The sequence below is a fragment of the Bufo gargarizans genome, chromosome 1 (genome assembly GCF_014858855.1).
Source record: "Bufo gargarizans isolate SCDJY-AF-19 chromosome 1, ASM1485885v1, whole genome shotgun sequence".
Taxonomy (NCBI): Eukaryota; Metazoa; Chordata; class Amphibia; order Anura; family Bufonidae; genus Bufo; species Bufo gargarizans.
The window spans coordinates 756799090-756871178 of record NC_058080.1 but is presented as its reverse complement, the minus strand read 5'-3'; positions in this window follow the sequence as shown (position 1 = coordinate 756871178).

The following is a 72089-nucleotide window of genomic DNA, read 5'->3' as shown; positions in this document are numbered from 1 at the left end:
GTCAATAAACCTTAACCTTTAAGGACCTCTCTGGGTGGTTGCAGATGGTGAGTGCCTGTTGTTCCAATACATATATCTGTATATAGTAATCTCCTGAGCTCCCTCTAGTGGTGGCTGTATATATCTATATGCAGTAATCTCCTAAACTCTGTCTAGTGGTGGCTGTACATATCTGTATGTAGTAATCTCATGGGCTCCATCTAGTGGTTGCTGTATATCTGTATGCATTAAGTTCCAAGTCTATCCTAGTGATGGCTATATACATCTATATGCATTAAGCTCCTGAGCAAATTATAATGGTGGCTGTATAAATCTGTATGCAGTAATTTCCTCAGCTCTCTCTAGTGGTGGCTGTATATATCTGTATGCAGTAATCTCATGAGCTCCCTCTAGTGGTGACTGTATAAATCTGTATGTAGTAATCTCCTGAGATCCCTCTAGTGGCGGCTGTATATATCTGTATGCAGTAATCTCCTGAGCTCCCTCTAGTGGTGGCTGTATATATCTGTATGCAGTAATCTCCTGAGCTCCCTCTAGTGGTGGCTGTATATATCTGTATGCAGTAATCTCCTGAGCTCCCTCTAGTGGTGGCTGTATATATCTGCATGCTGTAATCTCCTGAGATCCCTCTAGTGGTGGCTCTATATAACTGTATGCAGTAAGCTCCTAAGCTCCTTCTAGTGGTGGCTGTATATATCTGCATTACCGGGCTTGTCCTAACCTCTCGATAAGCTCATCCACCTGGGGCATGGGATATGCATCGAATTAGCAAAACTTGTTAAGTTTTCGAAAGTCGTTACAAAACCGCAATGTCCCGTCTGGCTTGGGTATCAATACTATAGGACTGGCCCACTCACTTTTTTGACTCCTCAATGACGTCTAACTGCAACATTAGCTGTACCTCCTCCGATATGGTCTGTCGCCGAGCCTCGGGTACCCGGTATGGTTTTAATCGGACTTTTGCCTGAGGCTCATTGACAATGTCATGCTGGATTATGGAAGTGCGTCCAGGGATGTCTGAGAACACATCCGTGTTCCGACTAACGAACTCCCTGGTCTCCTGAATCTGTTTAGAGGAGAGTCTGTCAGCAATTTTTACTGTGGCAGCCGCCTCTCTTGCATCAGACAGAGGGGCCGGTACCTCTTCTCCTAGAAAACCCGGCCGCAGGCTGTCTTCTGTAGAGGCTTCCATATCTTTCCACGGTTTGAGTAAATTCACATGGTAAACCTGCTCCAGCTTTCGCCACCCTGGCTGGTGTATCTTGTTATTTATATCTCCAATTTTCTCGAGAACCTCATAGGGCCCCTGCCACCTAGCCAGGAACTTACTGTCCACGGTCGGCACCAGAACCAAAGCCCGATCACCCGAGTTAAAGATCTGGACCCGAGTCTGCCGTTTATACACCAGACTCTGGGCTTGCTGAGCTGCCTCCATATGCTCCCTAATAAGAGGCAACACTGTCTCTATCCGAACTTGCATCTGGGTAACGTACTCAATAACACTTTTATGTGGAGTGGGTTGTTATTCCCACGCCTCTTTGGCCATGTCCAAGAGACTGCAAGGGTGTCTGCCATGTAGCAGTTCGAAGGGTGAGAACCCAGTAGGGGTACCTTTCGCACTGCGAACATGAGGTAGGGTAGAAGGCGGTCCCAGTCCTTCCTATCTTTAGCCACCACCCTTTTCAACATATTTTTTAATGTTTGATTAAACCTTTCTACCAGACTTTCCGTTTGCGGATGGTAAATGGACCTCCGTAGCTGTTTTATGTAAGGAAAATAAAAAGGTCGTGTGAAAGAGGCCTTAGAAGGTATCAGGCAGGAGAAGGGTACAAAATAATTTCCAAGGCATTAGATATACCATGGAACACAGTGAAGACAGTCATCATCAAGTGGAGAAAATATGGCACAACAGTGACATTACCAAGAAATGGACGTCCCCCCAAAATTGATGAAAATACGAGCAGAAAACTGGTCTGGGAGGCGACCAAGAGGCCTACAGCAACATTAAAGGAGCTGCAGGAATATCTGGCAAGTACTGGCTGTGTGGTACATGTGACAATATTCTCCCGTATTCTTCATATGTCTGGGCTATGGGGTAGAGTGGCAAGACGAAAGCCATTTCTTACGAAGAAAAACATCCAAGCCAGTCTCCCAAAAGCATGTGGGTAAAGGTGTTATGGTCTGATGAAACCAAGGTTGAACTTTTTGGCCATAATTCCAAAAGATATGTTTGGCGCAAAAGCAACACTGCACATCACCAAAAGAACACCATACCCACAGTGAAGCATGGTGGTGGCAGCATCATGCCAAGGGGCTGTTTTTCTTTAGCTGGAACTGGGGCCTTAGTTAAGCTAGAGGGAATTATGAACAGTTCCAAATACCAGTCAATATTGGCACAAAACCTTCAGGCTTCTGCTAGAAAGCTGAACATGAAGAGGAACTTCATCTTTCAGCATGACAACGACCCAAAGCATACATCCAAATCAACAAAGGAATGGCTTCACCAAAGAAGATTAAAGTGTTGGAATGGCCCAGACCTAAATCCGAATGAAAATCTGTGGGGTGATCTGAAGAGGGCTGTGCCCAGGAGATGCCCTCACAATCTGACAGATTTGCAGTGTTTTTGCCAAGAAGAGTGGGCAAATCTTGCCAAGTCAAAATGTGCCATGCTGATAGACTCATACCCAAAAAGACTGAGTGCTGTAATAAAATCAAAAGGTGCTTCAACAAAGTATTAGTTTAAGGGTGTGCACACTTTTGCAACCATATTATTTTATCTTTATATTTTTTTTTTCCCTCCACCTAAAAGATTTCAGTTTGTTTTTCAATTGAGTTGTACAGTTTATAGGTCACATTAAAGGTAGAAAAAATTCTGAAACGATTTATCTTTGTCTCATTTTTTTACATCACAGAAACCTGACATTTTAACAGGGGTATATATACAGTAAACTCCTGAGCTCCATCTAGTGGTGACTCTATATACAGTTGCAAGAAAAAGTATGTGAACCCTTTGGAATGATATGGATTTCTGTACAAATTGGTCATAAAATGTGATCTGATCTTCATCTAAGTCACAACAATAGACAATCACAGTCTGCTTAAACTAATAACACACAAAGAATTAAATGTTACCATTTTTTTTTAACACACCATGTAAACATTCACAGTGCAGGTGGAAAAAGTATGTGAACCCCTAGACTAATGACATCTCAAAGAGCTAATTGAAGTGAGGTGTTTGCCAACTGGAGTACAATCAATGAGATGAGATTGGAGGTGTTGGTTACAGCTGCCCTGCCCTATAAAAAACACACACCAGTTCTGGGTTTGCTTTTCACAAGAAGCATTGCCTGATGTGAATGATGCCTCACACAAAAGAGCTCTCAGAAGACCTACGATTAAGAATTGTTGACTTGCATAAAGCTGGAAAGGGTTATAAAAGTATCTCCAAAAGCCTTGCTGTTCATCAGTCCACGGTAAGACAAATTGTCTATAAATGGAGAAAGTTCAGCACTGCTGCTACTCTCCCTAGGAGTAGCCGTCCTGTAAAGATGACTGCAAGAGCACAGCGCAGACTGCTCAATGAGGTGAAGAAGAATCCTAGAGTGTCAGCTAAAGACTTACAAAAGTCTCTGGCATATGCTAACATCCCTGTTAGTGAATCTACTATACGTAAAACACTAAACAAGAATGGATTTCATGGGGGTTACCACAGAGGAAGCCACTGCTGTCCAAAAAAAACATTGCTGCACGTTTACAGTTTGCACAAGAGCACCTGGATGTTCCACAGCAGTACTGGCAAAATATTCTGTGGACAGATGAAACCAAAGTTGAGTTGTTTGGAAGAAACACACAACACTATGTGTGGAGAAAAAGAGGCACAGCACACCAACATCAAAACCTCATCCCAACTGTGAAGTATGGTGGTGGGGGCATCACGGTTTGGGGCTGCTTTGCTGCGTCAGGGCCTGGACGGATTGCTATCATCGAAGGAAAAATGAATTCCCATGTTTATCAAGATGTTTTTCAGGAGAACTTAGGGCCATCTGTCCACCAGCTGAAGCTCAACAGAAGATGGGTGTTGCAACAGGACAACGACCCAAAGCATAGAAGTAAATCAACAACAGAATGGCTTAAACAGAAGAAAATACGCCTTCTGGAGTGGCCCAGTCAGAGTCCTGACCTCAACCCGATTGAGATGCTGTGGCATGACCTCAAGAAAGCGATTCACACCAGACATCCCAAGAATATTGCTGAACTGAAACAGTTCTGTAAAGAGGAATGGTCAAGAATTACTCCTGACCGTTGTGCACGTCTGATCTGCAACTACAGGAAACGTTTGGTTGAAGTTATTGCTGCCAAAGGAGGTTCAACCAGTTATTAAATCCAAGGGTTCACATACTTTTTCTACCTGCACTGTGAATGTTTACATGGTGTGTTCAATAAAAACATGGTAACATTTAATTCTTTGTGTGTTATTAGTTTAAGCAGACTGTGATTGTCTATTGTTGTGACTTAGATGAAAATCAGATCACATTTTATGACCAATTTGTGTAGAAATCCATATCATTCCAAAGGGTTCACATACTTTTTCTTGCAACTGTATCTATATGCAGTAATCTCCTCAGCTCCTTCTAGTGGTGGCTCCATATATCTGTATGCAGTAAACTCCAAGCTCCTCCTAGTGATTTCTATATACATCTGTATGCAGTAAGCTCCTGAGCAAATTCTAACGGTGACTGTATATATCTGTATGTATTAATCTCCTGAGCTCACTTTAGTGGAGGCTGTATATTTCTGTATGCAGTAATCTCCTGAGCTCCCTCTAGTGGAGGCTGTATATATCTGTATGCAGTAATCTCCTGAGCTCCCTCTAGTGGAGGCTGTGTATATCTGTATGTAGTAATCTCCTGAGCTCACTCTAGTGGTGGCTGTATATATCTGTATGTAGTAATCTCCTGAGCTCTCTCTAGTGGAGGCTGTATATATCTGTATGCAGTAATCTCCTGAGCTCCCTCTAGTGGTGGCTGTGTATATCTGTATGTAGTAATCTCCTGAGCTCACTCTAGTGGTGGCTGTATATATCTGTATGTAGTAATCTCCTTAGCTCCCTCTAGTGGTGGCTGTATATATCTGTATGCAGTAATCTCCTGAGCTCCCTCTAGTGGTGGCTGTATATATCTGTATGTAGTAATCTCCTGACCTCCCTCTAGTGGTGGCTGTATAGATCTGTATGCAGTAATCTCCTGAGCTCTCCCTAGTGGTGGCTGTATATATCTGTATGTAGTAATCTCCTGAGCTCCCTCTAGTGGTGGTTGTAGATATCTGTATGCAGTAATCTCCTGAGCTCCCTCTAGTGGTTGCTGTATATATCTGTATGCAGTAAGCTCCTGAGCGCCCTCTAGTGGTGGATGTATATATCTGTATGCAGTAAGCTCCTTAGCTTCTCCTAGTGGTGGCTGTATATATCTGTATGCAGTAAGCTCCTGAGCTCCCCTAGTGGTGGCTGTGTATATCTGTATGTAGTAATCTCCTGAGCTCACTCTAGTGGAGGCTGTATATATCTGTATGCAGTAATCTCCTGAGCTCACTCTAGTGGTGGCTGTATATATCTGTATGAAGTAATCTCCTGAGCTCCCTCTAGTGGTGGTTGTAGATATCTGTATGCAGTAATCTCCTGAGCTCCCTCTAGTGGTTGCTGTATATATCTGTATGCAGTAAGCTCCTTAGCTTCTCCTAGTGGTGGCTGTATATATATGCATACAGTAACTACAGCAGCACAGCAAGCCAAATATAAATACAGAGGTGCAGGCCAATGGATCTGGTATTAAATCCAGTACAATATAAGAAGAAAAGTGGAAAACTCTCACAAAAAATGAGTGGAAGGAAAAATACTTTAGTCACCTATGTGGTCGCACCATATTCAGCTCATCCTTAGAGCTTTTCTGAAGCTCAATATATACAGAGCAAGGTGCTGCATTAGGCACCTGTTGCTGGGTGTACATCAATGTGGAACTGAAAATAATGCTCCCCCAAATACAATTACTGTACCCCTAATATTGTGCCTGTTACATGCCAATCTCGATGACATAACACAGCAGTTCCCATCAAGCAGACACTGATACAGCAGTGCCTATATGTACCAGCTAGCACAGGCCAATACACAAGCAAAGTGCATAATAGGTAACTGCAATGATAGCATGAGTTGCTGTGGTACAAGAGCCAGGAGCTTTGAGTTGCAAATTTATTTTGCCCCAGGACTCAACCAGAAATGATGAGTGATGGTCGGAGGTCTTGTTACAGATTTTGCAGTTGCAGTTCAGTCTGCTCTTTTAACAGGAAGCTACATATGATCAGCCAGTCAGAAGCCATTCAGATGTAGCCATCACTTCCTGTCCTGTACCAGTCCCTGCAGTCTGATTGTCCCTGAAAAAGCACACATCCAGGTTTCCTAGAAGAGTCAGCAAGAGAGTTGTCAAGTATGCATCTGGAATGTTGCTATAGGGAGTGTAGAGGCAGTAGTTGCAACCAGGATCTAGTACCGGGGGGGCACCAAAGGCCTTACAACCACATAAGAATACACGCAAGAGCGTAGCTATAGGGGAGTGTAGAGGTAGCAGTAGCCAGTAGCCTTCTGCCACATAAGAAGACGCCAGTATTATAGAAATTGCATGCTGGTCAAGTTACACCTCTGGCCGGAGGGAAGGGGTTAGGTCAAGCATTTGGCTGGTGGGGTGGGGTGGGGTAGGGTGTGTCGTTTCAATTTTTGTCTTTTTGCTAGGTGATTCCCTGTCCCTGCCACAAAGCACTGAGGGAAGGGGGGCCCAACCTGAACTCTTGCACCAGGGCCCATGATCCTTTAGCTACACTCCTGAATACACCAGTAATAGCAGACGTTACAAGCTACAACTGTGACCACCCGGGATATTCGTTAGAGGTAACCAAACCTGATTCTATAATCCTGACTGTTCATTGTGACGGGCAGGGGAGCACCCGTCTTTCTATAATTTGTAGAAATAATGAATTCCCTTTTCAGATTGTTTGAGAAGAATTTTTGCTGTGATTACCAAGGTAACTGTTGGATAATTGTTCTGATTTCTATCTCATGTGCTATCAAAATGTTCCAAGGGAGGAATGTAACGACTGAGAAGCAATGCAATTCTGTATCAATCACACTCAACATTGTCAGGGGGTCCTATAGGCTTATCTGCAATTTAACAGATTTCACTTCATTTTCTTGTCTTTTGCTATGTGGTAAATTTATTTTGTGTGTTTCTAAAAGTATTTTCTATGGTACCTGGAGAAGGTCTAGAAATGAGCGTACATCTAATCTAGATAAATTACCAAAGCGTTATTGGGTGTAGTAGTAGTTGTACTCATGGTTCTGATGCTCCTTTGGCCGGCATGCAGTGATGAGAAAGGTGCACCTTTTCTTCACTTTGGGGCACACTCAAGTTCTGGGGTTCTCCTGCCTGATCATGGTTGAGGTGTCCTTTATGTGATGGTTTTGAGGTGCAAGGCAGGTTCCCGGTTCGTCACACCAACTCTTTGCAGTGTAGTAGTGCAGGAAGCAATGAGGAGGAAGTTCCACAGCAGAACAGTTCTTTACTGAAGAACTCAAATGCAAACAGATCAGGACAGTTTTCCACATGCAATGGACTGCCAGATGTTCTTAAAATGAACTTTCTATAGATGTTACAGGTAGTTAAAGGGCCAAACTGTCTCTTCAAAATAGTCCTCCTCACCTTAGGCTTCTCTAGTTGACTTGTACATAAGCATCCAGGCATGAGGTGTGACACTTCTTGTAGAGCAATGCAACCAACAGGGCAAACCCAAAACAACAGGCTAAGTTCTGCATCGTTTTAGGACAGGTTGCTGTAGATACAGTACATGTCTACAGTGGAATGCAAGTACTTCTCATGCAGGTGATCGAGCTGCTTAAATGTGTATTCAGGCACCGGAGGCAAACTTCTGAACACGTGACGTAGTGCCAATACGTCCTTTTTAGACAGGTTATCTCTACTGGACATTCACTACACCTTCCTTTCCATTAAGCCTGATTCTGTAGATTTTCAGTTTTTTTTAGCCTTGCCCCAGTTGGTACCTGCTCAGGACAAGCAATACAGTCAGCACTACATTTTTGCATCTGTTCTCTTGCTCTGACTAGATGAGGCTGACTAGAATGTTCCTCCTCTTTATATATATATATAGAGAGAGAGAGAGGGGGGCTGACACCAGCCTCATCTAGTGGTGGCTGTGGATATGGCCTATTATTACTGTGTGCATACAAAATACAACAAATACGTGTTATACAGAAAAATATATTTTGGAGCTTTGCAGTGTACTGTTGCTCTTCCAGTGAAACAGGGAAGAGAAACAAAGCAAGTGAAATTATATACAGTAAATAGAAGTATGTTTAGACTACATTTCTGCCTGATGACAGGGAATACCCCAAAACGCATTGCTACTGTTGTGGTACCGAACATGTTTTTGACATAAATTGAACTCTTTGCTATTACTCTCGCTGGAGCCATCCTGACTTCTCGAAACTAGTGCTTGCTGTTCCTGGATAATGGGGAGAGTTTGTGGAGGAACTCTCCTCATATAAGTGAGTAGAACACGAGGCTTCTTATGCGCACAAGAGCTATTAGGTCTGACAGTATCTGCTCTCCATATGTGTGTTTTTCAGTTTGTCATGGAGACCGTATGAAGGGATACAGGAAGGATTGCAGCAATGCGAACATTGTGAGTGGTGTGAATACATTCCTCAGAGATAGTAACTATTAGTTAGTTACCTGTGCTGCATTAAGTGACTGTGGCGTTGTGTTATTGGATTATTTTTTGTTTCTTTTTTGTTCTATGGTCCGTACCCTTAGGAACAGGAATTTCTAATAAAGTAGTTAGAAGAGTGGACATCACTACTGGATGCAGTTAAAAGGGACATGAGGAAATGAATGATGGTTGTAGAGCAGGGGTCAGCAACCTTCGGCACTCCAGCTGCTGTGAAACTACAATTCCCAGCATACACAGGTACTCGGCTGTTCTTGTAAGGGTGGGTTTGCACTAGCGTTATGCCATCCCGCTAAAGGTTTAGTTTATAATGGAATATAACGGAATGGCAAGACGGAATACAAAACGGAAGCCTGAATAGAAGTCTATGGGCAAGCATAACGGATGTGTCTGGTTTCCGTTATGCAGGACGGAAACAAAGTTCTGTCGACAGGAAACCAGATGGATTCAAAAAAGTTTAAATTTTGAAATTTAATTCCCATTTTCCTTTAATTCTCATGAGGAACAAAAGGGTTAAAAAAGTTTGTAAAATCAGTTTTGAATAGCTTGAGGGGTGTAGTTTCTAAAATGGGGTGATTTATGGGTGGTTTCTAATATGTGACTTCATAACTGAACTGGTCCTGAAAAAATTGCGTTTTGGAAATTTTCTTAAAAATTTTAAGATTTCCTTTTAAACTTCTAAGCCTTCTAACGTCCCCAAAAAATTAAATGTAATATTCAAAATGATTCAAACATGAAGTAGACATATGGGGAATGTAAAGTAATAACTATTTTTGGAGCTATTGCTATCTATTATAAAAGTAGAGAAATAGAAATTTGGAAATTTGCTAATTTTTCAACATTTTTGGTAAATTTGGTATTTTTAAATAAATAAAAATGAAATATTTTGACTCAAATTTACCACTGTCATGAAGTACAATATGTGACGAGAAAACAATCTCAGAATGGCCTGGATAAGTAAAAGCGCTTTAAACTTATCACCACATAAAGTGACACTGGTCAGATTTGCTAAAAAAATGGCCTGGTCCTTAAAGAGGACCTTTCACTTGTATAAACTATGTGAACTGAGTATGCTGCCATATAGAGCGGCGCCCGGGGATCTCACTGCACTTACTATTATCCCCGGGCACCGCTCCGTTCTCCCGTTATAGGCTCCGGTACCTTTGCTCCTTAAGTTATAGTAGGCGGGTCTTCCCTTGTCCTGTGGGCGTCTCCTTCTCCTAGGCTGCAGCACTGGCCAATCGCAGCGCACAGCTCACAGCCTGGGAGGTTTTTTTTCTCCCAGGCTGTGAGATGTGCGCTGCGATTGGCCAGCGCTGCAGCCTAGGAGAAGGAGACGCCCACAGGACAAGGGAAGACCCGCCTACTATAACTTAAGGAGCAAAGGTTCCGGAGCCTATAACGGGAGAACGGAGCGGTGCCCGGGGATAATAGTAAGTGCAGCGAGATCCCCGGGCGCCGCTCTATATGGCAGCATACTCAGTTCACATAGTTTATACAAGTGAAAGGTCCTCTTTAAGGTGAAAAATGGCAGGGTCCTGAAGGAGTTAAAATGGATTTTAGAACATAATTATTTTGTTTTTAATGGCAAAAACTAGATTTTTACCCTATATAAAATTTTACATAATATTTATAGATGATTTACTTATGATTGGGCAGGGTTCCTGATAACTTTTTGCTAAGTTTATGTTACATATTAATGATAATGACTGGCAACTTAAATTTTAAGAAAATGTACATGAGAGGGAGATTTCATTTTTAGATTTACAACTACTTATTGGAAAATTCGATTAGACTGCTTTGTCAAATTTTACCAAAACATTTGCTTTGTGATGAATTACTTAGTCTCAAAGTGCATTTCTTTGTAAGTAGCGGGTGCAATGAAAGGAAACGGCGATTGCGTCGCTTCCCGTCAGTGTACTCCTCAGATGCCACGTTCATTGCTGATCGTGACATCTGACATTGATATTACGATGTGAAATAAAAAATAAATAAAATCGTACTTACTTTATCCATTTGATTGCGAAGAGCCGGCTGCCGCCATCTTGATTGAAGATCCAGTGCGAAATCTCACACAGCCTGTGATGACGTCATCACGTTGGCCAGCATGGTGGCGTCATACAGTGCGTCACTGCACGGAATCTTTAATCAAGATGGGTAAGGTATGATTTTTTTTTTTTACCACCATTTCAGGGAAATTGATTCGTTACCATAAAGCATGAGTGGATTTGGCTTCGCGGCAAATCGAATTTTGATTCGCTCTACATTCACCTTTGGAGAAAGATTTCGATGATCAGACAAAATAATATCAAAGAGATTAAGAGAGAAAAAAATATAAAAGCTGTGATGAAGAAACCAGAGTTTTAATCAAAGTGTCCGCCTAGTGAGGAAACAAAAAGAAAAAAAAAACAAGAGAATTTTTTTTTGAATTTGGCATGTGTGACCAGGTATATAACAGTGACCATATAGAAAGGAGAGAAATGTTGAAGAACAATTGCCGCGCATTAAGAAATGACCTGTTTCTGAAGGATATGATAGGAGCTTTACCATAGCCCCCTCCTGTGCAACAATGAAGGGGCAGACTGGAAAAAAAAAAGTCAGTTGGATACAATAGGGGGATATAAATGTGGTCAAAATAGGTGTAAAAGTGGCTATTACTAATGAGAAAAAATAATTACCAAAAATACAAAAGAAATTCTTAATATTATGCAATTTTTAAACTGTGGTATCCAGTGTGCAGTGGGAGGAAGGGGCTAGGAAAAGACCCCGAAACGCGTCTGGTTTCAAAAGACCCGCACATCAGCTGATGGACGTCCCGATGCCGATAATTTGAATCAACTCCTTTTACCCTGAGGAACTTTATGGCATAAAGCGAACATTCAGTCCCATGAGGTAGAGCTACAACTTCAATTTCTTTCACAAAGAATCTCTACACGGAGGGCTATATCGCTCACACTACTCCTGCTGCACTGCAAGTAACAGACACTGCCGAAATTCAACTCCATTAGCCACGTGGGACGCCACCGTGTGCGATAATCAGACGGCTGTCTATAAGAGTAAGTGTTTCCTTTAAATTGCCACACAGGGGATATGGACTAATTTTCGCAAGCACATAATTTATTCCAGTCTGGACATTTATGCGAATATATATTCGAAAATACATCCGAAAATATCATCATATATTCTTTGACTGTCGATTATTTGCAAATCATCATCTTTTTTCTGCATATCCAGGACATACTTCATCAAAGCTAGATATATTATGCTTTTGTAAACCATTTTATTTATTATGCCCTGAATCTGTTTAACCCTTTTATTATACTCATAGTGTATTTTTATTGAATATTTTATTTTTATTATAGTCTTATTGTAAGTTAATTTTGTTGATTTTTAGATCTATATATTGGTGTAATAAACTCAAACAATCTTTGAATAGTTTCTGTGTGGTCCATTGGGAGAGTGCTCAGCCTTTCTATATATTACAGAGGTATGTTTATGCCTGACGAAGGAGAATAGCCTAAATTGGGTTGCTGCTGTTGTTGTACTGTACATGATTTTAGAATACATTGGACATTTTGCTATTACTGGCGCTGAAGCCGTGCTGACTTCTGGGAACTAGGTATTGGCATTATTGGTAAATGGGGAGAGTTTGTTGAGGAACCTTCCTAATATAAATGAGTAGAACACAAGGCTTCCTATACGCACAAGAGCTATTAAGCCCCTTCCACACGAGCGAGTATTCCGGGCGGGTGCAATGCATCATGCGAACGCACAGAATCCGGACCTGTTCATTTCAATGGGTCTGTGCACATGAGCGTTGGTTTTCATGCATCACTTGTGAGTTGCGTGAAAATCACAGCATGTTCTATATTCAGCGATTTTCACGCAACGCAGGCCCCATAGAAGTGAATGGAGCTGCATGAAAATTGCATCGGATCCGCAAGCAAGTGCAGAAGCGATTCGTTTTTTAAGCATGGTTGCTAAGAGATGAATGACTTTGCTTGCGAAATCGCGCAGTTATCACTGAACGCATCTGCAACGCATCCGGACCTAATGCGGACACGCTTGTCTGGAAGGGGCCTTAAGACTGTTGCTCTTTCCATTTAAGAATTATGGAGGCCACTGTGCTCTCGAGAACTTTAAGTGCGGTAGAAATAGTTTGCCCCCCGTCTCCAGATCTCTGCCTCCACACAATCCTGTCTCCGAGCTCTACAGGCAGTTCTTTCCTCCTGTGTCTTTCCAATCCTCTGGATTTACCGCAGGTGACTCCAATCAAGATGTAGAAACATCTCAAAGATGATGGAGAGAAATGAGAGCTAAATGTCAATTATGTCCATGCAAAATTTTTGTTTTCCTTTTTAATAAATTTGTAAAAAATTCTAAAATTCTGTTTTCACGTTCTCATTATAGAGGATTGAGAGGAGAATGGTGGGAAAACCTAGAATTTTTTTTATTTTAGCAAAAGGTGCAACATGACAAATTATGAAAAAAGTCGAGGGGTCTGAAGACTTTCCAAATGTACTGTATCTATCTATCTATCTATCTATCTATCTATCTATCTATCTCATATCTATCTATCTATCTATCTATCTCTCATATCTATCTATCTATCTATCTATCTATCCATCAATCTCATATCTATCTATCTATCTATCTATCTATCTATCTATCTATTATCTATCTCATATCTCCTATCTATCTATCTATCTATCTATCTATCTATCTATCTATCTATCCATCAATCTCATATCTATCCATCTATCTATCTCATATCTATCTCATATCTATCTCATATCTATCTATCTCATATCTATCTATCTATCTATCTATCTCATATCTATCTATCTATCTATCTATCTATCTATCTATCTATCTATCTATCTCATATCTAACTATCTCCTATCTATCTATCTCATATCTATCTATCTCCTATCTATCTATTTATCTCATATCTATCTATCTCATATCTATCTATTTATCTCATATCTATCTATCTCATATCTATCTATCTATCTATCTATCTCATATCTATCTATCTAATATCAAATCAAATCAAATCATCTATCTCTATCTATCTATCTATCTATCTATCTATCTATCTCAATATCTATCTATCCTTTCTATCTCTCTCTCTCTCATATCTATCTCATATCTAACTATCTATCTATCTCCTATCTATCTATTTATCTCATATCTATCTATCTCATATCTATCTATCTATCTATCTCATATCTATCTATCTAATATCAAATCAAATCAAATCATCTATCTCTATCTATCTATCTATCTATCTATCTATCTATCTATCTCAATATCTATCTATCCTTTCTATCTCTCTCTCTCTCATATCTATCTCATATCTAACTATCTATCTATCTCATATCTATCTATCTCATATCTATCTATCTATCTCATATCTATCTATCTATCTATCTCATATCTATCTATCTCATATCTATCTATCTATCTCATATCTATCTATCTAATATCTATCTATCGATCTATCTATCTCATATCTATCTATCAAATCAAATCAAATCAAATCAGCTTTATTGGCAGGACTAAATACATTTTAGCATTGCCAAAGCAAGTGGTAAATAATTGGGTAGGGTTGGGGGTGGGGACAGGTCCAGGGTGGGGGTATAGGAGTCCATAGTATATCAGGCTCCTCTCAGTCTATGGCAGGCAGTAATATATTGTGCTGCTGTTGCCGCTGTGTTCTCCTCTTTCCCCAGCAGTATGGAGAGTCTCTCCTCCTCCTCCATGGAGGTGAAGTCTGGGCAGAGATCAGACAGTCTCCTGAAGTGAGTCTCCCTCACTGCTGAGTATTTGGGGCACCGCAGCAGGAAATGAGCCTCATCCTCCACGGCCTCCTGGTCGCACTGCTGGCACAGTCTGCTCTCCCTGGGCATGTACCTCTGTCGATGACGCCCGGATTCAATGAGCAGGCTGTGGGCGCTCAGTCTGTACCGGCTCAGGATCTGTCTGTCTTTTGGATTGGGGAGTTTCTCCAGATATGGGGCCAGTTTGTACTCCCTCTGCAGGCTCTGGTATACTGTCAGCTTCTGGGATGTTCTTATGTCGTTTTTCCAGACGCTAATATACTCCTCTTTGTACTTGTGTATCGTCCTCTGGATTCCGCCCTTTGTCAGGCTATATTGGTTTGTGGCTTGGGCAGGCTGGGTTTGGGTGACTTGTTGGGTGCTTTGTTTTTCTGGGGCTTCTTGGTGTAGCAAGGCTTTGTGATGGTAGGAGCTGGGACTGCTGCTATGTAGATGGGCTCTGAATGATAGCGCCCTCTTCTGTACAGCAAAGTAGAGTGGGAATCTGCCCAGTTCTGCTCGACAGGCGCTGTTTGAGGTGCTCCTGTGGACCTGGAGAAAGTGTTTGCAGAGTTCTAGGTGGAATAGTTCTGTTGGCCCAGAGTCCCACTTTGCCCGGTCTGGGTATGTGTCTGGGCCCCAGACTTCGCTGCCATACAGGAGGATGGGGGCGATGATGGTGTCAAGGATTTTAAGCCAGACGGTCACTGGTGCTTTAAGGTGATACAGACGCCTTCTAATGGCATAGAAGGTTTTGCTCGCCTTGTCTTTCAGTATTTCCATGGCTTTCTTAAAATTCCCTGATTGGCTGATTTCTAGGCCCAGGTAGGTGTAGCTGTCTGTTTCTGAAATTGGACAGTTGTTTAGCAGGAAGGGAGGACGCCCGGCTGCTTTTCGATTTCTTTTCTGGAACACCATGATGTTGGTTTTCTTTGGATTGATGGGCAGTGCCCATGTGTTACTGAACTTCTCCAGGATTTTCAGGTTATCTTGGAGACCTTTCTCAGTTGGCGATAGTAGCAGAAGATCATCTGCATAAAGGAGAAATTTCACCTCAGTGTCATGGAGGGTGAGACCAGGTGCTGTGGAGGACTCCAGAGCCGCCGCCAGCTCATTGATGTAGATGTTAAACAGGGTTGGACTGAGGCTGCAGCCCTGTCTGACTCCTCGGTTCTGCTGGAAATAAGCCGTTCTCCTCCCATTTACCTTCACGCTGCATCTGTTCTCAGTGTAGGAGCTTCTGATGACATCATATGTTTTTCCTCCTATTCCGCTTTCAAGAAGTTTCAGGAGTAAGCCCGGATGCCACACTGAGTCAAAGGCCTTCTTAAAGTCCACAAAGCAGGCATAGATCTTTCCCTGCTTTGTATTGTGGACATGGCTCTTGATGAGGCTCTGCAGGGTGTAGATGTGGTCCGTGGTGCGGTGGTTTGGTATGAAGCCTGCTTGGCTTCTGCTGAGGATGTTGTGCTGGGTGAGGAAGCTGAGGATCCTCTTATTCAGGATACTGCTGAGGAGTTTTCCCAGGTTGCTGCTGACACATATCCCTCTATAGTTGGCTGGGTCATACCTGTCTCCGCCCTTGTGTATGGGGGTGATGATGCCCTGGTTCCAGCTCTGGGGGAAGTAGCCGGCACTCAGCACAACATTGTAGAGTTTTACTAATGCGACCTGGATACCTGGCGGGCTGTATTTGATCATTTCTGGAAGAATCCCATCTGGGCCGCTGGCTTTTTTTACTCTTTATCATTGAGATCCTCTCTGTTATCTCCTGCAGCGTGATCGGTGTGTCTAGAGGGTTTTGGAAATCTTTGATTTTTTCCTCCATATCCTTCAGCTTTTTCGTGATTTATTTTTGTTCTGGGCTTTGATCCTCCCTCGAAATGGCTTTGTACAGGTCCTTGAAGTACTGGAGCCAGATGTTGCCGTTTTGGATGTGGAGGTTGGTGTTCTTGCTGGTTTTGTCCATCTGCTTCCATAGTTCCCAGAAGCAGTTGTCCTGGAGAGCGTCTTGGAGTTGGAGGAGCTTGGTTGAGATGTTGCCTTGCTTTTTCTTTCTGAGGGTATTTTTGTATTGCCTTTGTATGTTGTTGTAGGCTTCCCTCAGGCTGGGGTTGTTCGGATCTTGGTGTTTCCTATTTGAGGCCATTCTTAGCGCCTTCCTTATATCTTTACACTCCCGGTCAAACCAGCTGTTGGGTTGTTGCTTTTTTGGCCTTCTGTTGCATCTTTTGAGGTCAGACATTTCCGCCATGGTGCAAAGTATATTATTAAAGTCCCTTACCGCGAGATTTACTCCTTCTGGATTCAGCTCATACACTTTCCTATGGAAGTTATGGAGCATCTCATGGATCTCTGTGCTGTTTATGGTCTCCATATACTTTGGGGCTGACATCTTGGACCATTTAAAAGATGGAGGTAGGCTGAAGAGGCCGGTCTGCTGAGATGTTTGTGCTGGTAGTTTACTTGTGGATTTTATGTATAGGAGCAGTTGGTTGTGGTCTGACAGGTGTGTCTGTGGGGTGACTATGAAGCTACTAACATTTTTAGGGTCCATATCTGTGATGGCATAGTCTACCACACTATTGCCTACATAGGAGTTTAGGGTATATCTACCAAGAGAGTCTCCCTTGGTGCGGCCATTGAGAATATGAAGTCCGAGGCTTCGACATAAGTTCAGCAATGTTCTGCCACTTTTGTTTACTGTGCTGTCATAGCTGTTCCTCTCGGTGTGTACTGAGCTGTCACAGTCAGTGTCTGCTCCGAATATATAGACATTTCCGTCAGTTGTCAGGTAGTCTCTCTCCCTCCCTGTTCTTGCATTGAGGTCTCCAAAGATCAGAACATTGCCCAGGGCCTGGAAATGGGCGGCTTCCCTCTGTAGGATCTCAAAGCTGTCAGGATTGAAGTATGGAGACTCTGGTGGAGCTATGTATGCTGCACAGAGGTAGATGTCAGCCGGAGAGGTGAGGATGGAGCGGGCTATCCTTACCCAGATGTGGCTGTCTCCTCTCTTTACTGGTCTGATCTGCTCATGGAGCTCCTCTTTATACCAGATTAATATTCCTCCTGAGCTCCGGCCCAGCTTGACATTTTTGTTTTTTAGAGCAGGGACAGAGATCTCCCTGTATCCGGTGGGCACCATGGAATTAGTCTCTGTTTTAGTCCACGTTTCTAGGAGGATCTGTATGTCAATGTTTTTTAGTCTTTGGGTAAAGTCTGGATCGTGTGTCTTACATCCGAAGGCTGAAGCGTTCAGGCCCTGAATGTTCCAGCTGCTGATAATAAGAGATGTCATTTTTTTTGTCTGTATACCTTGTAATGAGCTGCCCTGTGTAGGACAAGCTGGATTATAGACTGGTGGCCATATTCTAGCAGTTTGGTCCAGTCAGTGTTCTGTACAGAGTGCTGAGCAGGGTCTTTATCTCCTCAATGTCTTTGCTCTGCATTACTTTATGTGAGGCAGGTGGATTCCTCCATGGTTTGTGCCTCTGATGGCCATATTTTGGGTAAAGGTCACCATTTCCAGTTTGTTGAGGAGGGTATGAGGTTTCAGGTCTATTTGTTGTTGGTGACTTTTCCATAGGCTTTTGTCTTGTGTGGGGTCTGGGCCGGGGGTCTCTGTTGAGCACTAGGTCTTTGAATTCTTTGGCTAGAAGGCTGACTCCTTGGTTATTGAGGTGTTTATTGTCATATAGGTGATGATGGTTTATGGAGGGGTGTTGTGCCAGGGTGATGTCTGGCATGGCGCTGATTTTAGCTGCCAGCTCTGTGTTGATGCTCTGGATGATGTGTTCAGGGATGTCCTTTCTTGGGAGCAGAGATGACAAGATGATTTTACAGCTGGGGAACTTCTGCTGTGCGGTCCCTGCTAGCTGGCTCAGTTGTCCTGCTATATGCTGGTGCTGGTCCTGGAGGTTATTGGTGCCCGTGTGTATGATAATGTGGTTGGGTTTGATGAAATATGGATTATTGATGATGGCTGCTGCTTGTTCGATAGTATAGCAGCGAATTTTACGGACTCTTTTTCCTGGGAAAAGTCGCTTTGTGTTCAAGTATTTACCATTGGAGTCTATAATCAGAACAGTATCAGGGCACTGTGGCTTACTGCTCATGTCCGTGTCCGGCCTGCTGCTCGGGCTTCTTGTAGGAAGCTGCTGTGTTAGGATTCTGGTAATGGTATGCTCTGTTGTTGGGGTCTGTTGTGGTTGTGTTTTGGGGGTTGTCAGCTCTGGCCCCTCTTGTATTACTCTGCTGTTCTTTGCTTTGCTCTCATCTTCTGTTAATTCCATTTGGCAGTTCATTGATGTATTGGTGTCATGGCTGCTGGCTTTCATTTGGTTCTCACCCCCTTCTTTCCCTGGGTTCCTCTCCTTGATTAGGGGATAAGTCTGGGATTTCAGTATTTCTATCTCTCGTCTCAGCTCTGTGTTTTCTTGCTGCAGTTCTTGTAATTTACCTCTTATTTCCTGCAGGGCTGAGGCCTGTTCACACTTCAGTCTGGTTATCTCTTCAGCTACTTGGTCCTTTGCATTTTTGTCACCAGAATTTCTTTGAAGCTTCTCTTTAAAGTGTATAAAGTCTCTTTCTAGCTGAGATAAGCAGTCTCTGAGGATCTCTAGGGAGGGGTGTGAGGAATTAGGGCATGGGGCTGAAGGGGGGTCTCTGGTGGTTTTCTCTGTAGGGGTTAGGGGGTCTCTGGTGGTTGTCTCTGTAGATTTAGGACCATCACTGCTCTTAGTCAGTTCTTTGTAGGTTTGGGCCTGGACTTTTATATGAGGGAAGATATCTTCAAACTGGCCAAGGTTGTCCTCAGTGCCCTGGATGACTATGGTGCCATTATTGTACACGTTGATGGTGAGTGTGACGTTATTGTCATTTTGTGGGTCTTTTATCCTGATCTGTCGGCCCTTGTTGATGCCACACCTGGTGATATTCTTATAATGCCTGCACAGGGCTGTCTATCTATCGATCTATCTCATATCTATCTATCTAATATATATCTCATATCTATCTATCTCATATCTATCTATCTAATATCTATCTATCTCAATATCTATCTATCTATCCTTTATATCTCTCTCTCTCTCTCATATCTAACTATCTATCTATCTATCTATCTCGTATCAATCTGTCTATCTATCTATCTATCTATCTATCTCATATCAAATCAAATCAAATCAAATCAGCTTTATTGGCAGGACTAAATACATTTTAGCATTGCCAAAGCAAGTGGGAAATAATTGGGTAGGGTTGGGGGTGGGGACAGGTCCAGGGTGGGGATATAGGAGTCCATGGTATATCAGGCTCCTCTCAGTCTATGGCAGGCAGTAATATATTGTGCTGCTGTGGCCGCTGTGTTCTCCTCTTTCCCCAGCAGTATGGAGAGTCTCTCCTCCTCCTCCATGGAGGTGAAGTCTGGGCAGAGATCAGACAGTCTCCTGAAGTGAGTCTCTCTCACTGCTGAGTATTTGGGGCACCACAGCAGGAAATGAGCCTCATCCTCCACGGCCTCCTGGTCGCACTGCTGGCACAGTCTGCTCTCCCTGGGCATGTACCTCTGTCGGTGACGCCCGGATTCTATGAGCAGGCTGTGGGCGCTCAGTCTGTACCGGCTCAGGATCTGTCGGTCTTTTGGATTGGGGAGTTTCTCCAGATATGGGGCCAGTTTGTACTCCCTCTCTCTATCGATCTATCTATCTATCTCATATCTATCTATCTATCTATCTATCTATCTATCTATCTATCTATCTCATATCTATCTATCTCAATATCTATCTATCTATCTATCCTTTCTATCTCTCTCTCATATCTATCTCATATCTATCTATCTCATATATATCTATCTATCTCATATCTATCTATCTATCTATCTATCGATCTATCTGTCTCATATCTATCTATCTCATATATATCTATCTATCTCATATCTATCTATCTATCTATCTATCGATCTATCTGTCTCATATCTATCTATCTCATATCTATCTATCGATCTATCTGTCTCATATCTATCTATCTCATATCTATCTATCTATCTATCTATCTATCTATCTATCTATCTATCTCATATCTATCTATCTATCTATCTATCTCATATCTATCTATCCTTTCTATCTCTCTCTCATATCTATCTATCTATCTATCTATCTATCTATCTATCTATCTATCTATCTATCCATCCATCTCATATCTAGCTATCTTCCTGACCTTTTTAGCATTCTGTTACAAGCTTGTGCCCACCTGAGTCACCATTGTTCCCTGTAAAGCAGATAATGTCCTGCTGTCTTCTCAGAACCGTCACCCAGATGCCTGTCACCGAGCTGTGTGCTGCCACCGACCACTCATTAAGACCTTAGGATAACTGCGTTTATTAACATTACTAACAGTCCTGAAATGAACTTGATGCATCTATGAATCACACCGGCTGACAACACGTGATACAGACGGCACCGGAGTCCGGGGAGGACAGGTGGTCACCGCTAACCTGGTCCAGATGGCTTCTCACAGGTTGCAGGCTCTTCTCATCTAACTTCAACCAGGTTTAATTCCAAGATATCCTTTAAATATTAAACTTGGTGCCGGACCTGTAATATGACAAAACAAAAAAGTTATGGCTTTATCCCTGCAGACTGACATTGAGAATTTTGACCATAAACAAGATTACAGCTCCTTCCCAGCCAGACGTTTAAGCCTGATGGAAAATGAGATGAATTGCTTTTGCTTCAAATAACTCAAATCTAAACCTCTAAGTAAAGCTATGAGACTTTTAGCGGCCTCCGGGATACGGCTGATATAATGAATATTTTGGGTTTCTTTGCAGAATATGAAATATTGGAGAAATGTGCGGCTTCCTGCCAAAAACCACGTCCTCCGTGTAATCCTTCCGTACAGTAAATGTGAACGATCCAGAGACTAACGTTCCTCTTATCAGGATTATCATTTCCATTTAAATGCGCTGAGAACAATTTCAATATAACTGACGTTGACATTTGCGGATCAACTAAATGCTTCACCTGCACTTTTTAAGAAATGAATAAAAATTCATGAGGTGAAAAATTCATTTTCTTCTATTCTGAAGCTCATTGGTTACAGGTCAGAGCCCCTGTTTAGATACAGTATCTGAATGTTTTGAAGACCGGCAAATCATCCCCATGCAGGTATAGAAGTGCGTCATACTGTAGGGTATTTATTGGACTGACTGCATGTACACAGTGACTCCACCAGCAGAATAGTGAGTGCAGCTCTGGAGTATAATACAGGGTGTAACTGAGGATCAGTACAGGATAAGTAATGTAATGTATGTACACAGTGACTCCACCATCTGAATAGTGAGTACAGCTCTGGAGTATAATACAGGGTGTAACTGAGGATCAGTACAGGATAAGTAATGTAATGTATGTACACAGTGACTCCACCATCTGAATAGTGAGTGCAGCTCTGGAGTATAATACAGGATATAACTTAGGATCAGTACAGGATAAGTAATGTAATGTATGTACACAGTGACTCCACCAGCAGAATAGTGAGTGCAGCTCTGGAGTATAATACAGGATGTAACTCAGGCTCAGTACAGGATAAGTAATGTATGTACACAGTGACTGCACCAGCAGAATAGTGAGTGCAGCTCTGGAGTATAATACAGGATGTAACTCAGGATCAGTACAGGATAAGTAATGTATGTACACAGTGACTGCATCAGCAGAATAGTGAGTGCAGCTCTGGAGTATAATACAGGATGTAACTCAGGATCAGTACAGGATAAGTAATGTAATGTATGTACACAGTGACTGCACCAGCAGAATAGTGAGTGCAGCTCTGGAGTATAATACAGGATGTAACTCAGGATCAGACAGGATAAGTAATGTAATGTATGTACACAGTGACTGCACCAGCAGAATAGTGAGTGCAGCTCTGGAGTATAATACAGGATGTAACTGAGGATCAGTACAGGATAAGTAATGCAATGTATGTACACAGTGACTCCACCATCTGAATAGTGAGTGCAGCTCTGGAGTATAATACAGGATGTAACTCAGGACCAGTACAGGATAAGTAATGTATGTACACAGTGACTCCACCAGCAGAATAGTTAGTGCAGCTCTGGAGTATAATACAGGATGTAATTCAGGAACAGTAAATGCACACACCTGACAGTGCTGGTTTGTATGCCTGGCAAAACCTGGCCTGGAACATGGGAAGTAGTCACCCAGCCAGCACTTTGACTACTCCCAGTAAGAGCCATCCCGGATCAGCTATAACAGCCATGCTAAATCTTTAGGTGTCAATTAGCAATAGCTGCTGCTGACACATAAAATACCGGTTCTTACTTCACCAAGGCCAGGAACCTCGGTGACACATACCTTCCATCCGCGATGATTCCAGATACCTTCTTACAGTATGTACATAGTGACTGCACCAGCAGAATAGCGAGTGCAGCTCTGGAATACAATACAGGATGTAACTCAGGATCAGTACAGGATAAGTAATGTAATGTATGTACACAGTGACTCCACCATCTGAATAGTGAGTGCAGCTCTGGAGTATAATACAGGCTGTAACTCAAGATCAGTACAGGATAAGTAATGTATGTACACAGTGACTGCACCAGCAGAATAGTGAGTGCAGCTCTGGAGTATAATACAGGATGTAACTCAGGATCAGTACAGGATAAGTAATGTATGTACACAGTGACTCCACCATCTGAATGGTGAGTGCAGCTCTGCAGTAAAATACAGGATGTAACTCAGGATCAGCACAGGATAAGTAATGTAATGTATGTACACAGTGACTCCACCATCTGAATAGTGAGTGCAGCTCTGCAGTATAATACAGGATGTAACTCAGGATCAGCACAGGATAAGTAATGCAATGTATGTACACAGCGACTCAACCATCTGAATAGTGAGTGCAGCTCTTGAGTATAATACAGGCTGTAACTCAGGATCAGTACAGGATAAGTAATGCAATGCATGTACACAGTGACTCCACCATCTGAATGGTGAGTGCAGCTCTGCAGTAAAATACAGGATGTAACTCAGGATCAGCACAGGATAAGTAATGTAATGTATGTACACAGTGACTCCACCATCTGAATAGTGAGTGCAGCTCTGCAGTATAATACAGGATGTAACTCAGGATCAGCACAGGATAAGTAATGTAATGTATGTACACAGTGACTCCACCAGCAGAATAGTTAGTGCAGCTCTGGAGTATAATACAGGATGTAATTCAGGAACAGTACAAGATAAGTAATGTAATGTATGTACACAGTGACTGCACCAGCAGAATAGTGAGTGCAGCTCTGGAGTATAATACAGGATGTAACTCAGGATCAGTACAGGATAAGTAATGTAATGTATGTACACAGTGACTGCACCAGCAGAATAGTGAGTGCAGCTCTGGAGTATAATACAGGATGTAATTCAGGATCAGTACAGGAAAAGTAATGTATGTACACAGTGACTGCAACCGGCTGAATAGTGAGTGCAGCTCTGGAGTATAATACAGGATGTAATTCAGGATCAGTACAGGATAAGTAATGTATTGTGGGGATTTGCTCTGGTAGTTAGGACTAGTGGATGCAGTATGGAGACAAAGTACACAGTTCTTGAATCAAACAGCGGTGTTTATTCACACATTGGTGTATAACAAATTGCAGATAAGTGTATCACAAAACTCGGGTGGCTTTGTGTTTGTTCACACACAAGGAAAGTCCATAAATAATAAAAGTCCCCTTTTCTCCTGGGTGTTAATTCACACCCTGTTAGCTGTTCAGCCTCATCAAGTCCATAGGCGGCCTGTTCGCCTTTAGAGGGGCCTGAGTCCTCCAGCCCGGCTCAAACCTCAAATCCCAGCACAGCCCTCAGTTCACAGCACACAGACTCCTGATCTCCACTGTCAGAAAGAGGTAAATGCACACACCTGACAGTGCTGGTTTGTATGCCTGGCAAAACCCGGCCTGGAACATGGGAAGTAGTCACCCACCCAGCACTTTGACTACTCCCAGTAAGAGCCATCCCGGATCAGCTATAACAGCCATGCTAAATCTTTAGGTGTCAATTAGCAATAGCTGCTGCTGACACATAAAATACCGGTTCTTACTTCACCGAGGCCAGGAACCTCAGTGACACATACCTTCCATCCGCGATGATTCCAGATACCTTCTTACAGTATGTACATAGTGACTGCACCAGCAGAATAGCGAGTGCAGCTCTGGAATACAATACAGGATGTAACTCAGGATCAGTACAAGATAAGTAATGTAATGTATGTACACAGTGATTGCACCAGCAGAATAGTGAGTGCAGCTCTGGAGTATAATACAGGATGTAACTCAGGATCAGTACAGGATAAGTAATTTAATGTATGTACACAGTGACTGCACCAGCAGAATAGGGAAGGCAGCTCTGGAGGATGGTAGACGATGTAGAGAATAAATTGACAGAGATGAAAAAACTTCTACAGGATTATGACTTTCCCTTTATCTCGTGGATGGGTTGCAGGAATCTTCTCAAGACATATATTGTGCCGAAGATATTATATACCCTTTTGATGATATCAGCTTATCTACCAGCCAACTTCTTTAGCTCTATTATATTCCTGTTCTCCAAATTTCTTTGGAAAGGATGTAGACCCATACTATCCTACCCTACACTTTGCCTCTGAAAAAGCGAGAAAATGGAGGTTTAGGCCTACCTGACATAGCATCATACTATAAAGCCATCCTTTTCAACAGATGGTTAGAGTTGCTTAAACACAGTAAACAGCTAGACCTGAAAGTTCTAGCACAACATTCTTTGGGATCCTCGCTACAGAAATCCCTTTGGTGGCCGACAGTGGGGACCCTTAGACACCCTGACCTTGGCCCATTACTGAAAGGTACTTGCAAGGTTTGGCTATCTATGAAGGACGCCCTGGCACCCTTTCCATCCCCATTACTACCTTCAAATCTGCTTCCCATAGCCATCACCAACATTGATTCACCTTACTCAGACTTTTGGGAGAGGTTTAAAGGTATCCCTGTTGCTGATCTCTTCCATTTAAGCAAGATACCATCCCAAGACACGTTACAAGATCTTCTACAACATACACCTATTAACCCACTTCATCTAGCACATTTTAAGAGAGTAGCAGAGAGATTTTTACAGGCTTTTTCCTTCAAAAGGCAACTTACTTTATTTGAAACTGTTCTGTCTACTGGTCTACCACCACCAAGGAAAGTGGGAAAACTCTATTCCTTACTCATCACCCCACAAACCTTCTCCAGACCCACTTTCATTTCCTCTTTGGGAAAGGGAGCTGAATATAACTCTCAAAGATGAAGAAGTACAGGCAATTCTGCGCACATAACATGGTTTTTCCTCATGTGTCAGACTGCAAGAAAACCATTACAAATTGTTAACCCGGTGGTTTAAACCCCCGGAATTTCTTTATACGCTCAAACTATCTTAATCCAGGAGCTGCTGGAGATGCGAGACACATGTTGGCTCCCTTTCCCATATTTGGTATGACTGCCCACTCATTGCCACCTATTGAAAACAGGTTAGAGGGGACCATTTAAAAAGTCTGCTCAGCATCTTTTACCCTTAAGTTCGATCAAATTGCCCTGGCGAGAGCAAGTCCGTCTTACTCATCGTCCAAGAAAAACCTAATCACCCACCTGTTAGCAGCAGCCAAAGACCTTATCCCTATCCATTGGCTCAGCAAAGAGCCACCATCTTTTCAAGAATGGATCTCAAAGGTGAACCAAATATGCCAATTTGAGGAACTTACTAACCTGGCTAGCAGAACCAATGATGGATATCTTAAACTTTGGGTTCTGGAGACAGTCCCAGATGCAAAGTTCACAAGAAACATCACACGCACTTTTCCCACTTTCTTCAGAGAGACGTTTATCACAAGAAAATAACATCCTATCAGCTATCCATCTCATCACTCCCCCTACCCCCCCCCCCCCTCAAATCTCCCTTACCTTGATTCTCTCTTCCCTCAACTATAGATATACACTGTGAAAGTTTAAGGTTTATCACACTACTTACCTGTACACCACATGCAATTATTGTAATTGTTTATTGACAAAATTGCACTTATGTTACAAAAATGTTATAGATGCTCATTGTAAAATGTTTTAATGATGAAAAATAAAGAATAAACATGTCCTGCCAAGAACACAGTTGTAAGATGCAATAAGTTGTTTAATTATACACATTAGAAAAATTTAAACAGTTTTTTTTTAGAAAAGAAAGGGGCAGTTGCTCAGCATTTGCAGCAGAATGTTTGCTATTGATGCTGGAGGTGCTTGGAATAAGCCTATAAAACAAGTATAAACTGTAGAAACTTGAGGTTTTTACAAAAAAGGCTGGCTAGCTCTTCGTTTACAGAAAAAAAATAGGTTATTGCAGGATTGATTTTGCAGAACAACATGAACTTTTCACTTGCTAGCAGCTGTATGTAACTGTCACGAGGGTGTCAAGAACCACGCCTGACTCCGTTATACCCGGGGTCAGGAAGTCACAACGGTTGGCTGTGCGCTCTATGTAAGATAGGGCTGTTTCCTTATGGTAGCTTTCTGGGTTTGCTTTGCAACCCTTTTTGGCTCACTCAGGGATCCGTAGCTCCTTCTCCTCAGCTGTTCCTTGTCCAGCACTCCCAACCTCCTTATATTCCCCTCTTACACTTCTCTGGTTGCCAGATATAGAGCTTCCTGCCTGGACTTCTATACTGACCCACTGAAGCTGTGTTGCTGCGTTCTCTGGTTGTTGGTCCAGAACGTTTCCCTCCGGATCCCTGTTGGACCTTTGTGGACTGCTGTGGTCGCCCACCTGGGTGTATGTGTTTGTCTGTATTTGTCTGTCCTCTCCATGGTGTTTCCCTCTTAGTGCAGTGGTGCGGACTAGTTCACTATCTAGGGCTCATTTTAGGGAAAACCAGGATTTAGGCACGTGATCGCCGCACAGGTGAGGAACCCGTCTAGGGACGTCAGGGCAGTCAGGTGCCAGCCGCAAGGTGAGTCAGGGGTCACCACCTTTCCCTCTCCCTTGGGCAGGGCTTTCCCTTTTCCCGCCCTGTGCGTGACGCCGGGCATTACAGTAACATAGAACTCTGAGTGATCAGTTCCCACCTCTTTATGTTTTCTGTGATAAAACCTTACTCTACCTAATTAATTATGTCCCTGTACTGTTGCTATACTCTCCCTATCATTCATAGATTACTAGCTTGTGTCTGTCATTGTCCTACATATACACATAACTAAGAAGTAAAATTTTCATACTAGACCTTGACTTCAAATGAGTTTTTCTCTCCGAATATTGTACCTAGAGCTTTCCTGGTAAACGCATTTAAAACCTTTCTATGTGACATATTTCCTTGGCAGTGAAAGTGTTGACCCTAACATTATAATAAATATTACATTTTTTCATAAATCCTATCCTCACTTTATAATAGGAACTTTTCAGACATGTCTTCCGTCACTGATTTGTTGACCATCCTGACCTAAATATTTGAAAGCAAACTACAAAAGTAAGAAAATACAAAACTCAGAGCAAATGGGAACGACTACTCATGGTGATCGTGTCTGAGCCTCCGCCAAGTTTTCTAATAAACTTTTTACATGAGGAAAGTCTTCCTCTCCATTTGAATAAAATGTACAAAAAATTACCACATTCAAATTAACAACTTTTTTTTACATTTCTTATCTGAGTAAAAAATAGTGCAGTTCTCACACTAGAGGAGACACAACAGACTGACGCTATTTGTTATCTGCAGTTCATTATCAGCTTTGCTGTGTAGATTGGGACTGAATGTGCAGAATCATCTCACTATAATTAGAAGGTGGAGAGTTAATGACAGATCTGTTGTTCTTCTGAAGGCCTAAAAAAGGCAGGATAGTACCGTGGGATTCTACAGATGCGGACTACATCCATGTAGAGTGTGTAGTTTTGCTCAACCTTCGCAACAATTTTCCAACTCAGATTGTACCCAATCATTTCCCAGCAAAAGTTACATTAATTGCAATACTAGAAATGTAGTACACATGATTTACTGCAAAAATGTAACTTGGATAACATATGTTGTACTCTTCGTTGCCTCAAGACACGAGTTAGGTTTTTTCGTATTTGCATTTTTCTTTTTCTTCCCTCATTTCCTTGAGCCATAACTTTTTTATTTTTCCATTTACATAGCTGTATGTGGCTTATTTTTTGCAGGACAAGTTGTACTTTCTATTGCCACCATTTAATACTGCATACAATGTAGTGGGAAGCAGGAAAAAATTCCAAATGATTGGGGAAAAAAAATGCAATTCCTCCACCATTTTACGGGTTTTGTTCCCACGGCGTTCCATTTGTATCAAAACTGACCTGTGCTCTTCATTCTCTGGGTCAGTATTATTACAATGATTCCATATATGTATAGGTTTTTATGTCTAAATAGTGTAAATATTTATTTAAACTTTGAGATTTTTGTTTTTTAAATCACCATATTCTGACACCCATAACGTTTTATACTTATATCTAGAGAGCTGTGTGGGGACTCATTTTTTGATGGACAATTTGTAATTTTATTTGATACCATTTTGGAGTGTGTGTGACTTTTTGATCGCATTTTATTACATTTTGTTGAGTGAGATAAGTGATGAAAAAAATCGCAAATTGGCCATTTTGACCCTTTTTTCCATTACGCCATTCGTCATATTGGAAAAATATTTTTAGATTTTAATAGTACAGGCATTTTTGGTCACGGTGATACCCATGATGTTTATATTTTTTGTTATTTATGTATTTATTTATTTTATTCTACAGAAATGGGGGTGTAAATGGGGGTATATTATTTAATTTTTTTTATATATTTTTACATTTTTTAAAACTTTTTTTTAATGATTTTTAAGCTTGTATTTGAGCCTGCAAAATCCTTTTTTTTTAAATTCTGAACAATCTTGGATTTTTTGCATCCATCAATTGTTCAGAATTGCTTATTTCTTATGTTGACCTGCCACCTGCTGTCCAAAATAAGAATTGCAGCTTAAATGCCCTGGGTTTCTTTAGCGAGACCCAGCACATTGAAATCAATTACCGGTATCCTCATTGGCCACAGAGGATGCCGTTAAAAAGCCCGGAAGCACGAGCTTCTAAGTTTTTCATTCTTTAGATGCCGTGATCTCACTTGCTCATGGCATCTAAAGGCTTTAATGACCACAATCAGTTTGAAACAGCAGAGACCCACCGATCACGATGACCTTTGCCCGCGCAAGAGGGCGCCATGTTTGTACTTTGCTCCAGCACCGTACATGTAATGAGCTGGTAGCGGAGGGGGTTAAAGGACCTAACTAACCCCAAATTAAATAGGAATATATCTAATGTTTCCAAACACTTCCTACAGGTCCATGGGGGCACATCAAGAGATTTTAAAATAATAGGTATTGAAAAAATAAAAAGATCATTGGGGGGGGAGACACACGCAGTGTGCTTCATAGTCGTGAAGCGTATTGGATTTTCCAATGCAATACCACTGCCCCTGCTGGCCTGAATATGAAAAGAGAAGTTAAGCTTCATAATTAATATGTGGATATTATTTTAGGATGTGTTTAAATGGGTATTTACATATGCTCCATGACCCCTTTATTCACATTTTTATCCTCCCGGTCAGTAATTATAGGAATGAGTGGAACTTCCCGTATTTGAGCGATGGTGTGTAGATCTGATGGAATGGGTTCACCTTTTTGCGGGCAGAGGTTACGTTCAGAGATCTAGAGGATGACGTCAGACGGACAGTGATGGTAAAGCCCAAATCCGAGAGGCCTGGCAACAAGAGGCCTTTGTAACAGTGAAGGAGGTGCTGACTAGTGCCCTGATTCTAGCTTATGCGCGGTTCGACACCCCATTCCTGCTGTACACTGAAGGAAGTGTACATGGTCTGGGGGCCATGTTATGCCAAGTCCAGGATGGAAGTGAGAGAGTCATTGTCTATGGCAGCTGGTCTCTGAGGGAGTTAGAGCGCAACCCTGACAACTATAGCTCCTTTAAATTAGAACTACTGGCGCTGGTGTGGGCCATGACCGAAAGGTTCTCGGAGTAACTGACAGGTGCAGAAGTGACCGTGATGATGGACAACAACCCGTTAGCACAACTGGAGAATGCCAAGCTCGGTGTGCTTGACCAGAGGTGGTTGACTCACCTTTCTAAGTACCAATACCGCATCAAGTTCCGGTCAGGTAGGGAGAGCGGCAACGCCGATGCACTCTCCCGAGTCACTGTAGGGTTGTCGACTCAGAGTGCCGATGAGGAGCTAGAGGATACTGAAACTCCTGACCTTGGTTAATTACCCATGTTCTAGGACGTGGCACATTTAAGTTAGGTGGCATCCGGGATGCCAATGGTGCTGGGAAAGACGTTGACTGATTGGGAGAGAGTCCAGAATGGCTGCCTGGACCAGTGGAAAGTGAAAGAATGGGTCCGGACCAAGATCTGGCCTCGGCCAGAAGAGCAGGCCCGTCTGACTCCAGAGGGCCAAAAGTTGTTGAGGCAGTGGGATAAGCTGACTGTTACCCAGGGCCTCCTGTTTCAGAGCTGCAGTACCGGCAACAGATTGTCATCCCCATGTCATTGGGACCAGAGGCCGCCCAGGATGCCCATGAGAGGGGTGCCCATTTCTGGAGCGACAAAACAGCTGGTATACTGTCCAGATGGCAGACAAGGTGGCCAAGGAATGTCTTAAGTGTCGACCCTGCAGGCTGAGGGCTCCTATCCAGGCCATCCAGACCTCAGCACCCTTAGAGCTTCTTATGATCGATTATGTACAGATTGGGTACTCTACCTCGGGACACTCGTACTGTCTAGTCTTGACAAATCATTTCACAAAGTATGCAGTGGCTGTACCAACCAAAGACTAGACAGCAGAGTCGGCCGCTGAAGCGGTCTGCAAATACTTTATACAGGTGTTTGGGTGTCGATGGAGGGTACATTGGGACCAGAGGGCATGTTTTCAGGGTACTCTAATAAATGAGCTGTACCAACTATATGGGATCGCACGTTCATGCACCACCCCATATCACCCCCAGATGCTGCGGACTCTGGAGGACAGCCAAAAGGCTAAGTGGCCCGAGTACCTACCTGGACTGATGTGGGCCTATAACAACAGGGAACACAGTACCACCAGATACTCCCCACATATGCTCATGTTTGGGAGAGCCACACGGGAGATTGAAGACCTCAACATACCTGATCCAATGCAGCCCCCACCGAGAAGTACCACTGCATGGGTGCAAGAGCACCGCCACTGGCTGATAGAGATCCACAAGGTTGTGGGGGAGCACCTGGGACAAGTGGTACACCCTAATCCAAGACCAGTGCAGAGGGATGGGTATGCCCCGGGTGATCGAGTCATGGTCAAAGCCAAATGGCCATCTGGGAAATTGGATGGGCGGTGGGAGGCGGTCCCATACACGATGAAGAGGAGGGTAGACCCTGCCATTCCGGTCTATGAGGTAAAGTCAAAAGGGACTGGGGGGCCCACACGAATTTGCACCCTAACATGTTGAGGCGGTGTAATTTTGATGAGCCCGTGTGCGTGGAGGAGATGGCTCCTCCTGCTCAGAGTACAGAGGAAATCCCCTTAGGAGGAGGAGGAGGAATGGTGGGTTGTCCCTGCCCCTGTACCTATACACTACGTGCAGAATTATTAGGCAAATGAGTATTTTGACCACATCATCCTCTTTATGCATGTTGTCTTACTCCAAGCTGTATAGGCTCGAAAGCCTACTACCAATTAAGCATATTAGGTGATGTGCATCTCTGTAATGAAAAGGGGTGTGGTCTAATGACATCAACACCCTATATCAGGTGTGCATAATTATTAGGCAACTTCCTTTCCTTTGGCAAAATGGGTCAAAAGAAGGACTTGACAGGCTCAGAAAAGTCAAAAATAGTGAGATATCTTGCAGAGGGATGCAGCACTCTTAAAATTGCAAAGCTTCTGAAGCGTGATCATCGAACAATCAAGCGTTTCATTCAAAATAGTCAACAGGGTCGCAAGAAGCGTGTGGAAAAACCAAGGCGCAAAATAACTGCCCATGAACTGAGAAAAGTCAAGCGTGCAGCTGCCAAGATGCCACTTGCCACCAGTTTGGCCATATTTCAGAGCTGCAACATCACTGGAGTGCCCAAAAGCACAAGGTGTGCAATACTCAGAGACATGGGCAAGGTAAGAAAGGCTGAAAGACGACCACCACTGAACAAGACACACAAGCTGAAACGTCAAGACTGGGCCAAGAAATATCTCATGACTGATTTTTCTAATGGAGTCAAGCTCAACTCCCAGTCCTACTGCCAGTTTCTGGAAGACACCTTCTTCAAGCAGTGGTACAGGAAGAAGTCTGCAAGGTAAGAAAAACATGATTTTCATGCAGGACAATGCTCCATCACACGCGTCCAAGTACTCCACAACGTGGCTGGCAAGAAAGGGTATAAAAGAAGAAAATCTAATGACATGGCCTCCTTGTTCACCTGATCTGAACCCCATTGAGAACCTGTGGTCCATCATCAAATGTGAGATTTACAAGGAGGGAAAACAGTCCACCTCTCTGAACAGTGTCTGGGAGGCTGTGGTTGCTGCTGCACGCAATGTTGATGGTGAACAGATCAAAGCACTGACAGAATCCATGGATGGCAGGCTTTTGAGTGTCCTTGCAAAGAAAGGTGGCTATATTGGTCACTAATTTGTTTTTGTTTTGTTTTTGAATGTCAGAAATGTATATTTGTGAATGTTGAGATGTTATATTGGTTTCACTGGTAAAAATAAATAATTGAAATGGGTATATATTTGTTTTTTGTTAAGTTGCCTAATAATTATGTACAGTAATAGTCACCTGCACACACAGATATCCCCCTAAAATAGCTAAAACTAAAAACAAACTAAAAACTACTTCCAAAAATATTCAGCTTTGATATTAATGAGTTTTTTGGGTTCATTGAGAACATGGTTGTTGTTCAATAATAAAATTAATCCTCAAAAATACAACTTGCCTAATAATTCTGCACTCCCTGTAGAGGCTCTGGCCGTGGCAAGTTTGCCACTCAGGGAAAGTGTTGAGCGGTCAGCAGCTCCTCTCCCATTAGATGTGCTTCTGAGCCTATCACTCTGCGAAGGTCAACCAGGCCCAATGCTGGTGTGCCCCCACAGCGCTATGCCCAGGATGAGTTTGTATGGGGAGGGTTGCCAAGGAAGACAACTTCTAGTGGGGTGTCATGTGAGATGGGGAAACAGCTCTCCTTGTCTGAACACTGTGCAGATTAAATTAAATGATCTGGACTGACATTCTGCTGTTTTGCCACAAGATGCCGCTGTTTCCTAAACACAGCTTCAGAATGCATATATTTCTATATTCATGAGAGGTGGAGTTACACAGAGCCTGGAGAGGAAGAGAAAGGAAGCAGCCATCTTAGAGGGAGCTGGGACTGAGGAACTGTGTCAGCAGAGGATCCGACTGCATCCAGGTGTTAGAGCATCCCTCAGTGACCACAGCTGCAGCTAAGTGAAGCTGATCGTGTCCAAGACCCTGATCCTGTCCAGAGGAACGAGGATTATTTCCAGGAACACTGATAAGAGCTGAGGAGAAAAGCTACATACACTGTGGGACCGCATGCTTGTTGGAGAGGCATTTGTTCTGTTCAGAGTCACCAGCAGATGCAGAGCAGACCCGGGTCGGTAAGATCGTGCACGCACCTCATCACAGTGTTGGCGCCTAAAGACTTAGACCGAGCGTGTAGTTAGTTAGATAGGGTCCCTGTGTCAGGCCACAAGTGTTGCTATTGTTCTTTACAAGGACTCCATAATTTAAAGAGACATTTCACACAGGAGAGCTGATAAACTTCCCACAAACTCAAGCCAGGCTGACGGTTTGCTCAGGAGGAATACTCAGGCACGTGCTACAGGACCAGTTATGGGAGGGGGAATACTATAGAGCTTTGTAAGATTGTAAGCTGTTGTGCTGCACTGCAGGCTAGCCCGCACCACACACCCATACAGTTATTCTTGTTTTTTAGGGTAATTTTTTAGGGTAATAACAGGTAAGGTGTGGCAGTTTAGTTGTGCCCGCCAGTAGGTAAATTACCACGCTTTCCTCCTGCATCCATCGGAGGGCACCACGCTGTGCAACACAAGGGTCTCAGCCTTCGGGCTGGGTGTATGTAAATTTATTGTATATTCCCAGCAGAGTTTACGTAAAATTCTGTTTTGGCAAAAGCTGGTGGTGGAGTTGTTTTCCTTGTTTCTGACTTCGCTGTATCCTGGGGAGCCCACCCCGGTACACGGCTTACAGTTGTACATAATATTTATTCCATGACTAAAATCGTTCTGAATGAAACGCGTTGGTTGTAACCCATCCTGGAACTGTGGAGATGAAATTTTTAATTATTTATACAATAAAGAAGGAAGATTTAATTTCCTGTGCTGGACATCTTTTTCCTTGAAAGATCTTCTGATATCATTATAACTGTTGTTACTGGATTGCTCTTTCCCTTTCTCTGAAATGAATGTTCAACCCAAGATGAAGGCTTTGTATCTCTAGTTCCCACAGTGTAGATTTGGGGTGGTTCTGCCTTGAGACAATTTTGTAGAGAAGAAAGAGCACAAAATGTTGGTATGTATAAATTACTTGCATACAGGTGACCCAATCTCCCCATAGCCATTGCGTTAGACGCAAACAACAGAGGGCAGCGGATGCTAGCCATAGGTTACCTCATTCCCAGAAAATCCATCACCACTCTACCAATCACCCAGTAATGGAAACATGAATGGGAATGTGGGCAGCCCCCAAAACTTTCATCTGATAAACAGTTGGGAAGACAGAAAAACATGTGTGCGAATGTGGGGCTCAATGAGATGAAATTCCTGAGGTCCTTAATGCCAAAATAGTCTTGGTCAATGATGGGTTAAAGGAGTGTTCTAGTGATATCTATAGAATGTCCATAGAATATGCTATAACTGCTTGAGCGCCTCCGTGCTTCTTACTGGAATCCTCTGTGGCCAATGAGGATACTGGTAATTGATTTCAAAGCACTGGGTCTCGCTGAAGAGACCCAGGGCATTTAAGCTGCAATTCTTATTTTGGACAGCAGGTGGCAGGCCAACATAAGAAATGAGCAGACTCCCTAGCTAATTACTTTGCTCCACTAATGACTCTCTGACCACACTTTTATAATTTGTATAATTGCTTCTTCTCTGAGGGTGTCGCATGGTCCTGATGTTCATGTTTAACGGCATTGAATGCATATTTCTGATCATCTGGCAGCGCAGACGTGATTGTGGATGACTCCTCACTGTCCTAACATACAAATAACTGGATTATCTCTGTTCCATTAATGTCTGCGAGGAAATGGCTCTTCCTGAGGTGAAGACTTGTCTCGTTTTCTCTGCTAACTGGAATTGCTTCTTCCAACGATGCAGAACTCTGGAGCACAAGGCATAATTGGAGGATGATTTTTCTTGTAAGTCTGTGCAGAAGATGTGATCTTTAAATGTGCAGCAGAGACAGGGACACCAGGCTGATCCATCATTAGGTTCCTGACAGTTTTATTGCCATTGCTTTAGGATTCATTCAGATGGGCTCGTTGTACCCCGCAAGTTCTACCCCAAGCACCACAGACCACTATGCATGGACACTATAGACCCAGGCATACAGTTGTCTTCAAAATAATAGCAGTGTGTTTAAAAAAGTGAATAAAGATCAAAATTCTTCTAATAGCTTTTATTTCCATACACATAATTGCATTGCGAACACTACACATTTTATTCCAAATCAAAACATGAAGAAAAATATATCAAATTTGTGTTGTTCTTCTAAAAAAAATTGGTAAAAAGTGAATATTTGATTGTTCAAAAAAATAGCAGTGTTTGTATTCTTCTTTACAAACTCAAACATTCACTATATAAACTGAAAAATGTTTGAAGATTTTTCTTTCCTTTGAATCTCTTCACTAATATTTAGTTGTATAACCGCTGTGTCTGAGAACTGCTGGACATCTGTGTTGCTCGGAGTCAACCAACTTCTGGCCCCTGTGAACAGGTATTTCAGCCCAGGATGATTGGACTACAGTTCTTTTCTATTTTTTGCTTTTGCCTCAGAAACAGCATTTTTGATGTCACCCCACAAGTTTTCTATTGGATTAAGATCGGGGGATTGGGCTGACCGCTCCATAACGTCAATCTTGTTGGTCTGGAACCAAGATGTTGCACGTTTACTGGTGTGTTTGGGGTCATTGTTTTGTTGGAACACCCATTTCAAGGGTATTTCCTCTTCAGCATAAGGCAGCATGACCTCTTCAGGTATTCTGATGTATTCAAACTGATCCATGATCCCTGGTATGAGATAAATAGGCCCAACACCGTAGTATGAGAAACATCCCCATATCATGATGCTTGTCCACCATGCTTCACTGTCTTCACAGTGTACTGCGGCTGGAATTCAGTGTTTGGGGGTCGTCTGACAAACTGTCTCCGGCCACTAGACCCAAAAAGAACAATCTTACTTCCATCTGTCCACAGAATGTCTCTTTAGGCCGTCAATAGGCTCTTCGGCAAATTGTAACCTCTTCAGCACATGTCTTTTTCTTCAACAGTGGGACTTTGCGGGGGCTTCTTGCAGATAGCTTGGCTTCACATAGGTGTCTTCTAATTGTAACAGGACTCACAGGTAACTTTACACCTTCTTTCATCTTCCTGGATCTGATTGTTGGCTAAGTCCTTCCCATTTTAGCTATTCTTCTATCCATTTAAATGGTAGTTTTTCGCTTTCTTCCACGTCCTTCAGGTTTTGGTTGCCATTTAAAGGGAATGGCGGTCATTTTAGCTGAGCAGCCTATCATTTTCTGCACTTCTTTATATGTTTTCCCCTCTCTAATAAACTTTTTAATCAAGGTACGCTGTTCTTCTGAACAATGTCTGGAACGACCCATTTTCATCAGAATTTCAGAGAGAAATGCACTGTAACCAGCATGTACAAAATTTGCTGCCTTCCTTCCTTGAACTCCCCACTGCTATTATTTTGAACATGCCCCTTTCAATAAGTGATTGAATTACAGAGAATCAGAAGCATGCATGTCTTGACTGTTGGGTCTGTTGGGTTTCTATTACTCTACTACACCTGCTAGTAAATTATTTGCCATGTAGAAATATCATTTCTACCAAAAACAGTGATTGATCAGGTTAGTGATGTCTGACTGCTATTATTTTGAACACAACTGTATATAGGCGCTTTGGTGTCTTTTCATGTGACATAGAGACATGGATAAAACTGTTATATCTCCTGTGCTCCTGTGAATATCACAAATACAATCCCCTATGTGTCTCCATGGAAACACACTACAAAACAATGTTACGTAGTTTGATCCTGTGGTCATACTTCCTTCTATCTGTCCTCCACTTCTTATAAATGGGGTTCTGCAGTTCTTTTTAACTGATGACCTATCCTCTCGATAGATCATCAGCATCAGGTCAGGGCAGGCAGTGAAGGGTCAGAACAGAGGTCAGGCACAGGTCATGTCAAGAAGCGGAGGGTCAGAATCCAGTAAAAGGGCAGAGGTCAGTACACAAGCAGATAAATGAATACAGCACACTTTCAAAACGGAACTAGCAAGCTAGACAACCTATTGCCCAGCCACCCTCCTGTAGGGGAAGGTGCCTTAAACAACCAGAGGTGACCAGTCATTGGCTGGTTTGTATTTAAGTGCACTTGCACTGGGTCTTTAAGAGCGGAGCTTATCCGCGCCTAGGCCAGTGATACTAGTTGTGATGTCACGGAGAAGGCAGCTATGCTCCCGGGTGTTGGACCCCCGCTGGTCAGATGCTGATGATCTATCCAGAACTGCAGAACGCATCAAATGTCTATCGACCACCTGTGTGCCAGGAACCAAGGAGTAGATATTCCAATTTCATGATTGTTCCCACAGCTCATATTCATCTGATATGCAGTAAGCCTTTATAGTATGTTTTAGTGCATAGACTTTTTCAGTTCCATGTGAACAAAGTAAGGCCTCATGCACACGACCGTTGTGTGCATCCGTGGCCGTTGTTCCGTTTTCCGTGATTTTCTGCGGACCCATTGACTTTCAATGGGTCAGTTGAAAACTCGGAAAATGCACCGTTGTTCATCAGCGGCCGTGATCCGTGTTTCCTGTCCGTCAAAAAAATAGGACCTGTCCTATTTTTTGAACGGACAACGGTTCACGGACCCATTCAAGTCAATGGGTCCGTGAAAGAACACGGATGCACACAAGATTGGCATCCGCATCTGTGATCCGTGGCCGTAGGTTACTTTCATACAGACGGATCCAAAGATCCGTTTGCATAAAAGCTTTTTCAGAGCTGAGTTTTCACTTCGTGAAAACTCAGATCCGACAGTATATTCTAACACAGAGGCGTTCCCATAGTGATGGGGACGCTTCTAGTTAGAATATACTACGAACTGTGTACATGACTGCCCCCTGCTGCCTGGCAGCACCTGATCTCTTACAGGGGGCTGTGATCCGTACAATTAACCCCTCAGGTGCCGCACCTGAGGGGTTAATTGTGCATATCATAGCCCCCTATAAGAGATCAGGGCTGCCAGGCAGCAGGGGGCAGACCCCCCCCTCCCCAGTTTTAATTTCATTGGTGACCCCCCCCCCGCCCCCTATTGTAAGTCAGGACGGATCCGTTTGGGTCTGCACAGCCAGGCGGACACCAAAACGATTTTTTTCTTCATGTCCGTGGATCCTCCAAAAATCAAGGAAGACCCACGGAAGGAAAAACGGACACGGATCACGGACCAACGGACCCCGTTTTTGCAGACCTTAAAAAAAAACGGTCGTGTGCATGAGGCCTTAATGGAACTTGCGAAAAAACATCCCTCACAATGTTTGGAGATCTCCGACCAGTTTGTGGTTTAGGTTTCACTGTAGTGAGCTCTGCTTCATTACAGAACTGGCAGGGAAGATGTTTTACGGGTCCGTACCACATGTCCTGCTCCTCGTTCTGCCACCTCAGACATCACAAATACAGAAAGCAGATATGCATGTCACATGGACAGAGTTAAGTTTCCCATGAGTGTTCAGCTTTGTGCCAAAATATTGAATCAGCAAATTCAGAGTTTCCACTTTGTGGCTTTCAGAAAATTATACCCTTGGAGCAATCAAGTTCACTGGTTTTCTGGTTGTATACAAATATAATGTTTCTTAATCTCTAGATAAATAAATAAAAGTTCTACACATTTTAGGCCCTCGTTTATCAAAACTGAAACACTGTCCATGTGTTATGGCAGTGGCTATGTCAACCAGCAGATTTGACTTTGGCCTGATCCTTATGACGTTATCCTGGTTTTTACCCTTTAACCCTTGTACAGGGATCTGGACTTTGCTGCAAAGGAACCACCAGTCTGCTACCTCCTGGAGCAGTCTCTGCATGATTAACAGCTGACCCATGGGGGTCAGAGACATTGGTGCAGTCAGGTCAGGCAAACACATAGTCAGGCATAGGCTGAGGTCAGGGCTGGTGGAGTATGTGCAATACGTTAAATGATTTGAGGTCAGGGCAGGCAGTGAAGGGTCAGAACAGAGGTCAGGCACAGGTCATGTCAAGAAGCAGAGGGTCAGAATCCAGTAAAAGGGCAGAGGTCGGTACATGAACAAATAAATTAATACAGCACACATTCAAAGGGAACTAGCAAGCTAGACAAGCTATGCTCAGGCACCCTCCTGTAGGGGAAGGTGCCTTAAACAACCAGAGGTGACCAGTCATCAGCTGGTTTGAATTTAAGTTCACCTGCACTTGGCCTTTAAGAGCGGGGAGGGTCGCATATGCACCCTTCAGGGCAAAGGGAAGAGGCCTAGCTGGCAAGAGACAGGCCGCATCCTACAAGGGGGGAAGAGGCAGGCTGTTCCTGTGGCTGGGCCTTCTGCAAGGAAGTAAAATATGAACTGACCTCTGATTGTTTTTTCTTTCAGTTTTGATAAATGAAGATATGTGTTTGCTGTGAAGGAGAACATCCTGGTTTCCATTCATAGGCAGCAAACTTGTAGATAGATAGTCCTGCTCTCAGCTCTAGACAGTGCTTTGAGATGGGCACAATATGGGTGCAATGTGGTTATGACGGGGTCACCATACCCAGCCATGCAGATCTAATTTTGGTTGATCTGCTGGGTGTGCTGGCATAGACCCTACAGAGAAATTTCTCGGTGGGCCGATGCCTAGGAGGGCCACCCAAGCCGCCAGTCAGATTCATAACGATCTTATTCCCTCTCACGCAGATGGCTAGCAGCCTCAGGTGTTCTCCTGAATGCAACTGTATCGACAGCCTCAGGACAGCGATACAGTTGAATACTGTATTTTGTGCCGCACTGTGGTATTTGGTTCAGCTGGGGAGGTATATTGCTCTGCACTACGGTATTGCTGGTCCTGCCCGCTTCTGTTGTCCCTGCCTACGCACGCTAGCCATGCCTAATTATGTTGCCCCGGATTCTGTCAATTTGGACTCACCTGCAACATGGGGCCACTTTTACAATTTTTTTTTTCCAGGGCCACTTTTAGTTCCCAGTCCGCCCCTGCTGGCACAGATTACCAGATAAGCGTAGAGGAACATGACTAAGGGTGGGTTCACATATGCATCGTATATTCCGTTATACCGCTCTGTTATGACATGGTTATAACGGAATATAACGGAATCTAAGGACGGAATGCAAAACGGAACCCTTTAGAGGCATTCCGTTTTGCTCCGTCCTAATACAGTTCTATGGGCACAAATAACGGTTCCGTCTTGTTCCGTTATGTAAGACGGAAAAAAAGTTATTTGTGCCCATAGAACTGTATTAGGACGGAGCAAAACGGAATGTCTCTAAAGGGTTTAGTTTTTTGCATTCTGTCCTTAAATTCCGTTATATTCCGTTATAACGTTACACCAGAATGTATGATGCATATGTGAACCTTTTTACACATCAGTCACAATTTACAACACATAGTCAAGGGGCAAAGAGTGAACTATTCATACATAAGGCATAAAATAAAAATGATGGAGGCAAAAAAAACTGGCGCAAAATACAACACTGTCAATAAATCTCCCCCATTGTCCCCCAGATTTTTTAGGTCATTTATTTAGACTGGCGTTTTAGACACCGGTCTTAATACCCCAGCACTGGCCTCTACATAACTTAGGAGCACCACCACTGGCCTAAGGGTCCATTCACACGTCCGTGGTGTATTGCGGATCCGCAATCACCCAGCCGGCACCCCCATAGAACTGCCTATTCCTGTCCGCAATTGCAGACAAGAATAGGACATGTTCTATTTTATTCCGGAGCTGCGAACCGGAAGATCGGGGCCGTGCTCTGAAAATGCGGATGCGGAGAGAACAAAGTGTTGAGAATGAATGGGTCCGCACCTTTTCAGGATATTGCGGATGCAGACCCATTCCACGGACGTGTGAATGGACCCTAAATCTACGCCAGCTCCCTTGCTAAGCGTAGATTTAAGTCATTTTCTACGCCTAAAGCGTAGAAAATGATAAATGAGACGCCCCCTTCACCGCTCTGCCATGCCCCCTTTTTTAGAACTGGCGCACGCGGCATGGATGGGGAAGAAGTTCCAGATTCAGTCACAAATCCCCTGATATCCCAGATATACATCAAAATTGGCATATGGTATGTCTATTCATAAATGACCCCCTTTATTTCTAGGTTTCAATATCTCGTCTTGTGTTTGCAAAAAAAAAAGTGTCTAGACAACGAGCTCAAGGCAAGGAAATGGAAGAATCCGAGATGAACAGCCGCCGACAGCTGGTGAAGCAGACCGCATCCTTGAACTGTGCGCTGCACAGCGACTACCGTTATGCTATGTTCTGCCCCGTTACGCTGTGTACATTGGGATATGTCACGCGATGTTATATTGAGCTGGACAGAGGAATGTATCTGATGATTAACATGCACTTTATTGCAGAAGTTCTACTTTACATGCAAACCGAACATTGATATGCGAATCCCACCTCTGGGACCTGCTGCTATCACCAGAACGGGGCCCCCAAAGTGAAGGAGAGAGACAGAGCATGCGCATGCACGGGAGCTGTCTTACATTTAGACCTGCGCTGGATACGCCGACACCTCTTCATAACACCGGCGATTCACAGCCAGCGCAGGGGCGGGTCTAAAACACCAGTATTAATAAATGACCCCTTGGTTCGTATTTCCAATTTTTACAATTTTACAGTTGGCTACTGTGCGCTGTGGACCTATTCTGGACTGCTGCTGACGGACTGATTGGGCATATTGGACAGAGCCTTAACTCCGGGAGTACAGACCTCCATGGATATTGCAAATGTTTCTGGACCTTTTTTGACTAGACACTGTACATGGGTAGGCTTGAGCCAGATACCCTGGATTTAACTGGTGACCAGGCACTGTGACCCCACAAGCCTGATAAACCCTGTGCAGTACCCCGGAGCAGGGGGTATCTGCAAATGGTTTGTTATTTAATGTTATGTAATGTTATGTTATGTGACGCAACCAGTATAGCTGTGTATGTATGGCAGAGCCAGGGTTAATACTCCAGGTTAAGCCTTTTGAAGGAATTTAGGTGGGAATCCAAGATCCTCCCCAAGCTCCCCCCAAGTCGGTTTTAGGGGAAAGATCAGTGAAAGAGGAAGCTGTTATTATGCTTCCTCTTCTCGGGCATAGATCTCAACAGATCTATGTGTGAATTATTGCAAGATCAACAGATCAACTTGGAATCTGCATGGTCGAGCATAGGAGTCAGCAAGGTAACCTGCTACTATAGCCATTCTGACTTTGCTGCTGTGAGAGACACTGTTAAGACACCTTTCACACCTGGGCACGTCCTGGCCAGACGTGCCTTCAAGACCCTGTATCCCACAGTGGACATTACTGCCATAGATTCTACTGAGAGATGACACTGCTATAGGGGGGATCTATGGATGACACTATATAGCATCTTATGCTATATGTGTCATCCACAGATCCACCCTATGACAGTGCCATCCACATATCCCCCTCCCCATAACAGTGCCATCCACATATCCCCCTCCCCATAACAGTACCATCCACAGATCCCCCCCTAAACAGTGCCATCCACAGATCCCCCCCCTAAACAGTGCCATCCACATATCCCCCTCCCCATAACAGTGCCATCCACATATCCCCCTCTGCTAAACAGTGCCATCCACAGATCCCCCTCCCCGACGCTCACAGGAGTATATCTACAAACTGTAATCGGTAACTTTAACTTTAATCATCGCTCATCTCTTTACTAGGATACCTTACTCTCAGCTCCGGTAACAGCAGGCAGTGTGGGCGGCGCTCACTCACTGACGTCACGCGCCTGCGCCGCCTAGTGGGAGGAGCAGGTGCGTGACATCAGTGAGTGAGCGCCGCCCACACTGCCTGCTGTTACCGGAGCTGAGAGTAAGGTATCCTAGTAAAGAGATGAGCGATGATTAAAGTTAAAGTTACCGATTACAGATTATAAATGTATACTCCTGTGAGCGTCGTGGCCCTGTATATTCTAACCCCCAGGCAAGCGTCCCTGTCACCATGGGAACGCCTGTGGGTTAGAATATACCATCGGATCTGAGTATACCCGGCGTAAAAGACGACCCCCGACTTTTCAAAATAATTTCTAGTGTTAGAAAGTCGTATTATACGCCGGAAAATACGGTACCACAGGGCCGCACAAAATACTGCCGCCTCAAGCACGGTATTCAACTGTATCACCATCATGAGGACGGTGATGCAGTTGAGTTCAGGAGGGCACCTGTGGCCATTGAGCATCAGATCATTATGTATCTGGCCTGCAGCCATCAAGAGGGCTTGAGTGGCCCTCTGGGCATCGGCCCACCGGAAAATTTCCCTGTGGGGTCTATGGCGAATCCGCCTCTGCCTTGCACCCATACAGACACTTAACATAATGGGAACCCCAACTGCCATCAGGCAGGAGCCCCAACTTTAGGGTGTTCCCCTTGGAAAGGGTGCACTCTCCTTACACTGCGCAGGCGTAGGGAGCAACATAGTGAGGAAAGCCACTGCGATTGATTGTGACAGCCAGAGCCACTACCACTGCCATCCCCAGGCTCCTCAAAGATTTGCTGCATTAAAAATTGGCATCATGAATAGGAATTAATTTCTCAATGTCCTACCAAGCAAGTGGCCTTACTACTGCATCAGAAGCCCTAAAAGAGATTTTATTGTGCTGTTAAAGTGTGGAGTCTGCAGCCACATTGTGTTATCAGGGCTCCTTGTGGGTGTTCACACTCAACCCAACTTGCTAACAAGGCCAGGAATCGCTAGCACAGAAGAGGTTAATCTGCTCCGCCCATTCAAAGAAAGCAACCAGAGAATACGCCCAGCAGAGAATGGCCCACCTAGCCAGAGGAGCCTTTGACCCAGCAAGGGTGACCTCTGTACAGCTCACAGAGCATGCCCACTAAATTCTCCTATAGAGGTTAATAAATTGACTTATGTCCAAGGGTCTGCTGTAAGGAAAATCTCTGCAACTGCTACAACATTAGATTTACTATGCATCTCTGACTCTCATCGAGGGGTGCAGCTAAAAGCTCTTGGGCTCTAATACAAAATCTGCATTAGGGGCCCCTCACCAACCATGTGCTATTCATAATACTGGCTTTTCTAGAAACAGATTCTAGAAAGAGATTTAACAGCTGAAAAGAAGAAGATGACTATTTTAGGTTAAATGTCCATTAAAGGGGTTGTTCGAGTTATTTTTTTGTTCTTTCTATGTTCCTAACTGGGCAAATGTAACAGCTTTCCAATTAACTCACTTTATCTCCAGTGGCTGGTTTCTCAGATTTGACTGAGGGTCACATGACCGCTGATGTCAGCTTCTCTCCCTGCTCTGATAAACTTCATTTACAAGCCTGTAAACAAGACACTGGCCACGCCCCCCTTCACTGCCGTCTGCTCTCCCCTAGGATTCTTAACCCCTTCAGCTGCACACACTGGGTATCTGCAGCAGTGACAATTCTGGGCACAGGAGCTGAAGGACTAGAGAGAGCATTGCACAAGAAGGTAGGGGGAAGATCCTGTGTGTATTAGCAGTGTCATTATACAGCTGGGACTTGTAGTCCTACACATACAACATGCTGCAGAGTCTCCCAGCAGGCGGACATGTCACTCAGGGCAGCTCTTGTATCCACTCCCTTAGCAGTGTTTATATACAGCTGGGACTTGTAGTCCTACACATACAACATGCTTCAGAGTCTCCCAGCAGGCAGACATGTCACTCAGGGCAGCTCTTGTATTCACTCCCTTAGCAGAGCAGGGGGAGGGGCAGAGATTGTTTTTATTGCATGTAAATGAAGGGCCAGAAAAGAACCAGGGAAATGAGGAAATATATATATATTTTTTGCATAAAACTTGCTTAGTTTAGTTATATATTGCTGCCCATCAGTTTTTTAGTGCTATATATATTTTGTTCATAACTCGGACAACCCCTTTAAGGAAAAGGTCCAGTATTGGCTATTGACCTTCTATGACCCATGTAGACGGACCTCGTTACACAGAACCAGAGAAGAAGTGAGAAGAAGTTGAGTTATGAAATTTTTATTTTCTGGAAAAGCATCGGATGTTCTACTGGAAAGACTTCACTTTCTATGTAAATAGTACATGATATATGGAAACTATTCGGGAAATAATGTAAAGCTACATGCAAATCCTGCCTCGTCATAATAGGCTGATGGGAAATAATTGTATGTAAGAAACGGAAAATGTCCAAATTATTTATGAGATAGAGAATCTTGTTATTACATGGAATAAATACATAAGAATAGTGGTTGTGTCTCCATGACTGTCTGTATTATTTACTATATAGGACATTCCATACTTTGCAGTTAGAGATTTTAAGGGCATATGGAGGACATAGATGGAAGTCTCACACTAAAGACCCTTCCCCCCCCCCCGCCCAAAAAAATGAGCCAGGGCTGCTAATCAACCATAGCCGGAGGACCGCTCTCTCCATGTACAAACCGGATTCCAAAAAAGTTGGGACACTAAACAAATTGTGAATAAAAACTGAATGCAATGATGTGGAGATGGCAAATGTCAATATTTTATTTGTAATAGAACGTAGATGACGGATCAAACGTTTAATCCGAGTAAATGTATAATTTTAAAGGAAAAATACGTCGATTCAAATTTTCACGGTGTCAACAAATCCCCAAAAAGTTGGGACAAGTAGCAATAAGAGGCTAGAAAAAGTAAATTTGAGCATAACGAAGAGCTGGAAGACCAATTAACACTAATTAGGTCAATTGGCAACATGATTGGGTATAAAAAGAGCTTCTCAGAGCGGCAGTGTCTCTCAGAAGCCAAGATGGGTAGAGGATCACCAATTCCCACAATGTTGCGCAGAAAGATAGTGGAGCAATATCAGAAAGGTGTTACCCAGCGGAAAATTGCAAAGACTTTGCATCTATCATCATCAACTGTGCATAACATCATCCGAAGATTCAGAGAATCTGGAACAATCTCTGTGCGTAAGGGTCAAGGCCGTAAAACCATACTGGATGCCCGTGATCTCCGGGCCCTTAAACGACACTGCACCACAAACAGGAATGCTACTGTAAAGGAAATCACAGAATGGGCTCAGGAATACTTCCAGAAACCATTGTCAGTGAACGCAATCCACCGTGCCATCCGCCGCTGCCAGCTGAAACTCTACAGTGCAAAGAAGAAGCCATTTCTAAGCAAGATCCACAAGCTCAGGCGTTTTCACTGGGCCAGGGATCATTTACAATGGAGTGTGGCAAAATGGAAGACTGTTCTGTGGTCAGACGAGTCACGATTCAAAGTTATTTTTGGAAATCTGGGACACCGTGTCATCCGGACCAAAGAGGACAAGGACAACCCAAGTTGTTATCAACGCTCAGTTCAGAAGCCTGCATCTCTGATGGTATGGGGTTGCATGAGTGCGTGTGGCATGGGCAGCTTGCAGAAAAATATATTCAGGTTCTAGAACAACATCTGCTCCCATCCAGACGTCATCTCTTTCAGGGAAGACCCTGCATTTTTCGACAAGATAATGCCAGACCACATTCTGCATCAATCACAACATCATGGCTGCGTAGGAGAAGGGTCCGGCTACTGAAATGGCCAGTCTGCAGTCCAGATCTTTCACCTATAGAGAACATTTGGCGCATCATAAAGAGGAAGGTGCAACAAAGAAGGCCCAAGACGATTGAACAGTTAGAGGCCTGTATTAGACAAGAATGGGAGAGCATTCCTATTTCTAAACTTGAGGAACTGGTCTCCTCGGTCCCCAGACGTCTGTTGAGTGTTGTAAGAAGAAGGGGAGATGCCACACAGTGGTGAAAATGGCCTTGTCCCAACTTTTTGGGGATTTGTTGACACCATGAAATTCTGATTTAGCATATTTTTCCCTTAAAATTGTACATTTTCTCAGTTTAAACTTTTGTTCTGTGATTTATGTTCTATTCTGAATGAAATATTAGAAGTTGGCACCTCCACATCATTGCATTTAGTATTTATTCACGATTTGTATAGTGTCCCAACTTTTTTGGAATCCGGTTTGTATTACATTCAATGGAATTGCCACGTGTAATACTACATTTTGCCTGTAGAGGCCACTGCAGTCAACTTGAGCAGCCAGAGGCAAAACTAGTTGCTTGCTGGGGGTCTTAAAGGTGGAGGGCATTGAAATTCATGGGGTTATCTGTGATAAGGCAACCATTTTACCCCTTTACTGAATGAGCCATTTTGGTCTTTTGAGGGTTTTCTGGGGTATGGATAGGCAGTGTTATAAAGTATCGGCAGCCTTTCCTATGTGCTCCTTTATCAGTCTAGCACCTCAACTCTGGTGCTCCTTGCTGGTCTTTGTTTCCGTACTTGCATCGATTATGTCCCCGATTAACCCACGTGATCACTGTAGCCAATAACCCTCCTTAGCGGACATAGTGGGTAGTCAGAGATTGCTGCAGTGCCAGAAACAAAGACCGGCGGGGAGCACGGGAGCAGTGGAGTCGTGATATCGGGGAACAGACTGGTGAGTAAGTCAATGACTGTTATCTTATAGCACCCCCCGTCTTTATCTACATTTTTGGGGTTCTTGGAAAACCCCTTAAAGGACCAAGGATTTTTTTATTTATTTTTTTCATGGGGAAATGCATAAAAAAGTTTGCTTAAATAAAATTGCGATTTTATTTATTTTTTTCTTAGATTTTTTGGGTTTGCCTCATGATTTAGGCCTGGCCAGTGGGAAAACTGCAGGATTATGTACATTTATTTTTAATATATTTTTTTATATATTTTGCTTTTTTTTTTATCACCAAAAACTGGAAAAAAATAAAAAAATGCTTAACATAAAAATGTGATTTAAACAATAGGTCATTTTCTGATAGTACATTTCCTTTAAAAAGGTTGTCTCACTTAAGAAAGTGGCATTTATCATGTAGAGAAAGTTAATACAAGCCACTTACTAATGTATTGTGATTGTCCATATTGCTTCCTTTGCTGGCTGGATTCATTTTTCCATCACATTATCCATTCATCAGTGGTGGTCGTTCATTGCACACTATAGGAAAGAGCACCAGCCTATGTGCGCACCCACAGTCCCAGCCACCAGAGAGGCCGGTGTTTTTTTCCTACAGTTTTTTCCTATAGTGATGAAATGCAGGGTGGTCGTAACCATGGAAACGAGCAGTGTATAATGTGGCAATGGAAAAATGAATGAAGCCAGCAAAGGGACAATATGGACAATCACAATACATTAGTAAGTGCCTGGTATTTACTTCCTCTACATGATAATTGCCACTTGCTGAAGTGAGACGACCCCTTTAAGCCCAGGACAGTCTCAGTTACCCCATCAGCCCTGGAGATTGCATTGCCTGGGCTGAGAGGTACAGAACAAAGGAAGCAACCTCTATTTATCTGCACCATGATGGCATTGCTGGTGGGGCGTAATAGTTAAATGTCGAGATCAGACTTTTCTCTGATCCTGGCCATTAGTGCACAGATGTGATAACTCACAATGGAGTTTAACCCCTTCAGGACACAGCCTTATTTCACCTTAAGGAAATGAACAGGCCATTTTTTGCAAATCTGACCAGTAATAACTTTAAAATGCCAGGTCATTCTGAGATAGTTTTTTCGTCACATATTGTACTTCATGACACTGGTAAAATGGAGTAAAAAAAAATCTTTTTTATTTATAAAAAAATACCAAATTTACCAAAAATTTAGAAAAATTAGCAAATTTCTAACTTTCAATTTCTCTACTTCTACAATACATAGTAATAACTAATTTACATACCCCATATGTCTACTTCATGTTTGGATCATTTGGGGAGTGCTATTTAATTTTTTGGGGACGTTACAAGGCTTAGAAGTTTAGAAGCAAATCTTGGAAATTTTCGGAAATTTTCAAAAAAAAATTTTTTTAGGGACCAGTTCAGGTTTGAAGTCACTTTGTGAGTCTTACATAAGAGAAACCACCCAAAAATGCCCCCATGTTAGAAACTACACCCCTCAAGGTATTCAAAACTGATCTCACAAACTATGTTAACCCTTTAGGTGTTGCACAAGAGTTATTGGCAAATGGGGATGAATTTGAGAATTTCATTTTTTTGGGTTAACAGTCAAACAAGACTGTATCTTTATTGCCCTGACTCCGCCGTTTACAGAAACACCCCATATGTGGTCGTACACTACTGTACGGCCACACGGCAGGGTGTAGAGGGAAGGAGCGCCGTGTGGGTTTTGGGGGGCTGTTTTTTATGGAACGGTTTATTTACACCGTGTCCTATTTCAAGACCCCCTGATGCACCCCTACAGTAAAAACTCCCTAAAAGTGACCCCATTATGGAAACTATGGGATAAGGTGGCGTTTTTTTGGGGACTATTTTTAGGGTACATATGTTTTTTGGTTGCTCTATATTACATTTTTGTGAGGTAAGGTTACCAAAAATGAAAATTCGGAAATTTCATCTCCATTTGCCATAAACTGTTGAGGAACACCTAAAGGGTTAATAAAGTTTGTAAAATCAGTTTTGAATACCTTAAGGGGTGTAGTTTCTTAGATGGGGTCACTTTTAGGGAGTTTCTACTCTAGGGGGGCATCAGGGGGGCTTCTAAAGGGACATTATGTCAATAAAAAAGGCCATCAAAATCGGCCTTCCAGAAACCATGTCGGTCCTTTCCTTTTGCGCCTCCCTTTTACTGATACAGCAGTTTACAACCACAAATGTGGCGTTTCTGTAAACTGCAGTATCAGGGTAATAAATATTAAGTTTTGTTTGGCTGTTAACCCTTGGTTTTTACCGGAAACGACGGATTGAAATGGAAAAGTGCCAAAAATAGCTGTTTTGGCACCATTTTGAATATTTATTTTGGACCGTGTTAATCTGGGGGGTTGGGTCATGGGGTATTTTTACAGAGGAGATTATTACGGACGCGGCGATACCTAATAAGTCTATATTTTTACAATTATTTAGGTTTTAGATTATATTATCTTTTTGGATACAAAAAAAATATTTTTTTTGTATCTCTATAGTCTAAGGAAGGCCCCTTTTACACGGGCGAGTATTCCGCGCGGGTGCAATGCGTGAGTTGAACGCATTGCACTTGCACTGAATCCTGACCCATTCATTTCTATAGGGCTGTGCACATGAGCGGTGATTTTCACGCATTACTTGTGCGTTGCGTGAAAATCACAGCATGCTCTATATATTTTCAGAAGTGAATGGGGCCGCGTGAAAATCTCAAGCATCCGCAAGCAAGTGCGGATGCGGTGCGATTTTCACGCATGGTTGCTAGGTGACGATCGGGCTGGGGACCCGATCTGTATTATTTTCCCTTATAACATGATTATACGGGAAAATAATAGCATTCTGAATACAGAATGCAAAGTAAAATAGTGATGGAGGGGTTAAAAATAAAAAAAGATTAACTCATCGAGTCCACTTGATCGTGTAGTTGCGAATCTCTATCTTCTTCTATAATGTTGAGCTGCCGGCTAAGGACCTGTGGTGACGTCACATCACATGATTCAATCACATGGTCCCTCACAATGGTGATGAACCATGTGATTGGACCATGTGATGAGCACAGTGACGTCATCAAAGGTCCTATTCCTGTGCACAGCAAAGAAATAGACAATAGAGATTCTGGCTGCGCGATCAAGTGGATTAAGGTGAGTTAAAATTTATTTTTATTTTTTTAACCCCTCCAGCACTATTGTACTAAGCATTCTGTATTGAGAATGCTATTATTTTCCCTTATAACCATGTTATAAGGGAAAATAATACAATCTACACAACACCTAACCCAAACCCGAACTTCTGTAAAGAAGTTCGGGTTTGGGTACCAAACATGCCGATTTTTTTCACGCAAGTGCAAAACGCATCACAATGTTTTGCACTCGCGAGGAAAAATCGTGCATTTTCCCGGAGCTGCTCGTTCTAGGCTGGGCCACAGGGTCCCTAGCATGGGGGTCCTCTCGATCCGCCGCCTTGGGGGCTCATCATCGCTTGATGATGAGGAGGATATAGATGATAACAGGAACATGGGGTCATCCTTATCCTCACTGGGGCTCTCGGACTCGGAGGCAATAAGAGAATGTCCGAGAACGTCCGGCGGGCCATAGGGGAGTGTGTGTCTGAGTGTGTATGTGAGTGTGTGTAAATCTTTATTAGGTGTGCGTGTGTGTGGGGCACGGGTGTTCACGCACTTACCCTATAGCTATAAAAAATAAATAAAGATCCCTAACTAAAAAAAGTGTAAAAAAAGTGTAAAAAAAAATAAAAAATACAAATGCGCTGTGGGGCGAGGTGGGCGATGCTCTAACAGTGGCCGGACGCAAAGAGTGCCGGCCACAGATAGCGCATGCAAAGAAAAAAAAAAAACTAGCACCCCCAAAAAGTGTGTGTGTGTGTGTGGTGGCAAGCTGGGGGGGGGGGGGTCTAGGGTCACACAGCTAACTGTGGACCCCAGACAACCGATCAGGGGGCTCACAGATAGAGTTGAGCGGACACCTGGATGTTCGGGTTCGAGAAGTTCGGCCGAACTTCCCGGAAATGTATGGGTTCGGGATCTGAACCCGATCCGTACTTCGTCCCGAACCCCATTGAAGTCAATGGGGACCCAAACTTTTCGGCACTAAAAAGGCTGTAAAACAGCCCAGGAAAGGGCTAGAGGGCTGCAAAAGGCAGCAACATGTAGGTAAATCCCCTGCAAACAAATGTGGATAGGGAAATGAATTAAAATAAAAATAAAATAAATAAAAATTAACCAATATCAATTGGAGAGAGGTCCCATAGCAGAGAATCTGGCTTCACGTCAGCCACCACTGCAACAGTCCATTGTCAGATATTTAGGCCCCGTCACCCAGGCAGAGGAGAGAGGTCCCGTAACAGAGAATCTGTCTTCATGTCAGCAGAGAATCAGTCTGCATGTCATGGCAGAGAATGAGGCTTCACGTCACCCACCACTGCAACAGTCCATTGGCATATATTTAGGCCCAGCACACACACAGGCAGAGGAGAGAGGTCCCGTAACAGACAATCTGGCTTCATGTCAGCAGAGAATCAGTCTGCATGTCATAGCAGAGAATGAGGCTTCACGTCAGCCACCACTGCAACAGTCCATTGTCATATATTTAGGCCCAGCACACAGGCAGAGGAGAGAGGTCCCGTAACAGAGGATCTGTCTTCATGTCAGCAGAGAATTAGTCTGCATGTCATAGCAGAGAATGAGGCTTCACGTCACCCACCACTGCAACAGTCCATTGTCATATATTTAGGCCCAGCACCCAGGCAGAGGAGAGAGGTCCCGTAACAGAGAATCTGGCTTCATGTCAGCAGAGAATTAGTCTGCATGTCATAGCAGAGAATCAGGCTTCACGTCAGCCACCACTGCAACAGTCCATTGTCATATATTTAGGCCCAGGCACCCAGGTAGAGGAGAGAGGTCCCGTAACAGAGAATCTGGCTTCATGTCAGCAGAGAATCAGTCTGCATGTCATAGCAGAGAATCAGGCTTCACGTCACCCACCACTGCAACAGTCCATTGTCAGATATTTAGGCCCAGCACCCAGGCAGAGGAGAGAGGTCCCGTAACAGAGGATCTGGCTTCATGTCAGCAGAGAATCAGTCTGCATGTCATAGCAGAGAATCAGGCTTCACGTCAGCCACCAATGCAACAGTCCATTGTCATATATTTAGGCCCAGCACCCAGGCAGAGGAGAGAGGTCCCGTAACAGAGAATCTGGCTTCATGTCAGCAGAGAATTAGTCTGCATGTCATAGCAGAGAATCAGGCTTCACGTCAGCCACCACTGCAACAGTCCATTGTCATATATTTAGGCCCAGGCACCCAGGTAGAGGAGAGAGGTCCCGTAACAGAGAATCTGGCTTCATGTCAGCAGAGAATCAGTCTGCATGTCATAGCAGAGAATCAGGCTTCACGTCAGCCACCACTGCAACAGTCCATTGTCAGATATTTAGGCCCAGCACCCAGGCAGAGGAGAGAGGTCCCGTAACAGAGGATCTGGCTTCATGTCAGCAGAGAATCAGTCTGCATGTCATAGCAGAGAATCAGGCTTCACGTCAGCCACCAATGCAACAGTCCATTGTCAGATATTTAGGCCCAGCACCCAGGCAGAGGAGAGAGGTCCCGTAACAGACAATCAGGCTTCACGTCACCCAACATTGTAACAGTCCATTGGCATATATTTAGGCCCCGGCACACAGGCAGAGGAGAGGTTCATTCAACTTTGGGTAGCCTCGCAATATAATGGTAAAATGAAAATAAAAATAGGATTGAATGAGGAAGTGCCCTGGAGTCCAATAATATATGGTTATGGGGAGGTAGTTAATGTCTAATCTGCACAAGGGACGGACAGGTCCTGTGGGATCCATGCCTGGTTCATTTTTATGAACGTCAGCTTGTCCACATTGGCTGTAGACAGGCGGCTGCGTTTGTCTGTAATGACGCCCCCTGCCGTGCTGAATACACGTTCAGACAAAACGCTGGCCGCCGGGCAGGCCAGCACCTCCAAGGCATAAAAGGCTAGCTCTGGCCACGTGGACAATTTAGAGACCCAGAAGTTGAATGGGGCCAAACTATCAGGCAGTACGTGGAGGGGTGTGCACACGTACTGTTCCACCATGTTAGTGAAATGTTGCCTCCTGCTAACACGTTGCGTATCAGGTGGTGGTGCAGTTAGCTGTGGCGTGTTGACAAAACTTTTCCACATCTCTGCCATGCTAACCCTGCCCTCAGAGGAGCTGGCCGTGACACAGCTGCCTTGGCGACCTCTTGCTCCTCCTCTGCCTTGGCCTTGGGCTTCCACTTGTTCCCCTGTGACATTTGGGAATGCTCTCAGTAGCGCGTCTACCAACGTGCGCTTGTACTCGCGCATCTTCCTATCACGCTCCAGTGCAGGAAGTAAGGTGGGCACATTGTCTTTGTACCGTGGATCCAGCAGGGTGGCAACCCAGTAGTCCGCACACGTTAAAATGTGGGCAACTCTGCTGTCGTTGCGCAGGCACTGCAGCATGTAGTCGCTCATGTGTGCCAGGCTGCCCAGGGGTAAGGACAAGCTGTCCTCTGTGGGAGGCGTATCGTCATCGTCCTGCCTTTCCCCCCAGCCACGCACCAGTGATGGGCCCGGGCTGCGTTGGGTGCCACCCCGCTGTGACCATGCTTCATTCTCATCCTCCTCCACCTCCTCCTCATCCTCGTCCTCCAGTAGTGGGCCCTGGCTGGCCACATTTGTACCTGGCCTCTGCTGTTGCAAAAAACCTCCCTCTGAGTCACTTCGAAGAGACTGGCCTGAAAGTGCTAAAAATGACCCCTCTTCCTCCTCCTCCTCCTCCTCCTCCTGGGCCACCTCCTCTTCCATCATCGCCCTAAGTGTTTTCTCAAGGAGACATAGAAGTGGTATTGTAACGCTGATAACGGCGTCATCTCCACTGGCCATGTTGGTGGAGTACTTGAAACAGCGCAACAGGGCACACAGGTCTCGCATGGAGGCCCAGTCATTGGTGGTGAAGTGGTGCTGTTCCGCAGTGCGACTGACCCGTGCGTGCTGCAGCTGAAACTCCACTATGGCCTGCTGCTGCTCGCACAGTCTGTCCAGCATGTGCAAGGTGGAGTTCCACCTGGTGGGCACGTCGCATATGAGGCGGTGAGCGGGAAGGCCGAAGTTACGCTGTAGCGCAGACAGGCGAGCAGTGGCAGGATGTGAACGCCAGAAACGCGAACAGACGGCCCGCACTTTATGCAGCAGCTCTGACATGTCGGGGTAGTTGTGAATGAACTTCTGCACCACCAAATTCAGCACATGCGCCAGGCAAGGGATGTGCGTCAAACCGGCTAGTCCCAGAGCTGCAACGAGATTTCGGCCATTATCGCACACCACCAGGCCGGGCTTGAGGCTCACCGGCAGCAACCACTCGTCGGTCTGTTGTTCTATACCCCGCCACAACTCCTGTGCGGTGTGGGGCCTGTCCCCCAAACATATGAGTTTCAGAATGGCCTGCTGACGTTTACCCCGGGCTGTGCTCAAGTTGGTGGTGAAGGTGTGTGGCTGACTAGATGAGCAGGTGGATGAAGAGGAGGAGGAAGCCGAGAAGGAGGAGGTGGCAACAGGAGGCAAAGAATGTTGCCCTGTGATCCTTGGCGGCGGAAGGACGTGCGCCAAACAGCTCTCCGCCTGGGGCCCAGCTGCCACTACATTTACCCAGTGTGCAGTTAGGGAGATATAGCGTCCCTGGCCGTGCTTACTGGTCCACGTATCTGTGGTTAGGTGGACCTTGCCACAGATGGCGTTGCGCAGTGCACACTTGATTTTATCGGATACTTGGTTGTACAGGGAAGGCACGGCTCTCTTGGAGAAGTAGTGGCGACTGGGAACAACATACTGTGGGACAGCAAGCGACATGAGCTGTTTGAAGCTGTCTGTGTCCACCAGCCTAAATGACAGCATTTCATAGGCCAGTAGTTTAGAAATGCTGGCATTCAGGGCCAGGGATCGAGGGTGGCTAGGTGGGAATTTACGCTTTCTCTCAAATGTTTGTGAGATGGAGAGCTGAACGCTGCCGTGTGACATGGTTGAGATGCTTGGTGACGGAGGTGGTGGTGGTGTTGGTGGTACATCCCCTGTTTGCTGGGCGGCAGGTGCCAACGTTCCTCCAGAGGCGGAGGAAGAGGCCGAGGCGGCGGCAGCAGCAGAAGAGGCCGAGGCGGCAGCAGCAGAAGAGGTAGCAGGGGGAGCCTGAGTGACTTCCTTGTTTTTAAGGTGTTTACTCCACTGCAGTTCATGCTTTGCATGCAGGTGCCTGGTCATGCAGGTTGTGCTAAGGTTCAGAACGTTAATGCCTCGCTTCAGGCTCTGATGGCACAGCGTGCAAACCACTCGGGTCTTGTCGTCAGCACATTGTTTGAAGAAGTGCCATGCCAGGGAACTCCTTGAAGCTGCCTTTGGGGTGCTCGGTCCCAGATGGCGGCGGTCAGTAGCAGGCGGAGTCTCTTGGCGGCGGGTGTTCTGCTTTTGCCCACTGCTCCCTCTTTTGCTACGCTGTTGGCTCGGTCTCACCACTGCCTCTTCCTCCGAACTGTGAAAGTCAGTGGCACGACCTTCATTCCATGTGGGGTCTAGGACCTCATCGTCCCCTGCATCGTCTTCCACCCAGTCTTGATCCCTGACCTCCTGTTCAGTCTGCACACTGCAGAAAGACGCAGCAGTTGGCTCCTGTGTTTCGTCATCATCAGAGACATGCTGAGGTGGTATTCCCATGTCCTCATCATCAGGAAACATAAGTGGTTGTGCGTCAGCGCATTCTATGTCTTCCACCGCTGGGGAAGGGCTAGGTGGATGCGCTTGGGAAACCCTGCCAGCGGAGTCTTCAAACAGCATAAGAGACTGCTGCATAACTTGAGGCTGAGACAGTTTCCCTGGTATGCATGGGGGTGATGTGACAGACTGATGGGGTTGGTTTTCAGGCGCCATCTGTGCGCTTTCTGCAGAAGACTGGGTGGGAGATAATGTGAACGTGCTGGATCCACTGTCGGCCAACCAATTGACTGCTCAGGCCTTACCATCCTTAGAACGGCATTGGGCCCCACCAAATATCGCTGTAAATTCTGGCGGCTACTGGGACCTGAGGTAGTTGGTACACTAGGACGTGTGGCTGTGGCAGAACGGCCACGTCCTCTCCCAGCACCAGAGGGTCCACTAACACCACCACGACCATGTCCACGTCCGCGTCCCTTACTAGATGTTTTCCTCATTGTTATCGTTCACCACAACAACAAAAATATTATTTGACCCAATGTATTGAATTCAAATTCAGGCCTTTTTTTTAAAGACAACTAACCTAACACTATCTGCATATCTATTTAGGTACCGTATTACACTAATACAGGCACAGCAGTAACCACAGATTTAGCTGACTATAAATTTGAGGCCTATTATTTAGGCGCTGAGTGGCAGGTATAGGTTTACTGACAGAATTAGACTTGGAAATGCACAGTAGCGTGTGTGTGAAGTTATTCTGAATGACCCTATGTGCACCTTGAATATTATATACCCTTTTAGGGATAGATTTCAAATAGCTCTGATACAGCAGAAACCACTAAATTATGAAATTGCTAAATTGGCAATTGTATATCAACCCAGAACAAAAAATGTGCTTTGACGGACACTAAATAACTTGACCAGCCAGAACAGTACAGCGGTAACGACAGATTTAGCGGGATATAAACTTGAGGCCTAGTATTTAGGCGCTGGGTGACAGGTATACGTTTACTGACAGAATTAGACTGGGATATGGCCAAAAAATAACCACACTATTGATGGTTAAATGCACTTGGTGTGACAGCTTGACCAACCACACTACTGAGGGTTAAATGCACTTGGTGACAGGCGCAGCTTGCCCCTGATGTAGGCTTTAGCCAAAAAACAACCACACCATTGAGGGTTAAATGAACTTGGTCGCAGCTTGTGCTGGCGCACCACAAGACACAAAATGGCCGCCGATCACCCCAGAAAAAAGTGACTGACAAACGGTCTGGGCAGCCTAGAAAACAGTGAGCAATTGAGTATCAGCAGCTCAATGATCCACAGCTGCAGATCGATCAATTAATCAAGTCCTTTGGAGGAGTTAATCTGCCTAATCTCGCCCTACTGTCGCAGCCGCAACCTCTCCCTACGCTAATCAGAGCAGAGTGACGGGCGGCCCTACGTGACTCCAGCTTAAATAGAGGCTGGGTCACATGGTGCTCTGGCCAATCACAGCCATGCCAATAGTAGGCATGGCTGTGATGGCCTCTTGGGGCAAGTAGTATGACGCTTGTTGATTGGCTGCTTTGCAGCCTTTCAAAAAGCGCCAAGAAAGCGACGAACACCGAACCCGAACCCGGACTTTTACGAAAAGGTCCGGGTTCGGGTCCGTGTCACGGACACCCCAAAATTCAGTACGAACCCGAACTATACAGTTCGGGTTCGCTCATCCCTACTCACAGACCCAAAAAGTTTTTTGTTTTTTTTACCTAACTACCCTAACTACCCCTGCCTACACCTCCCACTACCTGCCTGCCTGCCCCTGCCTGTCCCTGCCTCCTAAGGTGCCTGAAGGCACCAAAAACTCACAAGATGGTGGGCAGTGTGATCTCCAGCTGCTCTCCCCGCTCCACGGACCGGAATGAGGAAGGAGAGCAGCGGCGGAGATTCAATCTTGCCGCACTCCGCCCACATGCCGCATGGGGACCAATCGCAGGCAATCCTGAGAGGTGACGTGATCGCCACCTCACAGGATCGCAGGACGGTGATTGATGGTGTATAATCACACCACCAATCACCGTCCTTTCCGGGTTATCGGGTCATCAAAGACCCGAATAACCCGGAAACGCAGAAAACCGCAGGTCTGAATTGTTGTGTCTGCGATCGCCGACATCGGGGGTCACAAGACCCCCCTGGGCATTGGTACAGAGTGCCTGCCGAATGATTTTGGCAGGCATTTGGTTCTGATCACCGCAGGCGGCGCTGCGGTGATCGAAAATTCTCAGGACGTACCGGTATGCCCTGTGTCCTGAAGAGGTTAAAGAACACTCCAGGTAACAATAGTTCTGTGTGTTATGCCCACTGCAGGGTCTGAAGGGCATGTCTGACACAGGGATTCTCTGATGTTTTTGGAATCCCTGTGTCACGTTCCGCCCTCTCGGGCTCTCTCTATACTCCCTGCGGCTGGGGGTGGGGTGCTGGGAGATCACTGCACACACGAGTAAGGGTGCATTCACACCACCGTTTGATGCAACAAGATCCATTTTTTTTTACTGGATCCTGTTTATTTTTTTTCTCCCTCTTTTCTTCTGACGCATCAGAAGAATGGAAAGCTAAACGGTGATGTGAATGCACCCTTAGGCCTCATGCACACGGCCGTTGTTTTGGTCCGCATCCGAGCCGCAGTTTTTGAGGCTCGGATGCGGACCCATTCACTTCAATGGGGCAGCAAAAGATGCGGACAGCACTCCGTGTGCTGTCCGCATCCGTTGCTCCGTTCCGTGGCCTCGCAAAAATTTATAACATGTCCTATTCTTGTCCGTTTTGCGGACAAGAATAGGCATTTCTTCAATGGGCCTCCCGTTCCGTTCCGCAAATTGCGGAAGGCACACAGGCAGCTTCAGTTTTTTGCGGAACCGCGGTTTGGGTTTGCGGACCGCAAAAAAAGGAACGGTCGTGTGCATGAGGCCTTACTGGTGTGTGCAGTCATCTCCCAGCACAGGACTGGGTCTTTCATTATCAGACCTGAGCTGTCAATCACATTACCACCCCTCTCAAACCGAGCTGCTTAGCATTGTAAACAATAGGGACGGCACCGCGGTGCCCAGCGCAGGATATTTTTCGCATAAACAATGCAGGGCGGCTCCTGATTGTATTGTTATTGGATCTGCCATAGCTGGAACAAGCCGGTGATTACATTTTTCTATAATTTATCAGACTGCTTGTATATTTGTTGTGGGAGTAATATTTCTAAGATCCTTTTTAAGAAGATTTACAAGCTCAGATTTCCCTGGAGCTGAACGGATACTGATTCATGCATACAGAAAGTTAATTTAATAGAGACTGTGACTTGTATTCTTCACCAGCGCCAGAGGAGAATATAAAAACTACTGAAATATTCTGTGTTCACATAATGAAAAAGCGATGCTCAAGGTTATAAATGACACAAAGAGAATGCACAATCGCCGTGTTTTCTGTGGTATGTAGGGATGGACAAACCATATGTGCTTCCTAAGGGGCCCAGGGATACTTCACATTCGATGTCTCTATGCACATTGTCACTAGGGATGAGCGAACCCGAACTGTATAGTTCGGGTTCGTACCGAATTTTGGGGTGTCCGTGACACCGACCCGAACCCGGACATTTTCGTAAAAGTCCGGGTTCGGGTTCGGTGTTCGTCGCTTTCTTGGCGCTTTTTGAAAGGCTACTAAGCAGCCAATCAACAAGCGTCATACTACTTGCCCCAAGAGGCCATCACAGCCATGCCTACTATTGGCATGGCTGTGATTGGCCAGAGCACCATGTGACCCAGCCTCTATTTAAGCTGGAGTCACATAGCGCCGCCCGTCACTCTGCTCTGATTAGCGTAGGGAGAGGTTGCAGCTGCGACAGTAGGGCGAGATTAGGCAGATTAACTCCTCCAAAAGACTCCATCCATTGATCGATCAGCTGTGGATGATTGAACTGCTGCTATTGAATTGCTCACTGTTTTTAGGCTGCCCAGAGCGTTTTTCAGTCACTTTTTTCTGGGGTGATCGGCGGCCATTTTGTGTCTTGTGGTGCGCCAGCACAAGCTGCGACCAAGTGCATTTAACCCTCAATGGTGTGGTTGTTTTTGGCTAAAGCCTACATCAGGGTGAAGCTGTCACACCAAGTGCATTTAACCAGCAATAGTCTGTTTATTTTTTGGCCATATAATACATCAGGGGCAAGCTGCGCCCGTCACCAAGTGCATTTAACCCTCAGTAGTGTGGTTGGTCAAGCTGTCACACCAAGTGCATTTAACCAGCAATAGTCTGTTTATTTTTTGGCCATATACTACATCAGGGGCAAGCTGCGCCTGTCACCAAGTGAATTTAACCCTCAGTAGTGTGGTTGGTCAAGCTGTCACACCAAGTGCATTTAACCATCAATAGTGTGGTTATTGTTTGGCCATATCCCAGTCTAATTCTGTCAGTAAACCTATACCTGTCACCCAGCGCCTAAATACTAGGCCTCAAGTTTATATCCAGCTAAATCTGTCGTTACTGGTGTGGCTGGTCAAGTTATTTAGTGTCCGTCAAAGCACAGTTTTTGTTCTGGGTTGAAATACAATTCCCAATTTAGCAATTTCATAATTTAGTGGTTTCTGCTGTATCAGAGCTATTTGAAATCTATCCCTAAAAGGGTATATAATATTCAAGGTGCACATAGGGTCATTCTGAATAACTTCACACACACGCTACTGTGCATTTCCAAGTCTAATTCTGTCAGTAAACCTATACCTGTCACCCAGCGCCTAAATACTAGGCCTCAAATTAATATCCAGCTAAATCTGTCGTTACTGCTGTACTGTTGTGGCTGGGAAAGTTATTTAGTGTCCGTCAAAGCACATTTTTTGTTCTGGGTTGAAATACAATTCCCAATTTAGCAATTTCCTAATTTAGTGGTTTCTGCTGTATCAAGCCTACTTTAAATACATCCCTAAAAGGGTATATCAGAATCAAGGTGCTGATAGGGTCATTCTCAATACCTTCACACACACGCTACTGTGCATATCCCAGTCTAATTCTGTCCGTAAAACGTATACCTGTCACCCAGCGCCTAAATACTAGGCCTCAAATTCATAGTCAGCTAAATCTGTCGTTACTGCTGTGCCTGTATTAGTGTAATACGGTACCTAAATAGATAGCCAGATAGTGTTAGGTGTCTGTAAAAAAAGGCCTGAATTTGAATTCAATACATTGGGCCAAATAATATTTTTGTTGTTGTGGTGAACGATAACAATGAGGAAAACATCTAGTAAGGGACGCGGACGTGGACATGGTCGTGGTGGTGTTAGTGGACCCTCTGGTGCTGGGAGAGGACGTGGCCGTTCTGCCACATCCACACGTCCTAGTGTACCAACTACCTCAGGTCCCAGTAGCCGCCAGAATTTACAGCGATATATGGTGGGGCCCAATGCCGTTCTAAGGATGGTAAGGCCTGAGCAGGTACAGGCATTAGTCAATTGGGTGGCCGACAGTGGATCCAGCACGTTCACATTATCTCCCACCCAGTCTTCTGCAGAAAGCGCACAGATGGCGCCTGAAAACCAACCCCATCAGTCTGTCACATCACCCCCATGCATACCAGGGAAACTGTCTCAGCCTCAAGTTATGCAGCAGTCTCTTATGCTGTTTGAAGACTCCGCTGGCAGGGTTTCCCAAGGGCATCCACCTAGCCCTTCCCCAGCGGTGGAAGACATAGAATGCACTGACGCACAACCACTTATGTTTCCTGATGATGAGGACATGGGAATACCACCTCAGCATGTCTCTGATGATGACGAAACACAGGTGCCAACTGCTGCGTCTTTCTGCAGTGTGCAGACTGAACAGGAGGTCAGGGATCAAGACTGGGTGGAAGACGATGCAGGGGACGATGAGGTCCTAGACCCCACATGGAATGAAGGTCGTGCCACTGACTTTCACAGTTCGGAGGAAGAGGCAGTGGTGAGACCGAGCCAACAGCGTAGCAAAAGAGGGAGCAGTGGGCAAAAGCAGAACACCCGCCGCCAAGAGATTCCGCCTGCTACTGACCGCCGCCATCTGGGACCGAGCACCCCAAAGGCAGCTTCAAGGAGTTCCCTGGCATGACACTTCTTCAAACAATGTGCTGAGGACAAGACCCGAGTGGTTTGCACGCTGTGCCATCAGAGCCTGAAGCGAGGCATTAACGTTCTGAACCTTAGCACAACCTGCATGACCAGGCACCTGCATGCAAAGCATGAACTGCAGTGGAGTAAACACCTTAAAGACAAGGAAGTCATTTAGGCTCCCCCTGCTACCTCTTCTGCTGCTGCCGCCTCGGCCTCTTCTGCTGCTGCCGCCTCGGCCTCTTCTGCTGCTGCCGCCTCGGCCTCTTCCTCCGCCTCTGGAGGAACATTGGCACCTGCCGCCCAGCAAACAGGGGATGTACCACCACCACCTCCGTCATGTCACACGGCAGCGTTCAGCTCTCCATCTCACAAACATTTGAGAGAAAGCGTAAATTCCCACCTAGCCACCCTCGATCCCTGGCCCTGAATGCCAGCATTTCTAAACTACTGGCCTATGAAATGCTGTCATTTAGGCTGGTGGACACAGACAGCTTCAAACAGCTCATGTCGCTTGCTGTCCCACAGTATGTTGTTCCTAGCCGCCACTACTTCTCCAAGAGAGCCGTGCCTTCCCTGCACAACCAAGTATCCGATAAAATCAAGTGTGCACTGCGCAACGCCATCTGTGGCAAGGTCCACCTAACCACAGATACGTGGACCAGTAAGCACCGCCAGGGACGCTATATCTCCCTAACTGCACACTGGGTAAATGTAGTGGCAGCTGGGCCCCAGGCGGAGAGCTGTTTGGCGCACGTCCTTCCGCCGCCAAGGATCGCAGGGCAACATTCTTTGCCTCCTGTTGCCACCTCCTCCTTCTCGGCTTCCTCCTCCTCTTCTTCCACCTGCTCATCCAGTCAGCCACACACCTTCACCACCAACTTCAGCACAGCCCGGGGTAAACGTCAGCAGGCCATTCTGAAACTCATATGTTTGGGGGACAGGCCCCACACCGCACAGGAGTTGTGGCGGGGTATAGAACAACAGACCGACGAGTGGTTGCTGCCGGTGAGCCTCAAGCCCGGCCTGGTGGTGTGCGATAATGGGCGAAATCTCGTTGCAGCTCTGGGACTAGCCGGTTTGACGCACATCCCTTGCCTGGCGCATGTGCTGAATTTGGTGGTGCAGAAGTTCATTCACAACTACCCCGACATGTCAGAGCTGCTGCATAAAGTGCGGGCCGTCTGTTCGCGCTTCCGGCGTTCACATCCTGCCGCTGCTCGCCTGTCTGCGCTACAGCGTAACTTCGGCCTTCCCGCTCACCGCCTCATATGCGACGTGCCCACCAGGTGGAACTCCACCTTGCACATGCTGGACAGACTGTGCGAGCAGCAGCAGGCCATAGTGGAGTTTCAGTTGCAGCACGCACGGGTCAGTCGCACTGCGGAACAGCACCACTTCACCACCAATGACTGGGCCTCCATGCGAGACCTGTGTGCCCTGTTGCGCTGTTTCGAGTACTCCACCAACATGGCCAGTGGCGATGACGCCGTTATCAACGTTACAATACCACTTCTATGTCTCCTTGAGAAAACACTTAGGGCGATGATGGAAGAGGAGGTGGCCCAGGAGAAGGAGGAGGAAGAGGAAGAAGGGTCATTTTTAGCACTTTCAGGCCAGTCTCTTCGAAGTGACTCAGAGGGAGGTTTTTTGCAACAGCAGAGGCCAGGTACAAATGTGGCCAGCCAGGGCCCACTACTGGAGGACGAGGATGAGGAGGAGGTGGAGGAGGATGAGGATGAAGCATGGTCACAGCAGGGTGGCACCCAACGCAGCTCGGGCCCATCACTGGTGCGTGGCTGGGGGGAAAGGCAGGACGATGATGATACGCCTCCCACAGAGGACAGCTTGTCCTTACCCCTGGGCAGCCTGGCACACATGAGCGACTACATGTTGCAGTGCCTGCGCAACGACAGCAGAGTTGCCCACATTTTAACGTGTGCGGACTACTGGGTTGCCACCCTGCTGGATCCACGCTACAAAGACAATGTGCCCACCTTACTTCCTGCACTGGAGCGTGATAGGAAGATGCGTGAGTACAAGCGCACTTTGGTAGACGCGCTACTGAGAGCATTCCCAAATGTCACAGGGGAACAAGTGGAAGCCCAAGGCCAAGGCAGAGGAGGAGCAAGAGGTCACCAAGGCAGCTGTGTCACGGCCAGCTCCTCTGAGGGCAGGGTTAGCAAGGCAGAGATGTGGAAAAGTTTTGTCAACACGACACAGCTAACTGCACCACCACCTGATACGCAACGTGTTAGCAGGAGGCAACATTTCACTAACATGGTGGAACAGTACGTGTGCACACCCCTCCACGTACTGACTGATGGTTTGGCCCCATTCAACTTCTGGGTCTCTAAATTGTCCACGTGGCCAGAGCTAGCCTTTTATGCCTTGGAGGTGCTGGCCTGCCCGGCGGCCAGCGTTTTGTCTGAACGTGTATTCAGCACGGCAGGGGGCGTCATTACAGACAAACGCAGCCGCCTGTCTACAGCCAATGTGGACAAGCTGACGTTCATAAAAATGAACCAGGCATGGATCCCACAGGACCTGTCCATCCCTTGTGCAGATTAGACATTAACTACCTCCTCTTAACCATATATTATTGTACTCCAGGGCACTTCCTCATTTAATCCTATTTTTATTTTCATTTTACCATTATATTGAGAGGCTACCCAAAGTTGAATGAACCTCTCCTCTGTCTGGGTGCCGGGGCCTAAATATATGCCAATGGACTGTTCCAATGTTGGGTGACGTGAAGCCTGATTCTCTGCTATGACATGCAGACTAATTCTCTGCTGACATGAAGCCAGATTCTCTGTTACGGGACCTCTCTCCTCTGCCTGGGTGCTGGGCCTAAATATCTGACAATGGACTGTTGCAGTGGTGGCTGACGTGAAGCCTGATTCTCTGCTATGACATGCAGACTGATTCTCTGCTGACATGAAGCCAGATCCTCTGTTACGGGACCTCTCTCCTCTGCCTGGGTGCTGGGCCTAAATATATGACAATGGACTGTTGCAGTGGTGGCTGACGTGAAGCCTGATTCTCTGCTATGACATGCAGACTGATTCTCTGCTGACATGAAGCCAGATCCTCTGTTACGGGACCTCTTTCCTCTGCCTGGGTGCTGGGCCTAAATATATGACAATGGACTGTTGCACTGGTGGCTGACGTGAAGCCTGATTCTCTGCTATGACATGCAGACTGATTCTCTGCTGACATGAAGACAGATTCTCTGTTACGGGACCTCTCTCCTCTGCCTGGGTGCTGGGCCTAAATATCTGACAATGGACTGTTGCAGTGGTGGCTGACGTGAAGCCTGATTCTCTGCTATGACATGCAGACTGATTCTCTGCTGACATGAAGCCAGATTCACTGTTACGGGACCTCTCTCCTCTGCCTGTGTGCTGGGCCTAAATATATGCCAATGGACTGTTGCAGTGGTGGCTGACGTGAAGCCTGATTCTCTGCTATGACATGCAGACTAATTCTCTGCTGACATGAAGCCAGATTCTCTGTTACGGGACCTCTCTCCTCTGCCTGGGTGCTGGGCCTAAATATCTGACAATGGACTGTTCCAGTGTTGGGTGACGTGAAGCCTGATTCTCTGCTATGACATGAAGACTGATTCTCTGCTGACATGAAGCCAGATCCTCTGTTACGGGACCTCTCTCCTCTGCCTGGGTGCTGGGCCTAAATATATGCCAATGGACTGTTGCAGTGGTGGCTGACGTGAAGCCTGATTCTCTGCTATGACATGCAGACTGATTCTCTGCTGACATGAAGACAGATTCTCTGTTACGGGACCTCTCTCCTCTGCCTGGGTGCCTGGGCCTAAATATATGCCAATGGACTGTTCCAATGTTGGGTGACGTGAAGCCTGATTCTCTGCTATGACATGCAGACTGATTCTCTGCTGACATGAAGACAGATTCTCTGTAACGGGACCTCTCTCCTCTGCCTGGGTGCTGGGCCTAAATATCTGACAATGGACTGTTCCAGTGGTGGGTGACATGAAGCCAGATCCTCTGTTACGGGACCTCTCTCCTCTGGCTGGGTGCCTGGGCCTAAATATATGCCAATGGACTGTTGCAGTGGTGGCTGACGTGAAGCCTGATTCTCTGCTATGACATGCAGACTAATTCTCTGCTGACATGAAGACAGATTCTCTGTTACGGGACCTCTCTCCTCTGCCTGGGTGCTGGGCCTAAATATCTGACAATGGACTGTTCCAGTGTTGGGTGACGTGAAGCCTGATTCTCTGCTATGACATGAAGACTGATTCTCTGCTGACATGAAGCCAGATCCTCTGTTACGGGACCTCTCTCCTCTGCCTGGGTGCTGGGCCTAAATATATGCCAATGGACTGTTGCAGTGGTGGCTGACGTGAAGCCTGATTCTCTGCTATGACATGCAGACTGATTCTCTGCTGACATGAAGACAGATTCTCTGTTACGGGACCTCTCTCCTCTGCCTGGGTGCCTGGGCCTAAATATATGCCAATGGACTGTTCCAATGTTGGGTGACGTGAAGCCTGATTCTCTGCTATGACATGCAGACTGATTCTCTGCTGACATGAAGACAGATTCTCTGTAACGGGACCTCTCTCCTCTGCCTGGGTGCTGGGCCTAAATATCTGACAATGGACTGTTCCAGTGGTGGGTGACATGAAGCCAGATCCTCTGTTACGGGACCTCTCTCCTCTGGCTGGGTGCCTGGGCCTAAATATATGCCAATGGACTGTTGCAGTGGTGGCTGACGTGAAGCCTGATTCTCTGCTATGACATGCAGACTAATTCTCTGCTGACATGAAGACAGATTCTCTGTTACGGGACCTCTTTCCTCTGCCTGTGTGCTGGGCCTAAATATATGCCAATGGACTGTTGCAGTGGTGGCTGACGTGAAGCCTGATTCTCTGCTATGACATGCAGACTGATTCTCTGCTGACATGAAGCCAGATCCTCTGTTACGGGACCTCTCTCCTCTGCCTGGGTGCTGGGCCTAAATATATGCCAATGGACTGTTGCAGTGGTGGCTGACGTGAAGCCTGATTCTCTGCTATGACATGCAGACTGATTCTCTGCTGACATGAAGCCAGATTCTCTGTTACGGGACCTCTCTCCTCTGCCTGGGTGCTGGGCCTAAATATATGACAATGGACTGTTGCAGTGGTGGCTGACGTGAAGCCTGATTCTCTGCTATGACATGCAGACTGATTCTCTGCTGACATGAAGACAGATTCTCTGTAACGGGACCTCTCTCCTCTGCCTGGGTGCTGGGCCTAAATATCTGACAATGGACTGTTCCAGTGGTGGGTGACATGAAGCCAGATCCTCTGTTACGGGACCTCTCTCCTCTGGCTGGGTGCCTGGGCCTAAATATATGCCAATGGACTGTTGCAGTGGTGGCTGACGTGAAGCCTGATTCTCTGCTATGACATGCAGACTGATTCTCTGCTGACATGAAGACAGATTCTCTGTTACGGGACCTCTCTTCTCTGCCTGGGTGCTGGGCCTAAATATATGACAATGGACTGTTCCAGTGGTGGCTGACGTGAAGCCTGATTCTCTGCTATGACATGCAGACTGATTCTCTGCTGACATGAAGCCAGATTCTCTGTTACGGGACCTCTCTCCTCTGCCTGGGTGCTGGGCCTAAATATATGACAATGGACTGTTGCAGTGGTGGCTGACGTGAAGCCTGATTCTCTGCTATGACATGCAGACTGATTCTCTGCTGACATGAAGACAGATTCTCTGTAACGGGACCTCTCTCCTCTGCCTGGGTGCTGGGCCTAAATATCTGACAATGGACTGTTCCAGTGGTGGGTGACATGAAGCCAGATCCTCTGTTACGGGACCTCTCTCCTCTGGCTGGGTGCCTGGGCCTAAATATATGCCAATGGACTGTTGCAGTGGTGGCTGACGTGAAGCCTGATTCTCTGCTATGACATGCAGACTGATTCTCTGCTGACATGAAGCCAGATTCTCTGTTACGGGACCTCTCTCCTCTGCCTGGGTGCCGGGGCCTAAATATCTGAGAATGGACTGTTCCAGTGGTGGGTGACGTGAAGCCAGATTCTCTGCTATGGGACCTCTCTCCAATTGATATTGGTTAATTTTTATTTATTTTATTTTTATTCATTTCCCTATCCACATTTGCTTGCATGGGATTTACCTACATGTTGCTGCCTTTTGCAGCCCTCTAGCCCTTTCCTGCGCTGTTTTACAGCCTTTTTAGTGCCGAAAAGTTCGGGTCCCCATTGACTTCAATGGGGTTCGGGTTCGGCCGAACTTCTCGAACCCGAACATCCAGGTGTCCGCTCAACTCTAATTGTCACCCTTCTCACGTTCCATGTCTCTATGCACATTTTCACCCTTCTCACATTCGATGTCTCTATGCACATTGTCACCCTTCTTACATTCGATGTCTCTATGCACATTGTCATCCTTCTCACATTCGATGTCTCTATGCACATTGTCATCCTTCTCACATTCGATGTCTCTATGCACATTGTCACCCTTCTCACATTCGATGTCTCTATGCACATTGTCACCCTTCTTACATTCGATGTCTCTATGCACATTGTCACCCTTCTTACATTCCATGTCTCTATGCACATTGTCACCCTTCTTACATTCGATGTCTCTATGCACATTGTCACCCTTCTTACATTCGATGTCTCTATGCACATTGTCACCCTTCTTACATTCGATGTCTCTATGCACATTGTCACCCTTCTCACATTCGATGTCTCTATGCACATTGTCATCCTTCTCACATTCGATGTCTCTATGCACATTGTCACCCTTCTTACATTCGATGTCTCTATGCACATTGTCACCCTTCTTACGTTCGATGTCTCTATGCACATTGTCACCCTTCTTACATTCGATGTCTCTATGCACATTGTCACCCTTCTGACATTCGATGTCTCTATGCACATTGTCACCCTTCTTACATTCGATGTCTCTATGCACATTGTCACCCTTCTTACATTCGATGTCTCTATGCACATTTTCACCCTTCTCACATTCAATGTCTCTATGCACATTGTCACCCTTCTTACATTCGATGTCTCTATGCACATTGTCACCCTTCTCACGTTTGATGTCTCTATGCACATTGTCACCCTTCTTACATTCGATGTCTCTATGCACATTGTCACCCTTCTTACATTCCATGTCTCTATGCACATTGTCACCCTTCTTACATTCGATGTCTCTATGCACATTGTCACCCTTCTCACATTCGATGTCTCTATGCACAGAGTGTGCACTCCAGTGTGAAAGTAGCCTTAATGTTACCAAATTGCGACTTGTTGTTAAAGCACTTATCATTCTATGCACTTTGTATCCCAAATAGCAATGTATGGGCAATATGGGTTAACATTGCCAGAATGGTTAGATTACCAGAGTGATGGACGGGGTCCGCCCCCTGGCTAGTGAGTGAGTGTAGTCTGAACAGAGCTATAGGAAGGACGTGTGTGAGAGAGAATTCCTGCAGACCAGACCCTTTGTCTATGAGATTTCAGCTGCTAAGAAAGTTACTCTACTACCAGGGATCAGACATGAAGGTCCAGGCCATGCAGGATCCACTATCCAGGCCATGCAGGATTCTGACAGTACGCCATTCACTGGCTTATGGCATTGAGACTTTGCTGCTGTGGAAAGGATTATTGCATTTGGCCATCCGGATCTAAAATCTGCACCCCTCAATCCGGGAACTGCAGAAAAGGATTGACAAGTACCTAATTCCATTCCTGTTGTTATTTGGAAAGACTGTAAAGTGTTTTCAAAGGTAGAATCAGAGACTACTACAACTACCATAATTGTTTCTGCCCATAAGCAGCTATTGGGAAGAAACTGTACTGTGATATACTTAGGAACTGTGACGTTAGCTGCCACATGTACTACTACTCCCATCATCAATTTAGTAAAAAAAAAAAAAGACTTTATTTATTGCAGCCAACAGGCCTGGCTATTAACTCCATCATGTATCCACCATCCCTGCACGTGTACTCTTGCCTTGCACCATGCCAACCACGTAACATCAAAGGTGCCCCAACTACCATCAGGCAGTGAATGCACCGAGGGGAAAAATAATGTGCCCTCCATTCACTACACAGCCCAGGGAGGGTCAGGGTAAAGACTGCCTCCGTGAACTGTGAGTACTATGACCACCATCATAGCCACTGTAGCTGGCCAGCTAAGACTTGTCCTAGTTTGCTAAAATAGCTTGTATGTTTATGCAGCTGGACCTGCCAATAACCTAATACAGTTCCTATGTTTATGTGTTAGAGACAAAAGCAGAGTAATTTACTGTGACATCATGTTTGGATGTCATATAACTGTTATATTTTGTGTTCACAGAAACAGAAAAAGATAATATGCCTTTAAGATTCATTTTGTAATGTAAGGAAGGCTCACTGACACAGCAGAAACAACAGAAAGCATAGTGTTAATCTGTGGTTGCTGGGCAGAAGTCTAGACCAACCACAGCCAGCCTCACACACAGTCTGCCTGGGAATTCCCCTAGCAGGAGCTGCTAGAATCATTATTCACCAGAGACAGGAGCTGAAG